The 69408-nt window shown below is 38.6% G+C and overlaps 5 protein-coding genes across 7 annotated transcripts in view; 4 read left to right on the top strand and 1 right to left on the bottom strand.

The window, feature by feature from the left end:
• TARS3 (threonyl-tRNA synthetase 3) overlaps positions 1-794 on the top strand; it is a 15173-nt gene extending 14379 nt beyond the window's left edge. Inside the window, exon 19 of the mRNA XM_068204143.1 lies at positions 1-794. This exon is cut by the window's left edge and continues 417 nt beyond it. The gene's annotated coding sequence lies outside the window, so the exon portion shown is untranslated.
• Positions 795-1211: 417 nt separating this feature from the next.
• On the top strand, positions 1212-5264 carry TM2D3 (TM2 domain containing 3). The gene is made up of 6 exons (XM_068204120.1): positions 1212-1316; positions 2230-2328; positions 3114-3271; positions 3810-3984; positions 4557-4632; positions 4911-5264. Exons 1-6 carry the CDS (start codon positions 1229-1231, stop codon positions 5074-5076), a joined length of 762 nt encoding a protein of 253 aa, XP_068060221.1. The 5' UTR covers positions 1212-1228; the 3' UTR covers positions 5077-5264.
• A 966-nt stretch (positions 5265-6230) lies between these two features.
• On the top strand, positions 6231-14377 carry MAPDA (N6-Methyl-AMP deaminase). 2 transcript variants are annotated; one of them, XM_068204116.1, is made up of 10 exons: positions 6231-6380; positions 7816-7946; positions 8463-8523; positions 8885-8972; positions 9555-9636; positions 10348-10474; positions 11142-11222; positions 11851-11989; positions 12460-12560; positions 13453-14377. In XM_068204116.1, exons 1-10 carry the CDS (start codon positions 6321-6323, stop codon positions 13642-13644), a joined length of 1062 nt encoding a protein of 353 aa, XP_068060217.1. In that variant the 5' UTR covers positions 6231-6320; the 3' UTR covers positions 13645-14377. The 2 variants fall into 2 exon arrangements, with proteins under 2 accessions (XP_068060217.1, XP_068060218.1); XM_068204117.1 differs by lacking the exon at positions 6231-6380 and adding an exon at positions 6418-7725 and having other exon boundaries at positions 7757-7946.
• An 850-nt stretch (positions 14378-15227) lies between these two features.
• Positions 15228-22671, bottom strand: LARP6 (La ribonucleoprotein 6, translational regulator). Its single transcript, XM_068204111.1, has 3 exons — positions 22389-22671; positions 18294-18486; positions 15228-17221 (listed from the first exon to the last, which is right to left on the bottom strand). The coding sequence occupies exons 1-3, from the start codon at positions 22586-22588 to the stop codon at positions 16154-16156; spliced, it is 1461 nt and encodes a 486-aa protein (XP_068060212.1). The 5' UTR covers positions 22589-22671; the 3' UTR covers positions 15228-16153.
• Positions 22672-25077: 2406 nt separating this feature from the next.
• Positions 25078-65926, top strand: LRRC49 (leucine rich repeat containing 49). 2 transcript variants are annotated; one of them, XM_068204092.1, is made up of 16 exons: positions 25078-25324; positions 25812-25874; positions 26236-26323; positions 28587-28686; positions 29249-29452; positions 30783-30849; positions 34719-34862; positions 38778-38839; positions 44578-44725; positions 51399-51482; positions 54183-54334; positions 56316-56553; positions 57788-57973; positions 61763-61872; positions 62549-62702; positions 64691-65926. In XM_068204092.1, exons 1-16 carry the CDS (start codon positions 25271-25273, stop codon positions 64895-64897), a joined length of 2061 nt encoding a protein of 686 aa, XP_068060193.1. In that variant the 5' UTR covers positions 25078-25270; the 3' UTR covers positions 64898-65926. The 2 variants fall into 2 exon arrangements, with proteins under 2 accessions (XP_068060193.1, XP_068060194.1); XM_068204093.1 differs by lacking the exon at positions 34719-34862.
• The last annotated feature ends 3482 nt before the right edge of the window (positions 65927-69408 follow it).

Raw genomic sequence — 69408 nt, 5'->3', positions numbered from 1 at the left:
AGTCAGGGCTGTACCATGGTGGGGATCGGGTGGCTGGGAAGGGCAGGGGATGCTGCTGGGAGCGCTCAGCTCCCTCAGTCACGGAGCAGGTACCTGACTGTGACCTGGCAGCCAGAGCTTGGCAGTGCATAGGTGCCTCAGGAGCAGTCTGGATTAGGTTTTTTTCTAGCTTCAGATGATAACAAAAATTTGGGGGGCTGGGAGGGGCATGTGAATATTTTGGTTGTTTGGGAATGTGTGTTCACAGAATATGAATGGAGTCTTTGTTGGAAGTCTCAGTGTAACGAGGCGCTCATGGAGTTGGTGTGATGACTGGTTGCTGTGATGCTGACAAGAATACTGTAACTGTGTGAAGTGTGGGTTTTTTCCTCTGTTTGCTGTTGTTTTGGCTTTTTACTAAAACTAAAAAAAAAAAACTTTGAAAAACCTTTCTGTGTGTAATTTATTACTTTATTTGCTGGAAGTAGTTGGAGTGCTGAACAGGAGCAGAGGACTGTTTTAATTTTAAAACAGTATGTTGGACTTGAAACTGGCCATATTTCTGTTTTGTTTCTGCTTATGAATGATTTTTAAAGTTCCCATTGCAGGCAATTGAACTGGATTTTTTGAAATTAATTTTTACCTTTTTTCACTTTAATATGCTGTTATTTAGTTAACAGGCTTAGATCATGTTAAGTGTATTTCTCGGTTATCTAAGCTATACAGTTCTAGTTGTGACTTAAATATCACAGCCGTCAAGCAGAAACTACAATTCAGTGCATAAATATTAACACAAGTACAAAGCTTGTTTTTTACTTTTGCCTCACACTCGTACAGACCTGTGTTTAATAGGTCTGTGTTTAGTTTTGTGTTCGTTCGGGTTTGTGGATCTGTTTTTGTCTCCTGGGGAGGTGAGACAAAACAAGGGCAAGAAAACCAAACATTGAAGGAGCAATGGGAAAACTTTCTGTTCCGCTTGACAGAATTAACACGGGCAGGGCCGGGCGGTTTTTACTTCTATATTTGATACACACGTCCGTTTCCATGGAGGATCGCTTCCGTGCTCAGTGTGATGTCCTGAGCGTGCAGCGCTGGGGTTCTGAGGGTGTTTTACCGCGCCTTTCGGCCTGGCCGCTGTGCGCTGCCGTGAGGGGCCGCCGCGGCGCTGCCGCTCCCCGCGGCCCTCAGCCGGCCCGGCCCCGGCCCCGCCCCCGCGCCGCCCCCTGGCGGCGGCGCCGGGCGCACCAAGATGGCGGCGCGGCGGTGGCGGCGCGCCCTGCGCGGGCTCTGCGGGGCCGCGCTGTTCCTGTCACAGCTCTCCGTCCTCTCGGGCCGCGGTGAGCGCGGCCGCGGGGCCGGGACGGGGCGGCGAGGGTGGGAGAAGGGGCAGGGGCTCCGGCTGGGCCCTGGGCTGGGAACGGCTCCCTCGAGCGGCAGCGGCCGCTCCCCGCGGCCAGGACTGAGCGCGGGTCCTGCCGCGGAGGCGGCGGTGACCGCGGTGGGGTGAGGACGCGCTGCCGCTGCCCTGCCTGGGGTGAAGCGGGTGTTGCGGGCATGGCCGCATTTCGTTGTGCCGGCTCTGCGGGGTTGGGGCTGAGGTGCTCGGTGTCAGGGCAGAAGTCGGGCCCGGCCCCGCTCCGCCGGCTCTATTACACAGCACCTTCTGTGCCTGCTCTGTGTCGCGAACGTGTGTGATGCACAGCGTCCTGGGGCTCCTCGGCACGGTCCGGGTGCGTGGTGTGGCAAAGCTGCCTCTCCTTCCTCCGCCCGTGCCCGGTGGCTGCCGTGAGGGCTCGGCGCATCGCGGCTCTCCCGAGCCCTCAGACGGCGGCTCCCGCAGAGACCAGCGCGCAGCTCGAGCGCGGCCGTGCCCCCCGAGCGCTTCCTCTGCTCCATCTTTCCGTCAAAGAGCTGCTTACAGTGCTTCGGTAAATGGTACTGTTCAGTAGAAAACCGTGTGTAAAATCTGCTTACTGAGCAGTGCTTTTCATTCTCATGAATCAAAAAATAAGATTGAGTGGAAATAAATGTAGTTCCTTGTCTTAAATGAACAATTCTATTCTAATGCTCTTTCTAATGATTATAACATAAATATCCCAGTACTAGTAGAACAGGAAAACAGATTTTTTCCTAATCTCATTACACTTTCCACTTGCATTTTTGTATCAGAGTGCTGAAATAAAACTGCCATCTTTCTGAAGATGGAATTTGTTTCAGAAATTTCATTTTCTCCATGTTTTTGTCTTGTAGCGGGATCTTTGGTGACAACAAAGCTTTCACAGCCACAGTCTACACTGGCAAAAAGCCTAACTTCAACAAGTACAAATGCTCCCTATTTTAAAGCATTAGGTAAGGTATTATGTTGTTTCTTTTCTTTGTTATCCATGGATCCTTCTCAGTCTTGTGTCCAAAAGTTCTTGAGCTGGGTGTTAGAAACCTGTACGTGATTTCACAGTGGTAAGAAGCATTGCAGTGTAACATGCTATGAATTACTTTTCAATGACCATAACAGTTACTTTGGGTTATCTAATTAGACATCTGGTTCATATAAGAACTATAAAATGTTAGGTTAAAGTACCATCGTGGTATATGAGGTTTATACCCCTCAGGATGGTGGAAGTTCTTGAAAGACTCCAGCATCCTGCAAGAACTTGCTCCCTGTCCACCATCAGTACAGTTTTGTAGCTCACTGAGGGTGCATCAAGACTGACAGGAATGCTGCTCTTGCTGGCAGTTTAGGAGGTGATTCTGTACACATGCAAACAGCAAATGGCTGAGGTAGCTGTAGCCCTAATTAGAGCTCAGCTCAAAGTAGGTTACCCGTGTCACCCAGCTGCTATTCCTGAACTGATTAGTTCTGCTGAGGAGCACTGGCTGAGGCAGCACTAATCCCCATAAGCTCTGTCCTGGTGCTGTGCTGAAATGTTGGCTGGTGTCCTGCACAGAGCCCTGTGGCTCCTCTGGCTCTCACCGCACAGGCTGGGAATGCTGCTCCATGTATAGTGAGGAAAGCCCTTTATACAGCGTCAGTGCATGTGTTTGTCTATGTACATGTATTAAAAAATGTATATGTGTACTTTAGGCTATTTATTTTTTTTTACTCAGGTTCTTAATTCACTTATTGTACCTTTCAGAAAGTACAGAAATTCCACCTTACCTGACTAATTGTCCCAGCAACGGGCTTTGCAGTAGACTGCCACCAGACTGCATGACGTGTAACACAAACTATTCCTGTATATATGGGAAGACGGCAACTTTTGATTGCAAAGTCAAGCCACATGTCCATTGTGTTGTAAGTAATCTGTTACTCTTAACCCCAGATTTAAGTAAAATTAAACTGTGGCATCTTGTCTTAAAATGCTGGAAAATAAAAAAACTGGAAATATTGATTTCCAGTTCTGATGTAGGCAGGTTTGCAGTTCTGTGATAAGTTTGATCACTCACTGCGGGCTGTTGAAGAGGCAGGCCTGCCCTTCCCTGGTTTGCCTTTCTTGCCTTGGATCTTTTTGTTACCTGGCCATGCCTTTGAGTTAAACCATTCCAAACATTTTGAGAGTGGGGAGGCTAAATAGCTGTCAGAGTTGCAAACTAACCTTACAGGTGAGACTAAATGAGTCCTCACTTTGGCAGCAGCCTTAGACTAGAGGAATCAGGAATGTTAAATGTGACTTTGATACTTCTTTGGTGGTTTTCTATTCTGCTCTATAAAAGGTAGCAAACAGAACAATTGTTCTTTTGCCCAAAATGACTACTCATGAAATCTAATTTGATACTGCACATTGATTTTTTGGTTTTAATACTATTGAAGTAATAGTGCTGTCCTTTTACAGGATGAGAATAACCATGAGCAGGAGAACTTTACAATTAACATGACCTGCCAGTTTTGCTGGCAGCTTGCCACAAGTGATTATGTGTGTACCAATTCCACAAACTGCATGACAGTTTCCTGCCCTCGACAGCGATACAATGCAACTTGCACAGTCCGGGATCACATTCATTGTCTAGGTAAGGTGGGCAAAGCTGGATTTCTCTAAAGAATTTTCCACATATTTTGTAATCTTTTGAATACAAAGATTGTTTATGTCCTTTTTTGCAATAACAGCCTGCTCCTTGATCAATCTACTGAATTTTTTATTGTTGCATTTCATTTTTTAGCATAATAGTGACATCTAACTGCAAACATTGGCTTATTATATTGTTGTATACTATCACACCAGAGAAAACAGTTCTTTTAAACTTACTTGAACCTACTAGTGGTCTGATTCTCAGACCACTAATAGAATCAATATCAAATATCTCCATAGGCCAATTAAAGAAAATTATGCTGATTCCATCCAGCTAGGCTTATTTTTCCCCTCTGTTTGTTTCACTGATTTTTCTGATATGGGACCAAGATTGATGGAACAGAAAACTGCAGGGTATAAATGAGCTTGTGTGTTGACAGTTGTTTCTCCGTTAGTGTTAACCCTTTTAGATTCCTTTTGGAAAAATATAGTATCTTCTTCCTTGTCATTTTCTTCCTTTTTACATGGTCTTTTGTTTATTGCATTAAGGTTTCAATATTTTCCAATATTTAGGTAACCGTGTCTTTCCTAAGATGCTCTATTGCAACTGGACTGGAGGTTATAAGTGGTCTACTGCTTTGGCACTAAGGTAAGCAGGAACTATTCGATAATGTCAAGCTAAAATAGATTAGTTTTCTTTAAAACTTAAGGTTCTGTGGTTTTCTGCTTGTTTTTTTTTTTAAGGTGTGCCAAATAACCTGTATTTCAGATAGTCTAGCTTGACATGGTGGTCATAGAATGCATGAAGGGTTCACATTCAACAGTGCTGGCTGTCTTCAGCAAACACAGCTGGAGGAAAAGCATTTGGGTACCCAAGCTCAGTTCCTCTAAAAATAATAATAATTAATCATATTTTTATTCTTATAGCATCACCCTTGGTGGATTTGGTGCCGATCGTTTCTATTTGGGTCAGTGGCGGGAAGGTCTGGGAAAACTCTTCAGCTTCGGTGGACTTGGAATATGGACACTAATTGACGTGCTGCTAATAGGTGTTGGCTATGTGGGACCTGCAGATGGATCTCTCTATATTTAAATGTGGGTGCAATGTGTTTCACAGAGGAGTCGTTGCCTGCAAAGGGCTCTAAATAAACAAGTGTGGAAGTTTGAGCCTTTAAGGTGGAATGAAGAACAACTGTTTGTTCTGTGTGCATACATTTTAATGTACAGTATCTGTACTTGGTTTGCCTTTAACTAAGGTCAAATAAAAGAGTAGATCACTGAGTAAGTTGAAAATAATTTCATTTCTTCTATGGACATGGTATTTTTCTATGAAAAAAAGTTGAGCAGCTAACCAAATTCTCCACTGTGCTTGAGCTTGGATGATCTGTCAGGCCCTCAAAGAGCAGCAAACTAACTTGAATATTGAATTGTTTACTTCATATTTCTGTGCTTTAATTTAACTCTAAAGCTAACTTCCCTAAATATGTTAGGTTTTTTGTTTTTGGTTTTTTTTTTTAATTTGTGGGAGGATAATTTATTTGCCTGAGTTATGTGGGTAGTATATAAATCACCATGTTTTATGATGTTAATTACATTATCTTGGTTTGGGACATAGCAAGAGCTAATATCTGCTTAGGGACTCGACTTTAAATTATGGGGGAATTTAGAATTAGACAGCAGTATCACTAAAGGCTAAATATTAAATATATGAAATAGATTTTTTTTATTGTTCTGGAATAACTTTGTTTTGTTTGGATTTGAATTTAAATTATGGGGGAATTTAGAATTAGACTGCAGTATCACTAAAGGCTAAATATTAAATAATTGAAATAGATTTTTTTTTATTGTTCTTGAATAACTTTGTTTTGTTTGGATTTGACCACCACATCTGTGAAAGTTACAGTTCCTATTCTTGTGCTAGCAAGCTTGCCAAATTACTTTAAGAAAGGGTTGGCAATATAATCGATGAGTGTATCCATTAGGACTTAGTGACGCGATAATGTAGCGGACTAGTGCCATTACAGGACAACTTTGTGTAGTCGGGTTGGATGCCCGCCGTGCGTGCCCGCCCCCCGCCCGGGGCCGGAGCGGCCGCTGCTGTAGCACCGCGGTGCCGTCGGGCTGGAAATGCTGTCGCTTCAATAAACTGTCCCTTGAAGCTTTCCTGGCGTTAATACCGGCAGTGTTTGTCGCGGTCTCGGCTCGGTCTCGCTGCCGCGGGGCGGGCGGAGCGGCGGCCGCGGCCCCGCGCTGTGCGGTGCCGGGGGCGGGCCCCGGGCCGGGGCGGTGCCGCCGCCGAGCCCCGGCTCGTCCCGCCCCGCCGGCACAGGAGCCACCATGGCTGCAGAGCGGGACCGCGAGCGGGAGCTGCGCTTCTACCGACGGCTGCCCAAAGCGGTGAGCGGCGGGGGGCGGCGGGCCCGGACCCTCCTCCGGCGGCACCGGGCTCGGGCTCGGGCTGCAGACGGAGAGACGGACAGAGCGACAGACGCTGCTGCTGTCTCGGCGTTCTTCCCGAACGCGCGGTTTCTAAGGGCCTTATCCCACCGCAAAATGCAGTCGGGTGTTTGCCTGACCGGTTTGTTTACAGACCTTACTAATCTAATTGCAATTAAATCAGTTGAGCGCGATCTTCATTTTCTCTTTTTGTCCTATTTCCCCTCAGTCTAGCCAAGAACTCTGGCTCAGATAAGGCTTTTTCTCCGTGTCCCGAGGGTGTGCCTTACTTCTTGCATATCAGTGCAAGCCTTCACAGGGGTGTGTGTGGATTTATCGGGGCTCGTGTGCCGCGCTCACCAAACCCCGAGAGCACGTAGTCCAGCACAGAGCCCTGTGCAGGCAGTGCACGGGGGCACCAGCAAACCCACTTCAGGCCGCACCATCCTTGCATTCCAGCGCTCCTTTTCTCTAAGTTGCTTTTCAGGGTGTATGTTTCATGTCTGTCAGAATTCTGTGAGGTAATTGTAATCTTGTGAAAAATATAACACAGTTGTAGCACTGTGTATCTGACTCAGTCACCAGAATCTGTAAGCAGCCACAGCTTCTGGTGAGTTACAATTTCGACATCTTTTCCAATGTAAAGCTTGAAGAGAAGTATTTACTGATTTTTTTTTCCTGTTGAGAATGGATGTGTACAGGCAGACGAGAGGTAGGTAACAAAGTAGATGCTTTGTAGATACATTTTGAATGAGTTGGGAGGGTGCTGGAGACCTATTCCTTAAGTCGGGAGCCAGGAGATAAGAAGGAGCAAAGGTGAAGTGAGAAGTGGAGCTGAGGATCATAGGTTTGGAGCCCAAAGTCAGGATGTCAATAGAAAATCAGGCAAAAAGAGGCCTCAGGCAAAGGAGTGCAGTTACTGCAGTTGCCGTTCATGGCAGAATCTTGCTGCATTTCTGACGTGAGTTTAAGCTTCAGAGTATGAGCAAAAGCAAGGGGAGTGGGTAGACACCTGTTGCTATATTTGAATGATGGACATGTACATTTAACTTGCAGTGGATGGGGAGAGTTCTTGAATCCTTAGTGTACTTTTTTGTAATACTGAGGCAGCTATTGGCTTCCTCCTCACCTTGGATCACACCACCCCAAGAACTGTCTGGAGAGCTCTTTGCTGAGCCAGCTGTGCTCCCATGCCAACAGCAGCCACAAAAGAAATAGGGCAGTTCTCAGCTGAACCAGTGCTTGCAAAAACCTGAGGAAGGAATTGTTAGCCAAAATTTAGATAACTGTTATTTTCAAACTCGGAGTGAAGCACTGATGTAGGATATGAGAAGTAGTACAAACAAGGTGCAGAAGCCACCCTTTTCGTAAGTCCACAGGATTTTTATTTCTGTAGGAACTCCATGCTCATTTGAATGGCTGTATCAGTACTGCTACTATGAAGAAACTCATGGCCCAGAAGCCAAACCTTCAGATCCAGAATGGAATGACTGTGATTGACAAAGGGAAGAAAAGAACCTTAGATGAGTGAGTATATGCATGTGTGTGATGAACATTTACCAAAGATTTTTCAATAAAGTTGAAAACAGAAATGTATGGCCTTACTCACTAACTGCAGAAAATATGGTTTTAAGTTTTACAGCATAATCTCATAGATTTTTTTATATTTGTAGCTACAGATAATAATAATTTCTTCAATGCTTGCAAACTAAAAAGAAAACTCATATTGATTAATTCCTTCTTTAAAAGATTGAAATTTTTTACTTAGATCATCTGCTTTTCAGAGAAAATTGACTCACATAGTTTCCTTTTTTGGAAACTTTGTGTTTTCCTTTTCCTTTAAAAAGCTTTGTGGTAGTAACAACTTTCGTTGAGAATGCTTTGTTAGTATCTAAAATCTAAAATTGTTGAGATGTTTCTTTGTATTTCAAGCTACAGTCTGGTTAGTTGACTCCAGTGGGTAGGTGTTTTTAAAATGTAGATTTTTTTTTCCTAAATACTCATTCAGTGTCTTTCCAATTAATTTTTTACATTTTGTTTTAGATGTTTTCAGATGTTTCAGATGATCTATCAGGTTACCACGAGGACTGAAGATATTTTACTGGTAAATTAATTAAAAGTTCACTTAAAACAAGCAAGCAGTACACACAGTCACAACCAGATGGATTAAGAGCATTGGATTCCATGTAACAATATCAACAATGGTCCTTTTCAGTTGAAGGTCAGAATAATTACTGTAAAGCACTTGAACTGTCTTCACTTTCCCTGAAAAAATCAAATATGCCTTCTGTGTGGTAGAATTTCCACAGACATGGGGACTACTAAAAACATACTGGGCCTGAAAACACTGCAAGTGTTTCACAACAAAAAAAAAAAAAACAAACTGGGTCTTTTAGTTGTAAAGGAAAATATAACTAGTTATAAGTATCACTTTTATGATGTTGAATACACTTTTACTTAACCAGATAACTAAAGATGTCATTAAAGAATTTGCTGATGATGGTGTTAAGTATCTGGAATTGAGAAGCACTCCAAGAGAAGAAAAATCCACAGGTACAGTCTGTTCTGGTAGTTAATTTGTGATCTTCTTGCACTATAAAACTTAGTTGAAGACTATGTTAATAATAAGTAAAGTCAAATTTAGTTGACTCAATAAAAATATACTTCAAATATGAAAGCTAAAATTTAACCGGGTAGAAGCATGTCACTTTCCTATTAGATTTTTGAGGAACAAAATGGGTTGGTCATAACGACCATGAGATTGGGTTATTCACTTGAGTATGGCATCTGAGTCTGCTAATGTTTTTAATAGCTGATATATTTTACTTTTGTTATTATGTTTTTTTCTTCTAGGTATGGTTTAGTAGAAACACATAATAGAAGTCCTATTGCAATTCTCTGGTTCACACAAAGTCATTTTAATTTTTCCACATGCTTAGGAGGAGGTTTAGTTCAAATATGTGCTTCACAGTAAAGCTGTATTTACAGATAGAATTAGAATTACATGGGTTAGAAGACTCTATTGTCTAAAATCAAAGGTGCAACATGAAACTTAGGAGACTAGACAGCAGGGTCTGCAATATAATAAAAATAGTTTAAAATATATTTGTTCCAAACGTGTGCATATGTTTGCAGGTATGACCAAAAGGATGTATGTTGAAACCGTACTTGAGGGTATAAAGCAGTGTCAAGAAGAAGGTTTGGATATAGATGTAAGGTAAGTAATGCATGTGGAACACCTCTGTTTCAAGGTTTTGTGCAGTCTGATGCTTGGTCATGCTTGCAGAGAGATTTACAAGCCAGCAGTATAGGAAAGAAAATTGTTTTTAAACCAGATTGCATGGAGTGGAAACAGGTAATTCATATGGAAACCTGACTTTTTATCTTCTTTTTTACTGCTAAAGAAGAAAACTGAGTAAAACCTCTCATCTTTAAGACTGTCCATTCTTTGCAACATTTTCAGGAAAAGAGGTGTTTTTCATGGAGTTGGCTCCTTTTTCACAGCTTAGCTTTGTTGCAAAGATTTTGTTTGATTAGCTGTACAAGCAGCCTACTGTGAAGAAGAACTAGTCCTGACCAGCAGAAGTTTCAGAAGGTGTCAGTGGCTGTTTGGAGACAGTTTGCTCTCCTGTCTTTTATAGCCTCTGTAGCAACCCTTACTAGATTTATATGTGAAAGCTGAAGAATTTTAATCCTTCATGGGTGTTATTGCATGTCATGGGCCAACTTATTTATCTGTTTGGGACCCTCTGCACTTTGGTACCTTCATTCCTAGAACAGTTTCCTATACAAATACTCTTTATACTCAGCCATGAAGGATATGAATTGCCATTTTTTGTTTGTATCAGATCTGTTGAGCTCCTGATATTACAGCTTGTAATAATTTAATAATAATTTAATTTAATAATTTAATACCTTTCTGTCCCAGGCTGTTAATAGCAATAAACAGAAGAGATGGCCCAGCAGTTGCTAAACAAACTGTTAAACTTGCTGAAGAGTTCCTGCTTTCCAGTGATGGGGTTGTAGTAGGACTTGACCTCAGTGGTGATCCTACTGTAAGTTTTTGGTTTATTTTAGTCTATTCTTGAAGATAAATATATAATGTTGTGTAACTGCAGGTGGTTCTAACCATAGGTTTTTCTCACAAGTTTTTGTCCAATTTTTGTGCCTATCTGGAATGGATTGATGCTGGGTTAATCCCTGTTGCTGTAAGGGGCAGGTACTCTAACAAAGAACCCTTAGATTAGTATGTGACTGAGAAAAGCACCATTGAAATACAGTGTTAAATGGGAAGTGTGTGTACCTGAGTTGTCCCACTCAGATTAACTGGGTGGAGGCAAGTTGTCAATAATTTACATTTTGTTTAGCTGCACCAAATGCTCATTTTGTATTAAGAAAGCAAAAATGTTTGAGGACAGCTGTCAAGCTGAAGTGAAATAGCTCTAGGTGGTAGCTGTGTAAAAGGTATCAAAATCAAGACAATTGGCTTATGAATCTTAGGCATCATCTGACCTTCTGGTGTTTGATCCATTGGTCTAAACTGTATGGCAGAGGCTTATTTGACTTGCTGCATTCCAAACTGAAGTAATGGGAAAAGTGGAATAATTTAAATGTAAATGTACTTGAATGTAGTGTTTGGATACTGCTAGACTTCTTAATTATGGTAATGACAGGGATTTTGTCAAATAAGCTGTAGAAAAATTATGTGTTCCTGTTTTCCAGGCAGGACATGGTCAAGATTTTATGGAACCACTCTCTGAAGCAAAAAAAGCAGGTCTAAAGCTGGCACTGCACCTTTGTGAGGTAATTTTTTTTTATTTATTTTGTTGCTTCTCTGTAATTGTCATTTTGTGAAATCTTGATGAAATTAAAATTACCTTCTGTGCATTTTGGACTTCTCAGGCCAAAGTATTAATGGTTTGGGGCATTTGAGAAGAGAGAAGAAAACAAGGAGAAATAGTCAACCTTTTGTTCGAAATCTGAACAGCCAGGTTATTGCTTCCTGTACCGTATCTATTGTGGGTTTAGGTGTGAAATTGAAATTAGGAGCTTTCTAAGAGACCCACTGCTTTCTTACTGGTATTATATCAGAAATCATGTGTAGTGAAATCCACACAGTTTCATGAGCAGTGAGCTCTGTTAATTCCACTGGGATCAGTAGAAAGAGTTGCTTGTCTGTTCAAATGGTGGCTGGAATTGGCTCTGAGAATATAGTTACTGAATATAGTTATAATAAATATTGAAGACAGTTATTTTTTCAGGAAATTAAGCAGGACATATGATGTCATCAGCATATTTATACTTGTTTCTATTTCACTAAAACTTTCTTTTGGATAAGAGATGCCATTAAAGTAGAAGTGAAAGTCCATTGTAGTTATATAACATGCTGTTTTATGCTGCCTTGACAGAATGTGAAATATATCCTCTCTAGATTCCAAATCAAGAAGAGGAGACCAAGATTCTCCTGGGCCTGCCTCCTGACAGAATTGGACATGGAACATTTCTCAACTCCACAGCAGCAGGTTCTGAAGAGATAGTGTCATTGGTTCAGCAGCATCATATACCTATTGGTAAGGAAAAAAATATTTGCCATGACTTGATCTCTGGCTATCAGAACAGGATATGTACTGCTGATCTAGTGACACCAGTTTGTCTCTGACCAGAGGTGACTTGGAAAAATACGGCAATGAGACTTGCCCACGAAGGTACACTCATGATGCTTGTGGGGCTTTTGGCACCTTTATAGCAGCAGACAACAGCTGATGTTTCAGATGGAAGCAAAACCAAATCCCAAATCATGATTTGTCATTACTGTACAAGACCGTGTGGTGGTTCTGTACCTGGTTTGCAAGTTCCCTAAATTTTATACCCCAAAAAAATCAATTAGCAAACTTTTCTCAAAAGAAATTACAAAAGAAGCATAGAAAATCAAGTAAATAACAGTAGCTGCTTTTAATTTTTATTCAGGACCTTTCTAAGTCAATTAATGTGTCTCTTATTTTAATATATGTCCTCATTTCTTTTTCTGTTTTTCCCTTAGAATTTTGCATGACGTCAAACATAAAATCTCAGACAGTGCCTTCCTGTGACAAACACCATTTTGGATACTGGTACAGCATGGGTCATCCTGCAGTGCTTTGTGTAAGTTTTTTGATTTTTAAGCATATATTTAAGCAAAGGGCTAAACTTGTGAAGTTGGAGAAGTCTTTCTCCGTTTATGGATCAGAACTGACTTACAATTTCTGACCTTGTAGCGAATCATTTGCTCTTAGGAAATCATAATGTTCTGTTTGAGAAATGCTTTTAATTCAAATGGGAATTGCTAGTATTTATCTTGGTTCTGTTGTAAAGCCAGGACTTCTTTCTGTGGGATAAAATGATCAGCTATACAAGCAGTGAACTTCATAGCTCTTTGCACAATGACAGATTTAAAACCCATGGCTCCAGTGCTTGCATATGTACCTCTGCTTACCTGGTGTTCATTGTGCTGGGTGAGAGCTCCTGCTCTTGATAGTTCTCTTGATAACTCATTAAGGTCTTTAAGCACTGCAGGTGCCAAGTACTTGTGCTGCCACTGGCAGGGTTTTAGTATTATCCTGTTAGTTTAACCCCCATAACCCATAGCATTGTCCAAGTGTGTATATATATATATATATATATATATATATATATATAATAGCACTGCTTATCTGGGGAAAGGGAAAAGAGGAATAAGGAGACCTGCACATACTGACATACCTTGAATATATGCAGCATTTGATAGCCATCTTTTGAGCAATTTTAGTAGGAAATCCTATTTTCTTGATAAATCATGCCATCATTTTAAGTGTTCTTATATGTTTGAATAATTTATTCATTTTTAGTGAAAATAGGGCAAATAAAGAATTAAATAACCATGCACAGATGAAAGAACATTGGAATAAAATGTGAGACTGCAAGATAAAACTGGTTTGTATGTTTAGAAAAAAAACCTTTTTGATAGAGAGGAACTAATTTAAACTTTTTCATTTCTTTCCTTTCAATTTAACTCTAGACTGATGATAAAGGCGTCTTTGCAACTGATCTATCACAAGAATATGAGCTGGTTGCAAAAACATTTAATCTGACTCGATCACAGATGTGGGATCTTTCCTATGAATCAATCAACTATATTTTTGCTTCAAATGCAGTAAAATCCAAGCTAAGGGAACAATGGTGTAAGCTGAAGCCAGCTCTGTTTGATTAATCAAACTGTTGTCCTAAATAGCTCGGGTGAATTAGCTGAGTTAATAAGCTTTTTTAACTGAAGTCCCCAGCTTTTTTCAGACCTCAGGGTTTTAAACCCAGCCATAAACTGCCTGTGTGAAATGAAGGCAACTGGAATGCATCCCTTTTAACGAGACAGAAGTAAATGTTCTTTTGGTAGGTGAGAATGGGTCTCAGCCAGTGACTAGAATGCCAGATGTGTTGTCACCTTGTTTCTCTTGAGTTGATATGACATTTTAAAAAATACTTAGTTGAAATATGTTATAATATAAACATTTTAGAGGTGGAAAAAAATAAAGCAGAGCTATTGGTGTTTAAAACATCTCTGTTGGCAGCATTTGGCCAAGCAGTTTGAATGTGCGGTGTGTATTTTTGGGGTTTGCATTGTTTTTAGGTTTAAAGTTCTTGATTGAATGTAAAGACAGAAACAAACTCAGGGAGAACTAAATATTTATACCAAGGATTTAATATTGTATCTGGTTTTATTGCTGTATGTGTATGACTAAAGCTGCTGTGGATTGAGTAGCATGTGGGGGTCTCAGCTGGTGCCCTGGGCACTGGTGGTGTGTAGGCACTTAAGAAACTTGAATGCCTTCAATAACTGAGCTACTTGGCAGAGTGGTCTCATTCTTAAAATGCTTTTTAGAATTGCTGTTTGTTGTGTTAAAAAAACAATAAAAACACCCTCAAGCTCCATGTTTTTGAAACCACCACTTCAAGGCGTGCATGTGTGTGTTTGAGCTCTCCAGAAGAGAAGCAGGATTCTCTGGGGTGAGTCCCTGGAGCACCGTGCTGCCTGCCAGCCTCTCCCCTGCTGCTCTGGCAGGCCCTGGCTCTCCCTGTCCTGGGCAGCCCCAGGGTTCTCTCTGCCCTCTCCAAGCACCTGCCTGTGTGCTCTGGTGCTGAAAGCTCACAGAGTCTGTGAATGTGCACACGCTGCAGTTTGTGTAACGGGAGTCGGGAGGTCACCTGGAGGATTCCATTCGTGTGCAGTGAAAGAACCAGGAATGTACGTGGGTGGCTAAAGAGCAACACACAGAGCTGGGATTTCTGTATATAGGAGTCTAACTGTGAGTTACACAGCAGAAATGTTACACTGAGGAAGTTGGACAGGATGTGGACTTCTGGAATGAAGAATCACCATCTGATGAGACCTTTGTCGTGCACAGTTCCCAAGATCACCATTGCAACTTGAAACCCTCTTACTGGGCTAGTTTTCCAGAGTTTACTTTTGTAAGTAGAACTGCAGTTTCCTTCTTTGACTTCATGTAACATTATAGTTAATTTTAATTTAAGCACTTCTTACTGAGCCTGCTTGTCAAATTCTGAGTTAGCAGTGACATAACTACTGTTTAGTTAATAATACTGTATAAAAATGACTGTGACACACAGAGTAAAGCATCATCACAGAATTAACCACCAGTAATGGGGCAGAGAAGATTTTTTCCCTGAATGCAATAGAAATTTTGAGTAACTGCTACTAGAATTTCATGTGGTATATGATGAGGTTTAAGTTATCTATTCATGTGCAGCTCAACTTATTTTTCAAGTGAACAAAATAGATCTAGCGTTAATATTTTTATTTCCATCTGATTATACAAGAGAACACTTACAGAGCAGTCTCCAGTGCTCAGAGTCTTTACTCATGAAAAAGCACACTGGTTGAAGACAAGCAGTTTTGAACAGTACTGCTTTGGTGATGTATGTGAGAACAACTGTTCACTGTGGCATTGGTTTCTCAGTTCCTTCTGAGGCAAACACAGGCAATCTTCAAAACCTCAGCTCCCTATGATGAGACTGGTAACATTCCATAGCTTTTCATAATGCAACCACTAAAGCGTAAGTACACACTGCTCCTCAGGATCCTAGCTTGGCAAATAATGTACTTTCAGCAATGATTTATATGGCTGCTTGAATATTTAGGTGTTTCAAAATAATACATTAAAAAGAATGGATGCAGATAGAGGCCCTGCATTAGCTAAGTGATTCAGCTGATTAAAAGGCTAGCATGTCCCTCCTGTGAGGCCTAGAGAGTGGGCACTGATTAGATTGGAGTGGAGAGGGCTCTGGGGGAGGATCTCATCAAGGTTTTTAAATATCTGATGAGAAGAAGTAAAGAAGATGGAGCCAGGCACTTCTCAGCAATACCCAGTAACAGGAGAAGGGGCACAGACTGGCTCTGTGTGGGTGGTTGTACACGGGAGCGCTCACCCAGACAGCCTGGGGAGACTGTCCTTGCAGGTACTCAAACCTATCAGTGACTTGTAGCTTCAGCAAAGGAGGTGGACTGGGCAATCTCCAGAGATGCCTTCCAGCCTCATCTGTTCCATGAAGAAAATATACAAATATACAAATGATAAAGTCTCTATATAAATACAAAAGCTTTTAAAATTAAATACTGACTTAACTGAGTCACTCAAGTGACAATTTTTCACCAGGCTTGGTCACCAGCAGTTGGCTGATTTGTGAAACTGTTTTTAAAGAATAGTCTATTCACCCTTCATAGCCCTCCTTCTTTCACAGCCATTGTGGAATCCTTTGGTGCCATCAGGACCTTTAGGCAGCCGCAGCACCCCTACAGGGAGACCGTCTGCATTTTGTATTTTCCGCACCAACATGGGGCTGCTGACAGGACTCTTCTCTTGTGTCAGAGTTTGGGCTTTTCTTCTCTGCACCCAGGGGCTCCCAGAAGGAGTGATGCTGCTATCTGAGGAATAATCAGTGTATTTCCTTGGAATTTCAGGGCTAGTGCTTGGGTTAAGCTTGCTGTCTTCAGCCAGCGGAGACTTTTTGGTTACTTTTCTTAATGAAGATGGACTGTTCCAAGGACTTGATCTGGGTGACATATTAGGACTCAGGTGGTTGTTTGGGTGGATGACAGGGCTCAGATTACTTGTATTTGTTGTGGTACGTTTGCGTCCTGACAGCGGTGACGTAGGATTGCTCTCTGGGTCAGAAGAGCTGTTTGCTGAAGATTCATCACCAGCAAACTGAAGTTCCTCAACTCTCTTGTTAAGGGATCGAGTCTTCTTAAGGCTCTTGTTGGTATCTTCGTCATGGTTCTTGTCTTTGGGAACCTTTTTCTTTGGTGGTTTCATGCCTATTTGAACAACTTTCATGCCAGTGTCTTTGTTTTCAGCACACATAAAATCATGAGCACGTATGGCTGCTTCTACTTCTTCAAATTCTATAATTGCACATTCCTGGGTTCCCAGCTGGGTGTACCGATTGCTGACCCTCCTGATATCAGGGGGGAGATCCCTGCCAGGCTTGAGAATACGAACTGATGAAATTACACCAAAAGTTACAAAGGCTTTGAGGAGATGCTCCATTTTCCTTTCTTGCATGCATCCATTTTCTTCTTTGTTAAGGGCGTGCAGCTCAGAAGTCATGTGGATATCATACACCAGTAGCATCCTGGAAGGGATATTTTCACTTGGAAACAATGGAACTGGAGTATTTCTTCGAACCTTTTTGTTATCATCATTGAGCTCCAGAGTGTTGGAGTACTTCAGTGCATAGGCTGTGGTTCTCCAGTCACGGGTAAGGTGTTTCACCTTTGGGACAGACACAGGTTAAGCACTACAACTGAGCAAACCCAATCAAACTAGTCCCTGAATTTTAAGGCAGATGCAGGCTTCAGTCTACAAGCAGAACCCTGGATTTGTTTCATGTAGCAGACTTGGTGAGAAGATAAGCAGTTTTCATGCTATAATGGGCATCAGTGAGGTCCTGTAAAGCTCATGACCTGTTGAATCAAATTAAAACAGGAACTGGCACTAAAGCTCAAACTGGAAATCGTCATCTGAAAGCCTGCTCAAGTAGTGCTTGGTTATTCCATGTCTAGGCCTGAACCATGATCAAAATGCATGTTCTGTGGATGTTACATTTGCCAAATAAGAAATTTTGTTAAGTTTAGGTCTTCATTGTATTGAACTGATCTTTCCTCCCTCAAAAATCTCAGTCTAAAAAAACACCACAAAGTTTTCCATTTTCATTACATGTTTATAAAGAGTTTATCTGTTACCAATATAATCTGTTTTAAGTGGTCTGACAAAATTGAGAGTGTCTTAACTTCTAGACTGAATAACTCTGCAAAATAATGAGATTTAAAAGCTTGACAAAGTGTTTCTAGTATAATTCTAGAAATCAGTTATGTACAGATTTATATAGTTCTTTCTAATGAAAGGAGAAAAAAAAAGAAAAAATAATAAAACTCACTTCAAGTCTAAGGGACATCGATTACCAGATATTTTATCCTACTCTTCATTTTTGGTTCTCTGTCCAAAAATCAGATTCACTGTCCCTTCTCAGAGACAGGAACGTAACTGTACCAGGACTACCCAGCTGTTCATGAGTAGTTGCTGTGGAAATTAATGTCCTCCTGTCTCCAAGAATGATAATTTAAAAGCATACAGGCTTTTAAGCCAATTATTTTCCTAGCCAATCATCAACGAGTCCAGCAGTGAAAGTTCTGGATGAGTACAAACCTAACCATCATAGCAAAACCAGGCAATAAAGAGAAAGACTATAAAGTTGCCTATATAGAATGTTACTTTAATCTCTTCTACTGTTTTTAGATTCATCAGGCTTGCAAGAGATCCTTCAAGTCTTAAAAAGTTAGCTTACCTTCTTAAATGAAGTGAGAAGTTTAACACTGACATAGCCCATCTTATTTCTTCTCACATGCTTCAGAAGGAAGGCATCTTTCTCAAGGTTCTCATCTGAGAAGTAATATTCAATCTGTGCTATTATCTTCTGAATCAGGTCATTTTCTGGTGGTTTCCAGTTCTGGTCAGAGTCATCATCATTTTCCCCACCACTGGAAAACACATAAATCATTTCATCAACAGATCTTCATCTTCTCTTAGTGGATTCAAATAGCCTTTCAAAATGAAAGGACATAACCATTACGCTGGTTCCAACTGACTTTAGATGTGGGCACTGGACAGGTATCACCCACCCAGCTGAGCCAGCAGGCTAGCTCAGAGGATGAAGCTTTTCAGTCAGCATAAGGAGTCAAGTTCCTGAGCTCATTCCAAAAGCTGATCTTAGTGCAGAACAATGGGGAATCTACACTAATGGCTTGAAAGCACTGACAACTCAAATCCTGCACCGAAACATGAAATGAAGGTGCCCTGGCACTTGGTACTATACAAAGTTCCTCCAGTTACAGTGTTACACTTTTCATTATGAAGCTGTTAAACATAGGCCTGACCTTTATGTGCTTCACGAGTAGTGTCACATGCCAGAGAATGAATATTCCAACTAGATGCAGTCATGATTTCTTGAGCCTCTTCACTGCATGGATGCAGGAGCTGATATCCAGGGAGTAGGAAGGACTGACAGGACTGTTGCACATTTTATAGGTCACTTCCAGAGTGACCAGCAGTTTAGCACAGAGGCTAAACCTGCCAGCTCATGTAACTCAGGAACAGGTTTATATGCACACATGCAGGTTCCTCATGAGGAATAACCTCATGAGGTCATTCTCATTTCTTCTCTTTACCTCCCATCATATTGTATGGGTACCTGAGCACTGTTGGGCATTCTATTCCTCAAAAAATACTGCAGCCATGGATTCAAGATAAATGTCTTGCCATGTGCAGTTACAGCAACATGTTTGTTGCTGAAATAGAAATTTCCATTTACAGGTGACTATAATGGACAAGTCTATCTTAAGTCGGAGTCATTTTTTAAGCTGTTAGTGGTCTATTTTTGTTGTGGGATCATCATGAAAGTTTCTGTTAAAAAAATAAAATCATTCACTAAGTACCCCATAAATAATGTATTTGTTTGGTCTCCCAGGTACATTAGTAATGAAAAGAAGGAGCCATGCATTTCCCCAAAATTGTCTTAAGTGGTTTTTGCAGGCTTTGAAATCCGTAGGAAAAGGAGCAGGCATCACAATGGAGTGCTGTGAGGCCAATCTGGCAGGGGGGATGCAGCCTGCTGGATCCCCTGCTCTGGGCAGTTCCGTCCAGGGGTGACAGAGGCAGTGACCACAGTGCTGCTGTCTGAAGAGAGTGGGTAGGTCCGTGGGCTCTGCACAGGAACTCTGCCTGCTGCTGGGACAAGTTACAGCAGTTCTCTGGCACCTGGCTTTTTAAAGCTTACTGTACATGTAGTTGTTATGGTTCTTCTGATGATAGGGCAACACATCAGATATATATGGATACTCACTTGCACAATCCTAGAAGTCTCCCTGTTAAAAATCTCCCTAGCCTTTAATAGGGTAAAGTTCAAAGGAATGACAAGAATGAGAGACCAAGACAAAGAATTTATGTTATTTGGTAAAGCCAGAAGTAGAGGATAATAGATGAAGTTACGATTAGGATGGTAAGAAATATCTAAGGCCCAGCTGTGGGTGCTGGTTTCAGAAGGAAGCAAAAACCAATGGTGTTTATTTTTCATTCATGATAATCCCTTCCCACTACTCCATTTACTAGTAATTCAGAATTAGTCTGGGTACAAGAAGCTTGGAACATTTCCGCCTTTTTGCAAATCCACACTCTGCTAGGAAAAGCTTGCCTTTAGTTCAGGATCTGGCTTACATTTGTTTTAGGGATTTATTACCATAGATATTTGCAGGTGTTTGTTTAGAGACAAAAAGGGGTATTGTGCTTTGGAAAACAACAAAAATGAATTGCATGTTTGCAGAGACCTACAGCGTTGACACACTGAAACAGGGTGAAACATTTCACCTCTCAAATATTGGTCACAGTTTGACCTATACACTATTTCTATGTTTGGCAGACATGTCAGTTTTTACAAAATCTTATGGGCTCTTACAATAGCCCTCACTAAATGCTGTATGGAAATTGCACCTACAATCAATGCAGAAATTTGTAACTAGCTCCATGTTAATTTGTGATAATGATCAACTGGTAGCACCTCTAGGGTATCAACTGTTTTACAAAAGCGGTTGATAAATAATTTCAGTCAACACTGACAAAGAACCAAACCCTAGTAGTTATTCACAACTTTATTTCTTTATTCAGAGCTTTGTGATGATATGCTTGTGAAATAGAATGAAAAACAATCTTTTAACATGGTGACTCATCTGGTCATTAGTCACACAAGAAACTAAACATATCTACAGAGAGAGCAGATTTGGAATTTTAAATATCTCACAAATAATATAATGAATTGTTTGGATAGCAGCTAACCTTCTGAAAATTTTTAGCTGAGTCTCCAAGTGAGTGAAGTATTATATTAATAAGCACTATGTGGCAATCTAATTTATAAGTTCCAAGAGTACAGTCACTCAAGGGCAGTCCACGTTTGTGAACAAAAACACACATACAGTACTGTGTGCCTACTGATGGCAAGCTGTCTGCAAGCTTCAGCTGGAGAGTGAGATGGCTCATTCCCAGCAGTTTTAGATCATCCCTAATAATCTTCCAAATGTTTGTAAACAATTTCCTATCAGATGCTGCATTCCCAAAAAGGAAGTCCTTAGGTAAGGTTCTATGCAAATGGCAGAAACCTGTGTAAACTCCAGTCACCTACTTTTGATGCGGAGTCTTTAGGGTTCTCTCCATAGCAATACCTCTGGCCTTTCCTAGATCAGGAAGAGCCCATTTACAAAAAGACGACCTCCACGAGAACTGAATATACATCAACACTGTCAGCAAACATTTCTGAAGATTAGAGCTACTGCAGAAAATTAAATAAGTGACATTTAAGAGTATTTAAGAGCTATTGTCTTTCAAAGCTTGAAAAAATTACCTTTTTTTTTTTTTTTTTTCTAGTCTAGGCCAGGGCTAGAAGCTCTTCACAAGTAATACTATCATAGATAAAAAATGTAAATAATATCCTGATTTCAAGAAATCAGTAAATGGAATGCAATACTGTAGGCTGCTGTACATATTTATAAAAATACAACTGTCACATGATTGTGGAATAACTAAGCTGACTCAGTTTAAAACCTTAACTGCACTGTGCCTAGCTCTGTTCAACTTTTGTTTCTGTAGTCCATAGTTGACAATTTTGGCAGCTACAGAAAATTTCTCACTCCCCTACAGCCCCTCTGTAATTTAAAATAATACATTGCAGTTCACTCTGAGTCAATGCTAGGTATGAAGTTAGAAAATCAATTAGAAACAATAAATGTTCAAACAGAATACTGGATTTTTTGCTACTATACCTTAATCTTTATCTGACAATTTATTACTTCATCTGCAGCTTTAGTACAGACCACAGGATGAACTACAACTAGTAGAGCTTTGTGTCTTTGCAGTTTGCTGGCACAAAAATCCTGGATGTTCGTTTTACAAGTAAGAGATTATAGTAAGCATCAAAACCATTTCAGGCCACCAGGCCAAAACGGGCAAAAAGAGGAAAAAACCCAAAACATCACACCCCAAAACAAAACTCCAAAACACAGCTACAGCTACCCCCCAAAATCTGTCTGTAAAACGCAGTGAATTGGAAATGTCGGGGGCGTCACAGCCCGGCGCTTCTCGCTGTGAGGGAGCCCCGGCCCCGGGCCCGGCAGTCCCGTCGGGGGCGGGTGGGACGCAGCCCGGGCGGAGCCATCGGCGCGGCGGGCAGCTCCTTCCCGGCCGCCGGGTGTCCGTGCTGGAGGGTGTCCAGCGTCTCCCACCCGCCCCTCGGCGTTGCATCAGCCGGGCCCGCTCCGTTCCGGGGGTGTCCGCGGCAGCCCCGCTGCTCGCCCCGCACAGCCCCGCCCGCCGCCGGAGCCCCTGCCGGGGGGCTCACCTGGAACGCCCGCACCGCCCCGAGTCCTCCTCGCTGCAGCTGGGGCACTGCGCTCCGCCGCACCCCTCCTCCTCCTCGTCCTCCTCGTCCTCCTCGGCGGCCGCCTGGACGGCCACTCGGATCTGCACGGGGCCGCTCCCCGCCGGCAGCTCCGGCCCGGCGGGCGCGGCCCCGGGCTCGTCCGGCGGCGGCTGAGCCATGGAGCTCCTCGGCCGGGCTCAGCCCGCCGCGGCACCCGCGATGCCCCGGGTTGCGACAGCCGCCAGGCCGCCTCCCCTCCTGGCCCCCCCAGTCCCCTCCCGCTGGGGCGGCGCTCCCAGCTCCACTCCCCCGGCGCGCCCGCACGGCAGCGGGAGGGTCCGACCCTCCTCCAGCCATGCCGCCCCCGGGCCCGCCGGGCAGCTGAGGAGTCCTTCTCCTTGACGGCTGAACACGGACTGCTTTTGTTTCATCAGAAAACAGCAGGCTCCTCAGCGGAAAGCAGCGCCTCAGCTTCTCTTCTCCTGGCGCAGCCTTGGGCTGCGTCGCCGCTCCCTGACCAGAGCGTTGCGTTTTGTGAAAGTGAGAAACTGGGGTAAGTGTGGTTTAAATGCCGAGGGTGAGATTTGGAAATAAGACACACCAGTGAACAAGGACATGACTGGATACGTGATGGTTTTGCAGAGGAGTCTCCTCTATAGTTCTGCATGGCACTTACACAGAATAAAAACATTCCCCCTTAAGAACTAATTAAAATAGAGGCCCTTTTCCTGAAACACTTAGGCAGTAATTTTTTTGAAGTTAAGACTATTGCACTATAATTCAGACTATTGCACTATGTTTCAGCTACTAAAGTGAAATTAACATTCATGTGCTAAATATTAGAATCAAAAGCTTTTCAATTTACCATGTAAATACTTATTCTTCACTGAAGGAAGATTTTTTTTCAATACTGTCTGTACCCAAACTGCTAAATTATCTTTAAGTCACAGCTTCATTTGTGGCATTTTTGTTTACGTCTGCATTGCTTCAATATTTTCTTCTTAAAAATTTGGATGGACAAAGAGTGAGACTGCACTCAGGGCCAGTTCTTCTCATTACTGTGGCAAACAGTCCTCATGAGTCAGGTTTGCTGGCATGAACACATTCTGAGACTGCCCTGCCTCAGGCGTTGGCTGATTTTTAAATGTGCCTTAAGCAATGAAGTATTTTGTTTATGAAATATGCTTACAAGCATCACTAACCAAATCTCTAGTTCTCTGCTGATGGAACATTCTGTATTATGTCTTGGGTAATGCATCACTTTGCTGTTTTTTTCAGTGGACGCAGAAATACAAACACGAATTACACATTCTAGGCAAGAATATGGACAGGGGCTGTTGGTCAGATTTTGTATGAGTTCATGGAAGTTGTTTGCCTCCCTGAGCACAAACAAGGTCAGGAGTAAGAACAAAGAACTATTTTATGCTACCCAAATAGCTAACCCAAATGATGTTTGAGAGAGACCGGTCAGTTTATCTGATATATCTTTCTGTCAAGGTTAAGGGAACTTGATTTTATAGCAAAGGACACTAGATGTGTTTATTTGTTCTACCAGTGGTTGCAGCACAGAACTGGCTTTTGGCCAGATGAAGACTGATGTAATTTCAAACACTGTGTTGATTAGATTTCCATTGAAATTACCAGACTGATGTTTTTTGGGTTTGTTTTGTTTTCCTTTTAATATAACAGTGCTCTATAATGCTTAACTTCCAGTAGAGATAAAGCAGTATTTGTAAACATAACAGAACTTAAAATGAAATGTATTAATGTAAAGAAGTCCCTTAGAGGGAAACCCATGGCTCACTGGTATCCAGTAAACATCATAAACCCATGAACCCCAACTGCACATCCAAAATCTGCACAGATTTCTTATGGTGCATTTTCCAGCAGATGGAAACTAAAATGACAATACAAGAAGCTAAACCTGGAATATTTGTTTGTGAGGCCAGGCATTTGAATAGGTTGCCCAGGGAGGTGTTTAAGTGTCCGGGTCTGCACTGGATCATGTGGCGTGTGGTTTAGGGGTTACAGGTGCAGTGCTGGGTTGACATTTGGACTTGATGATTTTACAGGTCTCTTCCAGCCTTGATGATTCCATTATTCTGACTGGGAAAGACACCATGATGCAATTCACAGCCCTTCCATGCACTGACAGCCACACCGTTGCTTCTCTTACCACTGATTTCTTGAGGAGTGTATTTAAAAGTATCCACTACGCATCAGCGGAGCCCCTGGGCTCCAGGAACTGCTGCGGGATCAGCACCTGGAGCTCGCACAGGTTGATTGTCATATTTTGTGACAATTGTGACCAGTCTGTGCCCACAGAAGACAACTTCCTGAGGCACGGCAGGAATCATCCAGCTTCTCGCCCTGTCACGGCTTTCACACACAGCCACTTGCTTGTAGAATTCAGAAAAACACAATCATAATAGCGGCTTTTTACTGTGGGGCAGCGGGGTGGGGGTGACACCGGGCATAGCAGGACGACCGCAGAGCGCCACATCATCCCTCGAGCGGTCGTCGGTCCGTCCCCGGCCCCTCACGGTTTCCGACCCCTCACGGTTTCCCGCCCCTCACGGTTTCCCGCCCCTCACGGTTTCCGACCCCTCACGGTTTCCCGCCCCTCACGGTTTCCCGCCCCTCGGCGCCGCCCCAGACGGCGGGCGGGGCGGAAGCCGCGGTGTCCGCGGTAACGGCGGAGCCATTTCCGACAGGGCGGCGGCGGCGGGGGGCCGTGCGGGGCTGCGGGCTTGTTTGGCACCGCGGAGCTCTGACAGGCTGCTGGAGGCTGCGGGGCTCCGAGGGGCCGCCTGGGGCCGAGGGCCTGCGCGGCGCCGTGCGGGCCCGAGGGGCAGCGGCCCATGGTGCCCAGCAAGGGCCGGCCCGGCCGGGGCCCGCGGGCCGCGCCCGCAGCGGTAGGTGCTGCCGGGGCGCCGGGCGGGCGGGCGGCAGCTCCCCGGCATCATTTGTGCTGCGCTGGGAGGTGCATGGACGAGCCCTTCGGTTCGGAGCTCCTGTGAGACGTTTCGGTTTTGTCGCATAAATCTAGCCGAAAGACCAGCATGTTTTGCCTTTTGGTAATAGAAGGCATATTTAAATGCCAACACTTGTTTTCTTTGTGCTGAGAGTTGTATCCCCATGGAAGTCACGCTTTCAGTGTATTCTCAAAATTAAAATCAGTGTGATTTTTGTAAACTAAAAATTTAGTGTTGCTTAGAGCTGTGATGTATTCTTCATAGTATTTTGCAAAATAGTTCCTTTCTTGGCAGATTTTGCTGTTGAAAATAGCTTTATTGTTTAAAAAGCAGTTCTATTGATATGCGATATAAATATTGCAATCAGCATTTGTATTGATATTTCTGAGAAATGTAGCGTTTAATTTCATTTTCCTCTAATTTGCAGGTTAATAATTGTGGTCTCCAGCTGGTCATCCAGACCTCGTCAATACCAGAAAAACCCAAACCAGTAATTATTACCTTTTCTTGGATAGTTATTTTAACAAATGTATTGTATTATACAGACAAATTTGTATGCTTTCAAATAGGAATTACCTTTTCAGTACTCATCTGTTGACTTACAATATTGTATGTATCTAATAGTATTTTGTTAATTTATTTCACTCTATTAAAAATATATAAAATAAAAACACGGGGTTGTACTATAGCCTGCCATAAGCTTTATATTTATATATATATGATTCCTTGATCTTCTGTCTGTACCTCTCTCCTGTAATCCCTGAGAGCTGTTAGTACTGAGGTTGTGTTTGTGTAAAGAAATTGTTTGCATTTGAAAACTCTTAACATTTGTCTATAATATTGTGTTACAGTTTGAATTCAGAATAAATAAAGAGCAGCCATCTTTCCACAATAGGCTTCTGCAGCATGATCTGGAAAAAAACTACTCAGGAAGACAAGGTAATATTTGCTAGAGTTTGGTTTGTTTGCCTTTTTTATCTGTTTTATTCTTTAAAAAGTAAAGAAATATTGTATCATGATTAGAAAACATAAGAGTGACAGTGTTTCCTACTTGGCTACAGTAATTCAATGTAATTACTGTTGCATCATGTCCTGAACCCAATGTGCTACTGCCTGGCTTTTTTTCATCCTTTTTTCCCCCCACTTATGGAAGAGCATATTTTCTTCTACCTACAAAGCCACAACCTATCAAGTGTCCTACTCTGTGTTCCCTCAATAGCCACACAGTTGTCTAAAGTAACATTTTTACTGGATGTTTAACACTTTAATGTATTTAGACAAAATTAGTTTCTAATTTAGAACAATGATATTGAGAGATAGTTTTTCTGTTGTGCTTGCATACGCTTGGCTTTGCAAAGCAAGATATTGGTGATATCACTGCTAATTGTGGTGAGGACTGGAAGAGACTTGAAACACTTCTTGCCACTTCTAGACACTTCAGCCCATTCTGAATGCTGTTTGCCTATGATTGGTGTGAGTAGAAGATCAATTTAGTTATCATGGCAACTCTTCCTTCATTCTGGTAAAAAATGAAGGCCAGCAGCCATTCAGAATGGGTTGACTTTTAGGGATACTCTGTGACTTACGGAGTAGAAGTCTGCAGTTTGGTTTTGTTCCCTGTGCAGACCAAAGAGTATTAAATCCTTTGGTATGTAATAAGCAGTTCTGTCTCCCAGCACCATCCAGTCTGACAGAATTTTCTGGTTTGGTGTTGAAGCAGAGTACAGGGTCTTTATCAGGACTTGGGGAGACTTCTATTCACACCCCTACAAAACCCAGAGCATGACAAAACAGCCACATTTTTAGTTCACATGCTTCAGGTAACAGTGGAATCTTCTCATTAGTCTCTGTGTCTTTTACTGGGAGCCTTACAAAGGAGTTTCCTAGTGCTCCCTTTGGGTGTTAAGAGAGGTCAGTAGACCATTGTCAGGAAACCACTAGAAATCTTTTTCAAAAATACAATACAGGCATTTAAATGAATGCTTTTTATATATCTTTCTTTAACAAAAGAGCAGCAATAGGGATTTTTTACATGCCTTTAGGAGTATGACAGTAGAAAAAAAGTCACTTTACTGCCATCCTGTCACGTTTCAGACTGATAATGGTCTTATGTTTATTGGCTTAAAAACCTGTGACACAACTAAGTAAGATTTTTGCAACAATGTTAATTGATTTTAATATTTTTGGCGTTTTTTTAAACAGTTTGATTTTGAAGGATGAGTAGAGAATGTTGTTAGAGTAGCTAATGATAAAATTCAAGAGTAGCACTGAAAAGATTCTAAATTGACTGACAAATTATTTTACTCAAACAGATACCTAACAGTATATTTCAGGCAACAATGGACTCATTGCTATAGTAGTAAAACAGTTGTCTTGTTTATTACAGAATTGATGCTTTTCCTGGTAACATAATTGATTTATTTGAAGGAAGAGGGGAAAAAAAGGGCAAGCACACAGAAGTCAAGCCTATATTTTGCAGTAGTGTGCATGAATAATGATCTATTTTTGACCAATATTTTTCAGTGGATCATTTTCCAATAAGCCAAAGCTCACAGAACACATTTGTTGATTAATTTTGCAGGTATTTTCAGATGTCCTCCCTTTTTTCCTCTTATATTAATGAAATGCATAAGGATGAATTTATAAATATGCTTTCAAGGGCTGCCTGTTTCTTGATAATGGAGTGAAATACCAATGATCACTAAGTATTGTGTGCACTTATCTTTGAAAGACTTTGCATTTATTTGTGGGTCAGTGGGAGTGTTTCAATATTTTAGTGCTTTATTTTCTAGTTCTATCAGCATCTATTTGATCTGTGCCGCCTTTTAAAATTTATCTTAAGTTGGGTAATACCTTCTTTAAGTTCAGACACTGAAACTGTTAAACAATTTTACAATCCTATGTTAAAATATCATTGGGTAATTCTAATCAAAATAAAGGCATTTACAAAATATCTGCTTACAACAAATAGTTGAAAAAATCTCAAAGTAAAGAAATAGATGTACTTTGGAAAGAGGATATAGAGGGATATAGTCATAATATCAGGAAAGAAAACTGATAAATCCTAGTACTGAATGGAGGCAAAAAGCACTTTCATGCTTTACTTTCTATAAGAAAGAAACTTTCGCTTTTATCACCTGTAGTTCAAGACATGCATCTACAGAGAAGTAGTTCATGTATTCTCTGTATGATTTTCCAATAGATAACACGAATTTTGGGAGCAGTTCATCAATAACATTTCCTGTATTGCAACGTACTGCTGAAGAAAAAATCCTGAACTCAGATAGGCTTACCCTGGAAAGGTGAGAGGGTGACAGAGTGCACGCACCAGAGCTTCAGCCCCTGGTCCAAAGTGACCAGAGCCCCACTAATGGCTGCAGTCACTGGTGGGTTTGGGTTGTTGGGTTTTGTGTGTGTGTGTTTCTTGAGAGAAGAACTTTGTCCCACGGAGGAATTCTCTGTGATTGTCCTTGTGATGAATATATCCATAGAGCAGTCATCTAAGGCAGGCAGATTTCTGATCTGAGCAGGCTGTTCATGTAGCTGAAGAAAAACTTGAGTGTGAGGAATCTGTTGGAATTTTCGTGTGGTCACAACACAAAACTTCCATGTAGTTTCCATGTAACAAGCAAATCTCTGGGAGGAGAGGGGTTCAGACAATTTTAGAAGTATTTCTGCTGTGTTTTCAGGCTAATTTTTTAATAGGCTGGAGTTTCTGCTTTATCTACAGAATTTAATTAGCAAACTTAATGCTGTCTTAACCAAGATAATATACTTTTCTCTGTTCAGTCAGAGTGGGTGAGCAGAAGGTGGATTACTGATTTGTTACTTACTTGTGTGTTCTGTTTTTCTTTTTTCTTCCAGGCAAAAATTGACAGTGTGCCCAATTATTGATGGGGAAGATCACCTTCGTCTTTTGAATTTCCAGCATAACTTTATAACTCGTATCCAAAATATTTCTAATCTTCACCATCTTGTTTTCTTAGATTTATATGATAATCAGATTGAAGAGATAAGTGGGGTTTCAACTTTGAGATCCCTGAGAGTCCTTCTGTTGGGAAAGAACAGGTAAAAATAATAAAACCTAACTAAGGCACTCTGCCTCTTACGGTGTAACAACTATGAATTCCCATTGCTTCTGTTACAGTTTCCAGTTTGTGATGTTGCTGTTACACCAGTGAGACCTGCCCTAAGATTACCTAAGTGTCAGGGATCCCACTGAGGAAGCACACAGATTTTGTGTGCCATGTTCTTCAAAACTTCCTTTCTTAGTAAATTTAAGCAACATTTCCAAAGTACTTCACATGTTCCCATATAATCTTCTATTCTGATTGATTATTAAATGTGTTCTTAGATTTGTATGGCATGTTGTGGAATGTCTTTTCAGATCAAATGTAGTATTCATTGATTATTTATAACTTATAAAAATATTTCTGCCTGATGTATTTATCTGGGAAACACACCAGACAGATGAGTCATGGATTTTAATGCTTATTTATTGCTTTTAGTCCTGTAGCCTTTAATTTTAATAATTTAATACATGTATCTGTGGAATTGCTCACACATCTAAAGGTTGTGCTCTGACTTTTTAAAATTTCCTCATTTTCTTATATTCAGTGAAGTGGGAACTGGTGACCAGATTTCAGTTATGTGCAGATTATAAAGAATGTACCTCCTAATTCAGCCTGTGTTCAAAACTGACAAGTTTCAATAGTGCCATATGTTACTAGAGCTAAGAGCTTTTGTATTAAAAATCTTATCTGTAGAAATCAATTTTGTTCATAGTAAAATGTTGGGGTTGTGGGTACTAAAATTTAAAGTGCCTTGAGGAATTATTTTCCTTATCATAACCACCCTGCATGTAGTTTACCTTAGAAGTGTGGTGTTGAGGTAGTTAGGACTTGGCCTACTAGTGAGTGAGTGGTACACAGCAGAGTTGTTAGTAACTTGTTTCAGCTTGAGCTGTGTGTGATCTCTGATTACTCTCAAAGCAAATGCTCCGTACATGTGTTTAATGTCATCAGCCAGTAGATGATGCTGTTGGGTGTGTAATAGCCTAGGTTTGCAGTCTGACAAAGTATCACAGGACAGAGAATTTTTAAGACAATGAAGCTGCTGACTTTGGTTTCCTAGTGGAGCAAGAATTCCATCCTTTTCTTCTTTCTAGAAGAGCCACATAAATTCTGCTGCTATTGAGTTATTGACAGTCAGAAAGGAAGATGATCGTCTTAAAGTTATGCTAATTTACATGTCAATTTTTTTTCATGGTTCAAAATTTTGGTTTTTTTGTTACTCTTGCTAGTCAGAAAAAAATAAGGCTTTATTTTGTATTGACTGGAAAATGAAATATACTTTTAATCTAATATTAAAAATAATTGTCATACTTGAAATCTTGCAGAATAAAGAAGATCTCAAATCTGGAGAACCTAAAAAACCTTGATGTTTTAGATCTTCATGGAAATCAGGTACAGTACAATAACTTGATTGCTTATGTTTGTGTAGACATCATGTATTTGCTGTGTCTTCTACCATAGTATTGTTTCTTCAAAAGGAACTGGTGGCAAGTTTTGCAGCTCTTGAGGTCACAGAAGTCAATAAGTTAATAAAAGGTGTCATAATTTTTATTCTGCATCTTTGTACCAGTCTCTTGTACTTTCAGTGTTGTACTTCAGGAAGGTTACAGTGATTAAAACGCTGAGTTAGCTGAGTATGATGGCACTCCTGCCTGCACACACAGTAACCTACCACAAGCAGATGATGTGGTGTAGTTAAAGTAACACAGTCCTAGAACTGCTATAACATTTTTACGTACAATTGATTGCTGTTTCTACTGTTGGTGGTCTGACAAAACCAGATTGCCTACACACATGTAAAAGAGAAGAAAAAGACAGGTTAGGACTGTAGGGACTTATAAGTGGTGCAAGAAGTTTGTGGCTGCTTTAAATCCCATTGGTTGAACAAAGAGCATGTTGTACAGTGGCAGAGGCAGTCTAGGCCCATGTGATGGCGTTACCCTTGGAGTCTTGGCCATCTCCAAACATATTCATTCACAAATGCTGGTTTGAACAACACAATCCTTTTTGTATTGCTGTTGGAAATTTGATGGGGAGTTATGTTTTTATTAAAAATACTTGCAGACTAACACTGCAGCTGTGGCAGTCAGCAAGCTTTCCCAGCACAAATGAAGGAATCACTAATGAAATTGAAACTCATCTTGCACAATTCTTACATGTGATTGTGATGTAGAGTGGGCTTTTTTTTTTCTTCAAGTACCTATAGAATTCTTTACATTAACTGCAACTTTACTAGGAGTTTTGGACTGGTTGTTGCTGGATCACATTCATAATGATAGGCTTACTTTGATACAGAGAATGTAACAAATTACCCTATGTCAGGAACTGACATTAAATCTTGGAATTTTGGAAATTATTTTGGTTTCCAAAATGGTTTCATCATAAAAGTAGATGTGAAGGGCACAAATGTTTGGAAATGGAGTTAGCTATTTCCTTTTTTGGTAGATTTAGTGTATTTTTTATGTAAAGACCAAATAAAGACTATGAACTTATCTTCCATAAATAAATTATCTTTCTCCTTTCTAGTTCAAAGCTAAGCACGTTTTCCTGTTTAAGTTATTTTTTTCCCTGCCTTTGAGGAATTCAAAATTCATAACGCCAATCTGCCATCCCATAGTATTAGTTATTTTTGAATGCTTAATGAAGAAATTAAGTGAAAAATGTGTTTGGGATACATCTTAGTGGACTAGTGCCTTGTTTTGAAGGCTGGATGTTGTTGGTGGTGGTTTATATAACACTGAATAAGGAAGCTCCTTTAACTATTTAAATTAGTGGGATTTTTATTTTTGGAAGCCTTCTTGTCTGTCTTAAAAGGTATTTCTTCTACATTGCAAATTTCTGAAGAACAGACTTCAGCAACATAATTGGCTTTGAGAACTTCAGAATATGGTTTCTCATGTTTAAGAATGTAGCAATTTAAACAACAGATCAGAGAATTGGAGCCAGACATCTCAGTGGTGTTCAGCAAAAGGAAAATAATCATTGAGCACTGGGATGTACAGTATTTCTTGTATGTTGCCAGTGATCCCAGGCTGAACGCTGAACAATTAAATCCTGTGCACAGGTTATAGACAAGGTATTGGAAATACACTAGATTAATTATTATTAACACAGTTATATAGACACATAGAATTGCATCATTCAGGGACTCTACACATGAATTTTATTCTAGACTGCTTTAAATATGAAATGTCATTGGAGTAATTTCCTGTGTTTTGTTTAACTCTGTGAATAATCTTTCTTTCCAGAAGTTCAAGATGTAAGTGAAATTATGCAACCTGACTTTTCATGCATGAACTTATTTTCATTAATCTCAGATTTTTTTTTAAAGATGCAACTTTCATTTGTGCTATTTAATTATTGATGGGTGATTATTTAGTGCATAAAAACCTTTTTCTGAATTCTATTTCATAGTGAGGTATTCAAAGATACATGCAAATGAGAAAATAGTGGTTTTGTTCAATATTTACAAGTAGACTGACTTGTGTACTAATTTCTTTTTGATACTATATAAGTATTATTTGAAACATGCAAAAGGAAGTGATAATAGCTTGTATTATTTCTTTTCTAATAGTCCATACGAAAAGATGGTGTACCTTCATGTGTGCATGCATAATTGAAATAGGCAATTCAACAGAGTTAATCTTAAAGCTTAACAAAGTGGTAAAGAGTATTTCTATATGTTGCTGATGAAATCATTATCTTTGCAATAGCAGTGAAATACCAGGATTAATATTCTAGACTGTGGCATTCTAGCCTGTAATTCTAGCTGGGCAGACATCAGCAGAGGTCTGTGCTCTTCATGTCAACTGTCTGCTCTTGGGGTTGCTTTTAAAAAAGTCTCTCTGTATAAATATGATCTTTTAAATAGTGGTATTTTCTGTTCCTCTTGCTGTAATATTTTTGTATGAAATACACGTAAATGGATAGTTTAATTAGCAATTGAATCAAAAGTTTAAGCACCTTGGATCAAAGGTTTAGGATGTTATTTAATTTTGGCCTTGTATCTACTTTTGCATGCTTTTTAATTGAGAAATTGTTGAAATATTTCTTATAGCAGCGTTTTCCAGTCACAGACTTACATATACACATATATGTGTATGGATATATGGAAATTACCAACAAAATGGGATGTTCTCAAACTGTTAAATAATGGCTACCTTACCTCTTCTGTTCCAGGAGCTGCTAGACACTTTCTGCAAAATGGCATGGCCACACTTGCACTGGTGTAAAGCAGCAGGGAGTTCCATGTCAGTGACACCAGGCACTCTTCACTGCTCTGCACCTTGGCACTGTTGGCCTCTTGGAGGAGGAATGGTGTGCCTGGGCACTGGGTGTTAAAGGGGGCTTACAGGGCTCCAGAGATGCTAATTCTAACTGGCAGGGAATGATCCATGTTGGTAGCTCTTTACACTGCCAAAGCCTTGTGGCTGCTAAAGTATTTTCCACAGGAAAACCTGCTGGCTTCTTTCTGCCACCCAGCATGGGTTTCACTGAGAGTACCCTACTGTCCCTTGTGCAGTGGCTTCTGCATAGGTGCTGGAGGACAGATCCCACCCTGCCATGAGAAATAACTGTCTGGATAGGGAGCCTCGTGTGGATCAATGGGAAATATTGACAGCAGGAAACAAACCCATACTGAATCATCAGAGCAATCATCAATGCCTCTGTAAAATACAATGGTATTTCTAGAATTAAAAACTAAAATTAAGGATCATTAGTGGTTATTGCTTTTTAATGCCTTTTTTTTTGCTTTGTCATTATCACCTGAATCTTTAAAACAGGTTATTAAGTATAAAAACAAGCATCTGCCAGCTGCCTGTTTACTGTAATTCAGTCTTTGTTAGGTCCCTCCCTTTTCTAATCCCAGGAAGATAAGTGAGTGTCTTTGCAGACAAATTAAGGCTCAGCCATGCACAAAATTCCCCCATTTTGGCATACCACAATACCATCGGTGTTGTCTTGGTTTTGTGTCTTTGAGGTTGCTGCTACAGAGCAGCATAGCTGAAATAACCTGATTCCTGATGGGATAGAAGGAAATGTTTACTAAATTTCACTGCAGGATGGCAAGAAAAGTGTGGGTGAATACTTGTTCTGGTTCTCTGAGTACCATGGTTTAGAGAAACACAGGCACACTATTGTATGAAGCTGATAGTTCATGTATACTTTTAGAAAACGTGTCACGTGTATGTAAATATATATTCACATATATTTTCTATCCATATAAAACACAGTGTGCATGTTTATTGTATCTCTGACAGATTGCTAAAATAGAAAACATCAGTCATTTAAGTGAGCTGAGGGTGTTAAACCTTGCCAGAAACCTCCTAACTGTTGTAGAAAACCTGAATGGACTGGATTCACTCACTGAGCTCAACCTCCGTCATAATCAAGTCTCTGCTATAGTAAGGAGCAAAACTCTTGTCCTTCTCTTTTTTCTTTTTCATTTCCTGTTCCTTGTTTTTGACAAAATGAATGTTAACTGTAACTTCTTTAGACCATATCAGAGTTTCAGATTTTTGACATCTCGTGTTTCCTCATATTGTGTTGCTTATATTGTTCTGCTGCAATACTTAATTATACAACATAAAGGTGAAACAAACACATTCATTTTGGTGTTATTTTCTTTAAATGTGATCAGGGAGACAGGACTCAGATGACCTTTAAAGGTCCTTTCCAACCCAAACCATGCTGTGATTCTATGATGACTTGTAGTGTTTCAAATCTTGAAAGCTCATGATGTTCCTTGGGGAGAGGGGAAGAGATTGTGTGGTTCTGACATGCAAATTTAGATACTCTTCTTCCATACAAATTCATGTTCTAGAAACAAATCATCTCTATTTCTGTAGGGTAGCTAAGCCATAAGACCATCTTGAAATTTCAACTTAAGAATGTTGCTGGAGCAAATGCAGAGAAAACAGGTATTGCTTGTAAGAGCAGAGTTTTCTAATGGAAGCTCTAACTCAGCATTTTAAATCTTCATATTCTAAAAATTAAGATTTTCACTTTGCAATTTGAGTTGTAGTTCAGATATGGCAAGTGGATTATTCAAACAAGAGCTACATTTTTCTGGCCTGCATAATTCTTTTAGTTCCTAGTCCCCTGTTGCTGCTGAGCCTTTCTTTTCTTCAGTTTCTGCTATTTGCCAAGTAGGAATTGTTTTCACATTTAAAAAATGAGAAGTTTCTGCTCATTGCTGATTCTGTCACTGTACCTTCCCCTGTGTCAGTGATGTTACCTCTTTGCTTGTAGCTTCTGCCTTTTCAGTCCTCTCAGGTGCAACTTGTACTTTCTGCTGTCATATCGGAGAGACAGCATGAAATTTAAATTAGTGACTTACAGACTTGGACTCTGTGCTGTATCTCAATGTTTTAGTGTTTCCTGGCAGAGATAGTGTTTCAGAAGATGATGTTCTCTTCAGGGAAATATTTCATTTACTTGTTGGCCTGTGGGGCTTTTTTTAACTGTTGTTGTCAGTATCCTTTTGGGTTTTTACTCTGATTAAATTCAAATGAAATACAGTTTTGTGAGTGTGGATTGTTTTGTTTTTCATTGAATGGTAATTTTAGCAAGTATGGCACTAATTCTGTGTTTAAGTTTTGGGCACATTATACTGTCTAAAACTCTAAGTAAATATGGCTCCTAAAATAAAATATTTTTTCATATATAAATGATAGATGTTGTCTTTTTCTGTGTGTACAATAATGTGCATGTGTTTCTTTACTTATGTTTGTTTGTTTTTTTTTTTTTTTTTTAATGAAAGCTGCATTCCTTTTGTATGGAAATTCAGATTCTGTTGCAATAGGAAATTACTAAAAATGCAGAAATATGGAAAGAAATATATCATTCTATGGAAAGTGTACCCAAGATGGTTTATTTCTGGAGCACTTGAGTAGCTGAGGGAGAGTGGTTATATTTTTTTTAAGATGAAGTTTAAGTTCATGTGGTTGACTGTGCAGGTGGAGAAGATATTTTAATCATGATGTTGTTATGATGTAGCACTTAGGTGCAAAATATTCACTCCTAAGCTCATGAAAAGAATTTGGTTACTGTACTTTAGTTACTCAGTTACTGTGACAATGCTCATTATGACTTAAGCTTTTTAAACTTGATTATTCCTTCAAATGAAAGAATCTAAACACAATTTTAAAAATAAATTGCTGTCCTAAAATAATTTTTTTAATTAATCTGATTTAAATAACTTTCCAATTTTTGGTGGACCTTCCTTATTTTTCACATACCTCCCTTTGGCCTGCCCTAAGTGCATTATTCTTGTGTAGGAAAAAAGATGATCTCGTTTGTCAAACAAAAATAAGGTTCCATACTGAACTCTCCATTGCAGTTTACTGTATTGAATAACGTAAGTTATCCAACTGGGTTGTAGCTAGTTTAAGGAATTAAATCTGCAATGATCCTTTACAATCCACTGGCCTTGGACTACCAGTTTAGGGACTGTTTTTCGTCTTTGAGCTTTTTACTATAGACTGAAAATCTTTGAATCATAAGTAGTTATTTTTGTAATAATGAACTATAGTTCATTCAAAGCTATAGGATTTGCAGAGGCAATCCTGGGGCTTGGATTATAGCAGAAGCATCTTACAGGATTGAAGTATATTCAGAGAGTCTGACTCGTCAGAAGAATAGCAAACAGAATAAATGATGACAAAGTGTCTTATATGGCTTCAAAAGTACAGATCTATACATACCATGAGTTATGAAAATATCTATTTATTTTCCATCCAATTGTGAGTTAGGGCCTCGGTTAGGAAGATTATCTATATTTTTCTTTGGAAGACTGACCTGCTTGTTTGCTTTGAGGTATTAAAAATTTAGCATTTTGGGTTTTGCCATCTGCAGCTTGATCTTAAGACTTGCAGGACTGGTCAAGGTGTTCACCATTTTTTCAAGAAAGAACTCCTGCCCTCTGCCCACCTCACTATAAGACTTTGTATCAGAAGTGAAGTAGCTGGAGGATTTTGGTTTTTTTTTTTTTAACAATCCTGGCTAGTGTTTCCTGCCACATCTATGAGACTTGCAACATGTTTTACAAGACAGCAAAACATCATGCTAGGAAATTTGTCTTGAAGGGTAATTACTTTGTGTTCCCCAGTGATTAGTTGAAATCATTGCTGCTTAAGCATTACAGTGCACAACCCTATAATGCCTGTCCTCATGTGTGTATCCACCTGTTTCATGTGTGCCCACCCTTTGAGGCATCAACACCAAGTAACCTTGGGGACAGAGGGGATGCCCAAATGCACCTCTGTTGTGAACTCAACCTTTGCATGGTCTGGTCTGGGAGGACTCAGGACAGCTCTGAATCAGGAGCTTTGCACCTGCAGACTTGATCCCATAAGCCATGCTCATCATATCCAGTGGTGACTCTCTGCAGCTTTATTAGCTTAAATTCAGTGTTTCATTAATAGGAGCTACAGGGTTTGTTAGAGCTGCCTTTGTTTACCTGTTTGGAATGAACCGTTCTGGACTGCTATGTAGACATGTCAGAAATCTGATGAAGGGAGGAAGAGTTGTAGGCTAAAATCAAGACACTGAGCTCTGATGCTCCTTTCCCTTTCCCAGGTTTATGTCCTCTGGTTTCAGGTTGGAGTGTGGCCATTAACAATGGGTAAGGAGATGCAGACTTAGAACTGAGGGGTTAAGTGAATGGCTTGTGAGTCCCTGCAGACTGTGCTGTCTGTCTGATACGGATGTATACTTCATAAATGAAGTTTGATCTTACTTAATATGTTTCATCTTACTAATATTTGAGCTATTTGCTATTTAGAGGTTTTCTGCGAAGGTATTTAGTGGCAATATTAAATTTAGAGTTTCTTATTCTGTAAACTCATACCTTCTAAATGTTAATTGTGAAGGTTGTAGAGGTGACAGAGTCCTTCAGTTCATTCTCTGACTGGAGAGTCACTGCTGTTTGACAGTGCTAAATGCACTGCTGTATTGCACTTAAAAAACCTTATTTCAGCAAGCATTTTTTTTAAGCATGTTTATCCTGCAGCTTAAATGCTGAGAGAGCACCTTGGCTTGTTTCCCAAAAGCCTGTTCAGAAAGCAGCAGCAGCCGTATCCTCCTTTTCTTTAACATGATTTGCTTTGCAAGTGATGCAGCGTGTTCTGCAGAGTGGGATCTGCACTGAAACACTCCCTTGCAGTCTGCATTAGGGAGAGATGGAGCTGCATGTTCAACAGAAATCAATGTTGCAGCAAGGTTACAGCATTTAGAAATGAAAGCATTTCATCAGGCCAAGTAAAGAGGCTCAAAAGCCATTTTCATCTGCTGAATTTATGCCTATCTTTTCTTTCTAGAAAGATGTGGATACTTTGCCCTGTCTCCAGCGTCTCTTCCTCAGCTTCAACAATATATCTAGGTAAGGGGAATAGTAGTTTGCTTCCTATCAGTAATTTGAATTATCCTACTGGAGCTGTACTTCATGAAAATTTGAACTCAAACACTGTGAGTACAGATCCTTTTTTCCTTCCCTAACATATCAGATAAAAGCAATCAAGCCATTGTGTATTTTCTACTTTAAGTATAAAAATTCTTGAAACCCTTTGCATTTAAATGTAGTTGTACTATGAGTATTCTACCAAAAAACATATTTTTAATTGATTATCATATTGTTTATAGTGGTCAAAATTAAAAGTGTATTTGTAAATACGTTGTTTTGCTGTTAACCTAGTTGTCTGTTAAAGCAGCATGATGCAAGGTACAAATTATATTTAACATTCCATCACTGTATTTCTGGAGTTATGCAAATTGCTGAGTCAGATTCTGCTTGCTATGGGTAAATTATTTCATGCTTGTATTTTACTTGTCCATGTATTAATAAAGTCTGAAAGGTATATTCATGATTCCCTTTCAGACCAGATGGCAGAAGCAAAATAGCTCAGCTCACAAAGCTGGGCTTCTACAGTTTCAAGTAACAAGAGCATTTTGTTATAAATAGAAATGTTTGTCTTCTGTGCCTTTTCATATTAATGCATTTTTGAAGTCTGCCTTTATACTCATGCCAGTATTTGAAAAAAAACCCCAAGTGCCTGCATTATCTTCAGTTTGGTATGTCCTTTTTTTAATCCCTTGATCACCAGCAGCTTTCTTTGTTTAGAATCAAATAATTAGACGTGGGGTAGGGGAAGATGCTTCATGTTCTAATTACTGGAAATGCCATGCTATCCTTGTGGTATCTGCTTTCTCTCTAAAATGTACTTAGTAGGAGCTTTTATTGTAGTAGCTACTCAAACATTTCATATTGACCTCCATTATGTGTTTTGCCGACAGCTCCATCCTACTGTTCTGTGTTCTTTAGGTTCTTAAAGTACCTTAAGATGCAGTACATCTTAAATACTCATGGCTGTTATACACTTAAAAACAATTCAGAGATGAACTGCGAGAGTCTTTCTTACGCTCTTCCCTTAGTTAATTTGCTAGTCTTCTTATTTTAAGAAGTGAAGAGAGGGGGGTTAGCATTTTGCTGCTTTTGAATCATTTCCAGAATTGAGACTTGCCTTTGTTTCTGGCTTTCTAAAATAAGTCTCAGGTTGGCACGAGCAAGGAGGAGACTGCAGCAGCTTGGCTCCCTCGCTGTCAGGGAGCATCACTGCAGTTAGGGAAATTGCCCTGTTTTTCTGGACTTGGTGTAGCTTTTTGTGTAGCTTTTTGTGTAGCTTTCTGACTGCTTTCTCATATTGTTTTAGCAAATTCATGTTATTTTTACAGTGTTCAAAGAAGGAAAAATGTTTGGAATTTTCTGTGAGGTTTTGATAGATTTCTCAAAGTTTGTGGTCAGTAGCCTGCTTCTTGGTACTATATCTATATAAAAATTTTTGTCATTTATCCATGGGGGCTTTAGTTGGTCTATTGTTAGATCTAGTCTTAGGATTTTTGTAAGCTACAAATACTTATCTAGAACATATATGGAAATAGATAATTTAGTTTGAGTTTGCTGTTGGAATAGGTATTAAAAAGTCTTAATGTTAAACAAAAGATATTGCTCTTCTATAAATTTTGTATGTGCATGTGGGTAGATAAGTGGATGGATAAATAACTCTCTATCAGTCATTATTTTAAAACACACAAATGAAAAATTTCTTTTAATCACATTCAGCTTGGAGTTTTTTAAATAATACATTTTACTACATATAGCAGTTCTGATCACTACTCTCTAAATAATTCCTTACTTAGAGTTATGCAGTTGATATGTTTTCTGCCAGGGAAGTTATTAAATGTTACAAGTATATTCTTGACCATCTGTGATCTGATGCTTGGCTTGATACTCTTTCAACTGACTGAGGAAGTTCTTTGCAACCATAACACCAGTGAACTGCTGTGCTGTATCTGACCATTCCTACACCCTTTTAAATGGTTTTCTATGCTTTTGAGTCACTTACCCCATTTGTTCTGGGCCACAGGGTAGTTTGAAAAATGATTTTTCCTAAAAACTACTCTGGCTATACAACTGAATTTTGTTTGACAAGCGAATTGGTGCACAAATACTCTTAATTTATCTGTAGGTGCATAAAAAAGACCCCTGTAAATGAAAACAAACAACAAAATTGCCAGAACTTGAATATATTTGTTACCATTTCATTGCAATATTTTATTAATGTTCATTTTTTAAAGTAGGATTTTAAGGCAATGCTTCCATGGAAAGATTTTCTTGTTTCTATTTTTTATCAGTGAAAATACTTGAGTCTTAAATTGACATGTGCTGACATTGAATTAATATTTCAGTAGAAGACTCAGGAATGCCATTAAAAATGGTCACTATTTTAGGCATGAGAATATACAACGGTTCTTTTTACCTTATACTTCAGAGAAGGGCTCAGAATGCTGCTGCTTCTCTACAGATCTTTTAGTAAAAAAGGATATACTGGCAAGATAATGCAAGCTAAAACTGAACTTAATGCTGACAGGAAACAAAGGAAGTCCTGTTTTTTGGTTTCAGCCCAAATAATCGTAGCAGTTACACAGTGAAGGTGTTTATACCTGATGGCTGAAGGCAATACCTAGATGTAGAACTGGTTATAAAGAAATGGGAGAAATCCCATTTTTAATTTGTCATGTGGCACAGGGAAGAGATTGCAGTAACATTTGCAGGACAGATTTGCCACAGAGAATCAGAAAGTGAGTTATTGCTCATGTTTGAACATGTGAAACCAAGGAAGACCATTTTTTAATCTTGGAAACAAAATACATATTTTCAGTGTTACACTGCTGTCCAGGTCAGCATTTGTTGACTTTTTCATTTAGTCTAGGCATATGGAATGAGTTGGAAACAAGCTCATGTAATTTTTGTTCTTCATTTGGTTGCTAAATTGGAAACCTGAGAGAAGCAATGTTCTTAGCCTAATAAAAACAAGAAAGTACCTTTTTACTCAGCAAGATGAAAATTTATAAATGCATTGTTGAATGCTTGAACAAAAGAAGGTAAAGGGGAATGAAAGGTTGATAGTAGTTACATCTGTTTTCATAGGTAGTTTAGTAGTTAGAAACATGGAAAACCACAGGTTTTCTTCTTGGAGTATTTTTGAACATACAGTTCCCTTTCAGGTGTTCTTTCAGACTATAGTAAATGTGTTGCCTTCCTTCTCTATTCCAGAGCTTTTCCCCTTTGTGCAACATGTTTTTAAAATTTGATGCAAATGTGTAGAGAAGGAACAACTGTCTCCCTAAACAAGCAGGTTAAAACAGAAGATAAATATTCCTGTGTCCTGTGAATGTGTATCACTGGTGCAGGTGGAGCTCCAGAGTGCTCTGCTGTTAAGTAATTGCTGCATTCTGATATAAGAAGGAGAAGTGGCTTTGTGTCCCTTTGGCGGAGGGGAAAGCTGGATGCAGGAGTTGGAGCATACACACAAGATGGAAAACTGATCTATTTGCAAGAGATTTCCAGAAAACACTTTCTTATAATTTAGCCCAAATTTGTGACTTATTTCTGTCTTGCTGAAATGACAATTTTAGCAAAGACGATTTACATAAGAAGAAGAACAGGAATGAGAGGTGGTTGTCTCCTGCAGGAGAAGGTCTTTTGGAAAGAGAATCAGACATTCCACTCGAGAAGATTGACTGAGGCAGTCAAAGACACCACAAAGGAGCCTTTAACCTGCTTTGTATTTCCTGAGCAGGTTAAAGACTCCTTTGTGGTGAACAGAGGCTGGAGAGAGAGCCTTGAGATGTGGCCTCTGATTCCTGTCGGGTGGTCACCACGGGGCTCTGTCCCAGCAGTCTGCATGCTGGGAAGCCAACAGAGGCTTGGCTGTAACCTGTGCAATCTGTTTGGGAATGTAGCACATTAAAGTTTTCATTAGTTTAGGATTAGGACACCAGTGTGACAAGTTCAGTATATGAACTTTTCTATATGGAATTTCTAAAGCTTAAGTTTTTTGTATGTGTATACAAAGATGTGAAAACAGATTTTTGCACTGTTTCTTTCTAAAACTGATCTGCTAATAGGGCAGCTAAAAGCAGTATAAAGTAAGCACATCTGTTTTTAGGTCCAGAGTGAATGTTCTGGCATGCTGAAGCAGTGAGAATTTCAAAGCACAGCAGTATGTGTAAGTGGAAGGTCTTGAAAACACACTAGTAATCTTTCAACTTTTCTGTCATTTCCTGAAGAAATTGTTTTTATTAAAAATGTGTAAATCATATGTAATGAAAGGAGTACTCTTTGGTTAAATGTTTAGTGGTAAGTACTTGGAATAAATATATTTAATGCTTTTAAATATACTTAAGAATAATTTTGAAGACCAAAGATTTTAATATTTTCAAAATATGTTCTAGCTCAATGGAAATTGAGACTGTGGGATTTTTTGTTCTAACATGTTTGAGTTTGCCTTACTAACTTCTGTGTCATTTGGTAAGATTATTTTTATCTTTAGGACTTATTGAGTATATATTTTATGTAATATGTCAGACTGATCTTCCAAAAATGCACTTCCATAAGCTGTTTTCTGGAAAGGAAACAGGATCATAAAAAGAAACAGAAAATAATAATCGAGCTTTAAATACATGTACAAAACAGACAATTCTTCAGATATCCTAAGAACTTTCACTGTCTTTGCCACAATCTACCCACAGTTCATTTTCCATTGGTTTTTAGATTGTTTTCATGCACCAAGTTCAAAGGCAGTAATATCTTCCTCTTTACTGTCAGTTTTCTGGTGTGCCCTTTGAGTGTACAGTGCAGGAGCTCCTTGCATGCTGCACCGATTGCACCAGAATAGCTACTGCAACTTTATTCAGTGGCAGTCTTTGAAATGAACATCTGCATGTGTTTTCTGATCACTAAGTTCAGGGCATACTTAAGGTTTGACTTGACTTAAGGCACACTTGATTTTGGAATGCCAAAGGACATAAGGATGGTTGCAGTGTCGTAGATACATTGTAAACATGTTAGGCAGTTTTATTTATTACCACAACTGTTCAGCTTTTTTTATTAAAAAATGCAGTCAAACAGTTCTCTGTTGTTTAAAAATACTAAATATCTGAGTTGCTTTCTTTTCACATTTCATTTTCAATGAAAGGAGCACTACAGAGGTTATACATCTCTACATGTGTTTTACACAGGTCAGTTATTTTTTGGCAGGTAACCAAATCTGATGGTTCTAAGAAGCCAGCTGGTTAGAGATTGTAGACTGGACTCAAACTAATGGACTAATCTGTTTTGAAGATTATGCTGCTTTTGTAACTGTTTTACTTCCAATATTAATGATTATTCAAACACTTAGGATCATTCTGTGATATTTGTGGTTGGCTTTCTCTCCTTGTACTTTCCAGGTTTTTCATGCTGCCTTTGATGGCAAATACACCTATCATATTTCTGAATATGAATTTATATGTATCATATTTTAGCAGGGAGTTTGATTTAAATACTCCTATAGTTCTCTTTGTTCTGCATCTCTTTTTACCTGTATATGAAGGGAATAAAAGATTTTCCAGCAGCAGCTGCTGGTATTTCAGAATACTTGTATTTATCATATGCAGTATTGATAGGTGGAAATGTTTCAGTACAGTTAAATATTTGTTCTCTCCTTAAGAAATAAAGTCTTCCATCTCAAAATTATTCCTGCTTCATGACATTTAAACTTTAAACTCTTTTGGTTACAGTTTTGAGGATATTCTGTGCCTTGCTGATTCCTCATCCTTGTCAGATATCACCCTTGATGGCAATCCAATAGCTCAGGAGACATGGTACAAACACACTGTTCTCCATCATATGATGCAGCTCCGACAGCTAGATATGAAGAGAATCACAGTAAGAAATTTCTGTTTTCATCAAATTTAATAGATACTTCAAATCAGAAGTCAAATGCAGGGGTTTCTGTGTGTATGTGTATATTAAAAATACAAACTTTTTTTCTGAATGTAGTATGGAATTGAATGGTGAATAGACATGACAATATTTAAAACTTTAGCCCTTTTCTTTAGTTCATTATAAAGTAAGGGTTTGCATTTTTACTTCATTTAACATGTTTATTTTGAAGTGGTTAAACTCCAGCAGTAAATGCTGTGTGTTCAGCTGCCATATGACATGAGAGAGCCTGCAAAACTTTTGGTTAGAATTTTCCTAACAGTCTTTGCTGATTTGTTGTATAGCTGAGAAGGAACAGCACATATTTTCCAAAGGAGTGGTCTGTTTGCCCTAAAACTGCTGTAATTGGTATCTTTTATTTAAGAATTTAATTGGTTTCTTTAATCAGCCTCCCTAGGGAGATCTGGTGATCACACAGTTTGTGTGTCTGTCTGTATTTCTCTCTTCCTAACCTATTCTCCCTGATAATTTGTTTCTGCTGCTCAAGTTCAAGTAACCTTGATAAGGGAAGAGAGGACTCAGTCTCTACAGGCTTCTTGAAAATCCACTCTAGGGAATGAAGGACAATCACCAGGGTCTTACCATAATGTGACTTATTTTGCCTTTTAATATAGGAATAGTCCTGCTAATTCTTCTGTGCCTACTCGAAAGTGATGTGTAAGCATGATTTCTTACCAGAAAAGCTGATGCATTTTCATAGAGCCAGTTAGGCTGAAAAATAGAACATGTGTGTGGATTAATTTTAAAAAGAAACTGCTTTGGGACATGAAAGTTTTGCTTCCGTCATTGAAAATACCAAATACTTGTTTGTTCACAGATATTCTAAGCTTCAGGGGGTTTTATATTTTATACTGACCTAATAATGACTTAATAGTTACTTTTATTATGACTTGATACTGACTTAATAATTGCTAATTACTTTGCTTTTAAAAACTTGTTTTATCAGTATTATTTCAGAAACTTGAGTTGCATAAAGAAAATGTCTCTCCATCTCCCCACTTTAACCCTTGTCAAGAGGGAATGGATCCTGGTGGAAATATCAGTGATGGGGAAAACTGTAGAAAGAGCTCAAGCTCCTTTTTAGACTCTATGAGATCTGTATGGGGGGAAAGTTGTCAGAAATACACAGCCATGGAAAGAACTTAATCTGGGTTTGCACCTTGTTAAACATCAGAGAATCAACCACAAAGACAAAAAGCCATAGAAAACCAGGCTTCACCAGTTGTGCTGCTCATAAACCTACTTGTAAAAATAATGTGTTTTACCCTCTTTATTTGCTTTCTGCTTTTTGAGCCTTTTAACATTTTTCTCCACGTAGAGGGTGCTATATATTTTCTCCAATAAAAACTGTTACCCAGATAATCGTATGACTTAAGAAACTGAGATTTAAAGAAAAATAACAAGTATCCTGGGATCTGTGGTAAAATTAAAGAGCTGGCAATCCCAAATCCAGCTATTCTGCCTAGCACTGCAATATGCTGTTGCTGTCAGCTGTAAGGGTAGATCTAACTTGGTGGGGAATGGACTTGCAGTGTTGAGTATGTGACTTGCACTCTTGATTAGTGTAAAAAACTAAACTTTAATTACACTTATAGGATCTTCATCAACCTGAAGAACATTTAGGCCATTTTGAACTTTAGCATTGCTTTGTCTTGTAAAAACTGAGAGTTGGATGATTGTTGGGCTTTTTTCTGACTAGGAATTCTTTACAAACTTGTTCAGAAACTTTTCTGCTCAAGAACTGTGTTTTACACAGTTGTTAGTTCTGATTTTAACTTTTGCTGGAGGATATTGTCAAAAGTTTGTATGAGACTTACAAGCTTCATTCATGTTTGGTTTCAAGAAGATACACACTTTGGTGCCAGGCTTTTTCCACAGAATTCCCTGGAGAAAGGACCCCTGGTGCAACAATTTAATGACAGCTGTCCCTGCCTTAGGGCACTATTCAAGAACATAGAGGTGCCATGAAAACCAAAGACACTGTACTTGGAATAGAACATTTGTGCACTGTAATTATTTGAATACTGTTGAAGTTGGGGTAGATTTGCCTTTAGGCAAGGGATTGTACTGAATTATGACAACTCTTAAAACCTGACATTGTGTGAAAGCTGATGTTTTCTTAGGCCACCTCATTCCTAAGCCATTTTTGAATGTAAGATTCAAACTCTTGAACCCTGAAGCATAGACCCAGTTGTGATGAAATCAGTGGAGGTTAGTACCTGTAATGCTCTTCACTTGTTCATTGTCCACACAAGATAATTTTCAGCTGGAAACCCAACCATTTGGTGTTGTGTATCTAAAGCATCAGCTCAATGGGAATCTTTTGCTTTCTTGACCTTTGGGAGTTCAGTCTAAAGGCTTAAACACTGGGCAGGAGGCTGAATTATCGTGGCTGGATGGACTCCTGTGTTCACTTGTGTTCCTGTCAGTAACTCACTGTTCCACCTTTACCTCACCTTAGTGCAAGGTGATGGGACTGGATGATTGGATCCATGGAACAGGCTTTGCAGAGCCTTACAGTCAGAGCAGGCTCGGGTTGCATTTGAGATTATTTACCTTGGTTCACTTGGCATAATGGTTTTTTGTTTTTCTGGGCACTGAAGCTTTTTCACCCTGCTTTGTAGTTTGAACTTTTTCAAAAGTGGGCCTGCCCAGTGGTGTTTACAGTTTGATTGGGACCTATTTCTTTTCTTCCACTCTTTTGTAATAGTAAGCAGAGATTGTCTGCAGATATGTAATAAAGTATTTAAATATGATTGAAATGTGTACGTATTCCTTACTAAGGAGTTACATAACAAGGAACATTTGCTATCCATCACTTCCAACAGACTTCCTCAAGAGAATTTGCTATGTGTGTATGTATTCCTATGTGTGGGTGTAAACATGATATATATAATGCAAATTTTTTAAAATGTTGCCAGATTGAAACACAAGCTGTGTCTTTTTAGAAGTAAAGCTTTGGATTTTTCATTGAGGTTTTGTATGTTTTAGAAGCTTAAAGTAAGAGAGCTGTGTTTGGTTTTGATTATTTACTTAGACATTTCATTGCTGATCAGGGAGTAGCTTCTACTGCTTTATCCACAATAGAGTTCATTACTGTATTCCATCACTACCACAGAGTGTTCTGAGGGGTTTTTTTAGGGAGGGATCCCTGATGGGTTTTTTTTCTTTCCACGGGGAAATAAGATACTTCAGTGTGACTTGAATCGTGTCATCTGTTGAAAGAGCTTGTTTGCAGACTAGCCGGGCCGCAGAGAGGCGGAGCCCGTGCGTTTGTTTTGTCCGGACGCCCTCCGGCCCCGCGGCGTTGTCGGAAGGCCGGCAGGGCCGGCGCGGCTGCGGCAGCGCGCGGCTGGCGGCAGGGGGCGCCATGGGCGCGGGAAAGCCCTCACGGGCAAGCGCCCGCGCCTTGGCCGGGGCGACGGACAGAGGCACGGACAGAGGCACGGACAGAGGCACGGACAGAGGCACGGACAGGCCAGCCGGACAGCCAGCGGAAACAAGCGATGCAGGGCAGCGGCTCCAGCGCTTCCGAAATCCTCCCTTAAAGAGAAGGGATGGTCGTAAAAATGAGCTGTGGCAAGGTTATGTAGCGGTTTGTTTCATAACCTTTTCGGTACTCCGGGGGGTGTTTTGTGGCTTCCCGGGGAAAGTGTTTTTGAAGATTGCTTGCATGTGTTGTGTAAGATTAATCAAGAAGTGCATATGTAAATGTGAACCTTGATCTTTATTCAGAGATTTTCTCTATCACTCTGCCTTTATGAATACTGAGTAAAGCTAAGGATGTATTTTAAATTTTGGCTAAGCTAACTTCTTTTAGAAAAGGATAAGTGGTTTTTAAATGTCTGTAATTAGGATTAACTCTTGATCAAGGAAAAAAGTCTTGTTCAGTTAATACTCGTGTTAGAATGTAATTTGCATTCGTTGATTTTGATCTTTGTATGGAGACTGTTGGCAGGGAAGGTACAGCACTGACTCCAGTGGGGGCAGTAGACCCTCCTGCATGGAAGACAGCGTGGTCAGGTACACATCTGGTACATCCTGGATTAAGGGCAAGCTTTGAGAAGGAAGATCGAGTAACAAGAGATTTGTAGAAGCTGAGAGAAAACCGATTTAGGGAACTACAGCAAGTTGTTTTGAAATGAATAAATTTAATGAAGGCTAATTGTCTATTAATGCAGTTTTGTTATCTAGCTCTCACCTCCACCAGTGTGAAACACAACACCAGCTCAGTTAGTTTGAAACTGAGTTTCTGATGAATGGCCAGATGTTTTCTGCCAAATAGAATGGATAGTTTCTGCTTCCTCTTCCTTGGTGGTAAAGCTAGCTTACATTTCTCTTCTTTCTACATACCAATTTAATATAATCAAACTTCTAGGGAACAAGAAAAGTCCCTTAATTTAAGACTTCTAAATGTACTTTGTTATTTGATATGATCAATGTGTTGAAAAGTCATTAGAGAAATGAAGACAAAAAAAAAATTGTCAAAAGGTTCTTTAGGAAGCTTCCTTTTTGTTTCTTTAGGAAGCCTAGTTTAAAAGCATAGATACACAGTCAAATGAAGTGATTTAATTAAAAAATAAAAATTCCCTGAAACATCTAACCTGCTCTCTAAAGAAAGATATCACTAATGTAGTTTGCTAGTGTTTATCTTTTATTTTAAGACTTGTGTTTTTTGCACAAAACACTAACAGAATAATGTAATACCTAATTAGGATAAGGTTTGCAGTTCTGAAAATTCTGAATCATATCTTGAGGAACAGTACATTTTTATTTTGCATTATTAATGATGCATTCATATTTGTGACCTATGGCCTGCATGGGGTTTTAGTTCATGATTTCTGCAGCTTGCCCCTGAACCCTCCCATTCATGTGTTGGATTTCATTATGTGGTACTTTGTTGCAGAGGCATCTAGAAAGCCTTCTGTATCCATGTGTGCTTTTATATTGCTATTCAGTTACTGGTGATCTCTTTTAACATGCACTAGTGACCTAGGAAATCCTTCTAACCTGGATTATGCTGTAACTCCATTCCTCTAGCCCCTTGGAAATATCCTGTTTAGGAATAGCTTAAAAGCCCAGTAGCAGAGGAGGCTGCCAACAGTAAGAACTTCACCAGTAAAAGACAACTTGCTCTGCAAATAAATAAATAATAATAAAAAAGTTAGGGGCTTTCCAGTTGGTGTTCCAAGGAAATTCATGTATACAGTTGTGTTAGAGAAGCTTACTCTGCCCAAAGCCTCATGCCTTAGTGTGCATTGAGGTACTTCTCTTGTTTCATGTATGATATTAGGATAAAGTCATGGAGGAACAGTTTGAAAATCTGTTCTTTAACCCCTTTTCAGACTGATGCCAAAATCCACGGTGTGTCAGTGGGTTTCAGGGGGACTGTACACAGATCAGAGTAAGTCTGCTACATGCACTGAACTTCTTATGCTTTGGAAATTGTTTTCTTAAAAATGTAATGGCCATGCTAAGTGTGGAGTTCCTGTTTTATTTTATCTTCCAGTAAGCACTCACCCATGTGCTTAGGGGTTCTTACAATGCTCTAAACATAGTATGTTGTATTTATGTAGAAATTTTGACATGTCAATATATCTTACTGGTTGATGGTGCTTTCTGTTCATTTTTGTTTGTTAATTTTATTAACGTATAACTTCTCCAGAAAATGAAAAGATTTGGACAGGAGCTTTCTATTTTGAGGAAATGAAAACACTTTTCATATGTTCTGGGAAGAAGCTTCAATAGAAACACCCAAATGGCATGTGGAGTAAATCAAAATAAGTTAAAGTATGCTTCCCAAATATTTGTGTTGGAAGGACTCTGCACTTTTTACTTCATAGTGAACATTTCTTTTGTTACTTGGAAAATATATGTTCTAAAAATACTGTGCTGTGAGAACGTTTAAAATTCTGTAAACAAGGGGCATCCAACCTAATATGGGTGTATTGCAGTATCAAATTGCTGTACTAGGAAAATGAAGCAGCTTCACTTTCATTGTTTAGAAATCAATGGCTCTCTTCTTAGACTTCATGATTAGGCAATAATATTGATGGGACATAATGGTCATGGAATAGCTAACTTTGAAAATGTTCTGTTCTTCTCAAGTTCTGTTGTTGATTGAGAAAAGCCAGGCCCTGGAAACAGTTTATAATGATGAAAATTAATCCTGGATTATGATTCAAGCATAAATAGAACTCCGCTTTTTTACTCTCTATGTTTTTTTTACAAAAAAAAAAAAAATCCTGCTAATTGCAAAAACTACTACAAAGATATGAAGATATATTGCACTGTCATATCTAAAAATATTTTTCCTGGTCACCATATGCTTTATACTTTTTTAAAGACTCTCACATATATTACTTTTAACTTGCTTTATCTTCAGCGTTTTTATCTGTGTAGTTATTTATTCTGTTTTTCTTGACTTATTTATAATTAACAATTTGATTGGTTTTAATAGTATTTAGAAACATTAAGATGATAAAAATTCTAAAATTGTGTTACAATGAAAATTTCCTTTTCAAATACCAACCCAAGGATATAATTTATCAGTAATACTTGTCAGAACTGGCTTAGTTCCTCCCTTTAGGAATTTGTTTTTCATTTTTTCATCCAGGAAGAAGAAAGACGTATGGCATCTATTGCAGCAAGGAAAGAGGAAGAAAGGAAGCGTGAAAGCCATAGACAGACCTTGCTTAAGGTATTGTCTGTGGCTCTTCTAAGGTTACTGTAAACCAGTTTACAGCAATAATTTATATCCCAATTTTATTGCTGCAGATATTAGATTATATAGCCCAAAATGCCTCTATTTTCACAGCTTCAACAGTGCACTCCATGACTGAAACTCTGTTCAGTCAAATATGCAAGGTACACTTTAGCAGAAAGCCCACGTTGAACACGTGGTACACGTCAGTGGATGGCAAACTTCATTTTCATAAATCCAGGCTCAAGTAAAGGACTTCTCCAGTGATTTCACATTCCTTGGTCTCCCCTTTCCAGGTGAACACTCTGGCTGCAGCCATGCAGGGTGTTCTGAAGTAGTTTTTCCTTGTTTCCTGTTGAATTTGTTCCTTTCTGTGGATAGAGTGAGGGGGCCCTGAGGCCACAGGCAGACTCCAGCTGTTGTCTCTGTCAGCAGAACTCTGATCTATCTTATCTCCCAGCCCAGCTGGCCTGGTTGGTGCTGACACACATGAGATAGAAGTGCCCCAGCAGGGGAGACCCTGGTGCCCCCCAGAACGCTCTTCATGGGGCTGCTGACTACATGAGCTGTGCTCCTAATAGGAGACCAAAGATCAAGAATCTAAGAGTATCTATGTTCCATTTGCTGTGCAAATATCACCATTTGGCTCCAAATCCCATTTTTTGGAGAAAAAAAGTGCCTACATTTTTTGTCAGCCAGTAATGCCTATACAAACAATCTCTTTCAATTTGGAAGTCAAATAAACAAGAAATGTTCATGTCCATATTAAGTTTCCTAGGTAAAATCATATTTCATGAAGGGGATTAGACTAGATTAGTTGCAGGAGGCCATAAGAAGTGTAGCAAACATATATAACTGAAAAATAAAAAGACACAGAATGTTAACAGTATGTTAAAAGAGGTTTTAAGTATATCAAACCCCCCCAAGAACCTGAACATATGAATATGGGGGGAAAAATTTTGTCCAGTGAATGTGTTTTGATTTCCTGTATATTTGTATCCTTGTCTATTTCTATTTGATTAAAAATATTGATATAATAAAAAAAGACTTAGATACGGTTTGAGGAGTGGCTTTCATTTTTTAAGCAGTGTTGTTGTTTGGTTTTGCAAGATAATGATGTATTTAAAGTCTCTTCAGATTTAAAGTGTTGATGACAGATCTTAGTAGCATCAAGAAATGGAAAATTAGTAAAGAATTTTCACACAATGGCATTGTCTCATGCCATTGAAAATGTCTGACGAGGAAAAAAAAGTAGGTATTTGTAGTTCATGTTCTTAACCATTGATGTAATGTTTCCTTGTAGCAGAGAGATTGTTTGTCTTGGTGGCCAAGATTTTGAGGTGCTTTTTGCTAGTGGAAAATTTCCTTAGTAGAAAAAATATTTTTAATACCTAGTGCTAATCATTACTCAATTTCAATATTACATTTTAGACTGTGATTTTATCATAGAGTATTTCCTATCTTCAAATAGTTAAGTGGCATAACAGTCAAATACTAATATTTTTCATATGATTTAATGATTTTGTAGATCTTTCCTTTGTGAATGGGTTGTTATTATTCAGGCTTTTTTTCTGTTCCACACATTTGAATTGAAGGAACAAATATACTTATAGATACAACGTCCAGCAAAAAAAGTTGTCAATTATAGGTTTCTTCATAGTTAAATCTGAAAAAATATTTAGAGAACTATCTTCTGCAATTTTCTTTTACCATCACGTTTCTCCAATATTTCTTATGCTATATGAAGTGTAAATGAAATTACAGGCACTCGTTCAGTAGCAAACAATTGCTGTTTTCATGTATGCACTGCTTTGAAAATGTTTATTTCACCAATGTCATCTCTTCTTTTTCCCTTGCTGATACTTGTCTGCCCAAACAGCAGACTTTCTTCATCTCTTTTTCCAGATTTCTTTTTTATTGCTTCCAACCCACTCTTCTGGGAAAGCTTGAGCTGTACTTTGAAACGTATAGAGAATGTCATTCCTTTCCAACAGTGGTTGAACTTAATATTTACTGGATTACTGGAACAAGAGAAAGTTACTGCTAGCAGAATCTTCACACTTGTAAAATTTGCATTATGTAAAAGGAATTCATGGAAGTTTTTGAAGTCCTGTAGGAATCCAGCAGCCCACATCTGAGGGCTAACAAAGCAGTGGAGCTGTACAGTAATTGAGGTTGAGACCCTCAGCCCTGAGAACAAACAGAATTTTCTAAAGATTGCTGTGATAAAAATCCCTGATGATTCCAATTTCCCTCCCTTTCTGTGACATGGAGCTCAGTCATTGCGGAGGTCTGTAAGTGTTGAGCAACCAGTGCTCTCTAACCAGAGGGCATCAAAACTCCCTGGGCAAATGGAACGTGAACTAGGGTTTTGAGCTCTTTAAAATGGAAAAAACTTGCAGAAGTAACAATTTCTATGTCTGAAGTAGCTTAACTTCATGCTTTCATAAATTTTGGATTTATTATGTTACTTTTCTTGTTTCTTTATTGCAAATTTTGTGAAATTATTTGCTGGCACTTATGCAAAATAGCACTAGAACAATGCATTGATTTTAATGCGTAAACACCAACCACTAATACAGTTTCTTCAATTTGAAACAATTTAAAACATTTTGCTTAAGCAGCATATTTCAGAACAAACAGATGTGTTGATCCTGCCCTGTCATGCCTTATGGTGACCTGTGCATCTTGTTTCAGGAAAAGAAGCGGTTAACCATCGGTAACATTGCTCGACAGTGGGAGATCCAGCAGAACCAAATTGCTCTTGAGGCTTCTTTAAACAAAGATAAAGAAAATGAGCCCTGCCAGATCAATGGCAGTGCTGCATATGTATTTCCTGAAGAAAGCAGGTATTTTATTAGGTGATGCTTTTACCTGTTCATGTCTTTAGTTCCAGGTTACTGCTTCTCACCACTGAGATCTCGCTGTATTTCATTATCAAAAGCACTGTATATGCACGTCAACCCTGAAAAGATGGTTTACTTTGCTTTTGACCATTAGTAATGAGGAATATGTTTAAAAAGAAATAGAACAGTAACTCATTGCCTAAAGAAGTGCAAGCTAAATTATTATGTGATTTTGCTAAATAAAGGACAACTTCATCTTTACAAGAAATGTTAAATGTGAATTCCTGAGCCTTTTTGAGGTTGTTATTTCCTTAACAGCTTAGATTGTTGCCTTCAGTTTAAATGAACAAAATGAAGATCTATGAGCATTATGAAGATTTGTAATCTCTTTGTATATCAAGAAGTTTCATAGTTGTATTCAGGCCCTTAGTTTCAACTGCAGCATCTTTTATTGGACTGCTTTCACACCCATGCTATTTTAACAGTAGCAGTTACCAGACTTAGTTTTATTTTGAAGATAATTTTAGTATTCTTGGTGTAAAATATAATATTTTTGCTTATTTGCATCTAAAAAGGTGGCCATGTGGCCAGAACCCACTGCACAACTTAATGAGCTGTGTATGCCTTGGATTGGCTGAAACCAAAAGTAACACTTCAACCTTGGTTAGCTCAGGCAAATGCCTGAAAAAATAGTCTGCACAAATTCAATAGCAAGTACAGCTTCCTGCTGTCCCGGGTCAATGCTGCAAATGTCAGGGATGCTCAGGAAGTCTTTGTCTCTCACAAGTAGAACCCATCTGATTTACAGTCTTTTATGGCTAGAACTGGTTCTTATCTCCAGTCAAGTGCTGCATCTTTTGAAAATTTTTCATTAGCATTTTTAAACTGCCATCATCTTTTCTATTCTTGCACTTCCAAAGCTTTCCCCTAAATGCTTTTACCCACTGCTTTCTTGCCTGATTGGTTTCTTTGCTATTTAATTCAGTGTTGGTAATCCCTCCCCCATGACCAAGTCAGTGTAATTGTGGTAGTTTGACTGTTTCTCTGTTAATGAACAAATTCTTGAGAATTTGTCCATTGTTGAGAAATGATACTGTTTTGATGTATGTGTTTTATCATAGTGAAGAATTTCAAGATGAGTTATGAAGCAATAAAATTGCAGGTGACATTCAGAATAAATATGTAATTAGAGCTTCACATATGAAGTGCTGGGCTCTCAACATTTTCAGTTGAGTGAAATTTTAGAGTTCTGATTGTTATTGTTGAGAGAACATCAGTCAAATGATTGCTACTAGTCAAAATGCATTAAAAAGACTAAGAATATTGTAAAGCATAAAATAATAACAATCATTACATAACTTTCTAAACCTGTAATTTGTGCTTATCCTGAGGTCTTTGTACACTTTATGTCCAGCCACCTGGACTTTTGAAGTAGGACAAGAATGAGATAGGATTCAGGAATACCTGGGGTTATTGTTTAATTTTAAAATTGCTCTTGTGATTTGGAAAGGTCGCATTATTTGAAAGAAATGCTCGAGTTGTTGCTTATGTCCACTTTTACATGTCATATAGCAAACAGAATGTGAAGGGGACATTGCTTAAATAAATACATTGTTTGAAGTTTTGCTTAGATATCTAAAGCAACACGAAACATGCTAGATTAGCATTCTGAGCTAAAATTTTAAAGCCAATTATTAAATATGAATGGACTCTTTATTTAATTCGACCCCACCACCAACTCAAATACACCCAGACCCTTTCTGCTGAAGAAGTAGAATAAATACAGTGTTACTTGATGGAAGAAGGGTTTTCCAGCCTTTAGTGTATTTGAACCAGATGGGGTACTGACAATGAATGAATGCTGAGAAATGCCATTGCATTTGACAGTTGAGTTTCGGTAAAATAAGGACTGTTATTCCGTAGAGTGATGATATTATTTCAAAATCATCTCATTTATATCACTGTATTTTTATTTCCTCTACAGATCTCTTGATACAATCCTGAGCAGTGCAGTACAAGGCTTGTCTGTTCTGGAGTCTCATTTAGTGGAGGTGGAAGGAGACACTCTTGGCTTGTATGGTGCTGGGGCACTGGAGTGCCTGGATCGAAACTGGAGTGTTCAAACAGCTGGCATTATTGCCACAGTCTCCTTTATGTTCATAGAATTTGATGAAATTGTTCAAGTGTTAGCAAAACTGAAGACAAAATTTCCTAATTGTGTGGTGAGCATGCCTCATGTTTCAGCTCTGAACAGCTATGGAATATGGATTGTCCAATAGAACCTTACTTTGGCATAGCCCCCCACTAAGTGCTTTCATGTGAATAGATACAGCTAAGAATTGCATATTTCCTCCTGTTATAATGGTAACCTCAATACTTAAAAATGAATCATTTACATTTAGATTTATTTTCAGACTGATGTTTAGATCTTTTAATTCCTTTGACCTACCTAATTATTTTTAAGTTGCACAACTTGTGTGTAAATACAGTATTGTTGTTCTGTACTATTGTTATGGATCCATGGTATCAAGAAGACTTCATTTGTGTCATGAGTTCAAAGATGCTGCTAGGATGAAAAAATGAAGATTAGAAGGAATAGCTAACTAAATCAGCACAGTTCATGAAATTCCTCAGTTCTCGGTGAAGAAAAACGACATGAATGAGAATGACATGTCTTCAGTATGTCTCTCTTTTCTTCTTAGTCATCCAAATTAGTCATTTTGATGCAAATAGTAAAATAGAGATAACAAACATAAGCAACTTGTAGCTCAGATTGATTGGCTCTGGAGCTCCCTGATGCTTCTCAAGATTTTGAGTATAACAAAATTTAATGGTTTAATTGAGACTGATAGATTTGTGAGGAGCTTAAGACAAATTTATCTGTCTTAATGAAACAATTGTTTCACTGTGGGTGGGGGACAATTTGTGGACGACAGCAGAATCACAACTAAATTTTTATCTTCACCATCAATTTTTCCTCCTTGCTCTTCCCACAGTAAAGCTACTGGTTATCATACACCATGCTCATAGGAACATTAGTGTAAGGCAGGGTATGAATTAGGCCAGCACCCTGTGCCCAGAAAGGGCAGAATATTTTAAAAGCTTGTATTGCACTTACTTTTATGTGTAGATATTGCAGGTACTTTACTTGCAGAATTTAAGTAGACATTGTTTAAGTAGTATCATTGCTTTATGTAACATTGAAAATACTCCTGCTTTAAGTTAAGAATTTACAAATTGCTTGGGGCTTGTAATGTTGACGTCTCTTAGTATAAGCAATACAGCACTTAGCTGATACATTGATGTGTTTTGCTACAGAGACCTCAAATGAAATGAGCTCAGTCACTTCATCAGACACGAGTGTTACAGTTTGAAAATGGAGTGGCACAAAATAGAATCACTGAGTTCGCTCTTTATTGTTCCCTTATTTAATTTATTTGGGTTTGACTATTTTAGCACCTGAAGTTTAAGGAGACAAATCTTGTGGCGCTGCAGCAGTTCAATGCACTGGCTGAGATGCATCGCGTGGAACAGTTGACAGTTGATCCTCAGGGAAATCCAGTTGTCAACTTCACTTTGTGGAAATACTATGTTCTGTTCAGACTGAACCATTTTAATCTGCAGAAGATAAATGGAGTGAAGGTAGGATGGTGCTGCTTCTTATAATTGCTCATACAGGATAAATTAGTGTTGTTTTCAAAAGAGCAGATGAATTCCTAAAGAAATGAGCACAACCCTGTCAGTGTCTTCTCAGTATTAAGGGGTAAAAGAATTAAGTAAACTTCACCATATAATTTCTTGTGCAATTAATATTAAAATTATTATTATTTAATAAAATTTAGTGAAATTATTATTAAAGAACTGTGCAATTTCACTTGATTTTAAGAAGCACTTTTTTATTGTTTTTGAGAAAATCACAGCACTGACATTGAATCCTTAGGCAAAACTGTGTTTGACAGACTCCTTAGTAGTTTACTGTATATGATTATTTACAATTGCCAGTGTTACAAAATACCAGAGAATCATATTTTTTGCTTTAAGCCTGTTACAGAAAAGTCTGTCAAATAGATTTTTAAAAAATTTTTTCTGCTTCCTATGTAAAAGGTCTTTAGGTGTTTTTTTTGTTGTTGGGTGTGCATTTTATGTTTAAATAAATAGAAAATTAGGACACTAATATTGCTGTTAAAGTACTGTTCTTTGTACTTTGTATTGCCCTTTACATCAATTGAAATTAAATTTATTCAAGCATATAAAACAGCTATTTTATACATGGGCTTTGATCATAAAGGGGGTGAAAATAGTTACAATGCAACACAATGTTTGAATGCACATTCAATTTTAAATGCTAAGTAAGTTTAAGAGATGTTATGGAAGTTAATTAGAGCAAAAATAATACACAGCTTTAGCATTTAGATCTGGTATTTTAATTTGGTCATCTTCATATGTTTTGGATTAGATATACTTGTTATCTGATCCAGCCAAAGCTGGATGTTGTGGTTTACTTGGTTTTAGTTGTATAAAACATATATTAGTTGCTCAGAAGAGTAGGAGTGGCTAAAGAGCTTAAATGAATTAACTAGTAAGGAAAGGATGGAAATAGGACTCACTCCAACAGCACAGTGTCTTGAAAAGGAAGAAAATATAGCAATGGTAATCCCATGAAAAATATAGAATAACTTCAAATTTAGTACTTTGCTGAAAAAATGCTCTTCACATTTGATTTTAAAAATATAAAGTTTATTTTTTTTACTACATCATATTTTCAAAATCTGCTAGTGATTCAGATGAAAAGCAAATAGATAAATCTTGTGTTTGGTCTTCATGGAGAAACAGTAACACAACTATTTAAGTAGATTTTTTGTTACAATCTCAAGGTCAACAAATTCAGTCTCTGAGGGAAAACTTTGTATTTAATAGTTCTTGGGGATTAATTTAGAAAATGGAGCACATGTAGTCCAGCATGATTTTATGTAGGACATATATCAGATCTTAAATATGTATGACAAGAACATTGTTGTCCTCAACAAACTTTTTTAGCCAGACCACACTACATGAAGATGTGCATACAGAAGTTTTTTCTAGTGTCATTAATCATTTGAAAAGTGTCTTAGCTAAGCAGAAGAAAGAGATGAGCTCTGATTGCTGTTTTTCATTACCCTACAGCAGAAGTCATGATATCCAGCTTTGCAGATGTGCATTACCTATTGGATTAATATGAGTAATAGAAAATTCTATTTCAATGTAAAGAACACAACCCCTGAAGTGATTCTCAGACCTTAGATCAGCCCTAAATAACAGTTCCAGATGACAGAAAGGGAAATGTGCATATTCTGCTATTCTGATTACCATTTGTGTGCAATGTTTGTGGAGCCAATATTGTGTTGTCCACTCTGAGGTGTGCAGAGTTGCAAAGTAAAAGCAATATAAAACTGAATTAACTAAATAAATTGCATCACTCTAGCACTAGTAAACTGTAAAAAACTTATTCAAAAAACCTTTTATTTTCTCCCCAGCCTTCCCCCACCATTCCAGTTAATATTCCAGGCTAGAAGCTGAGTGTTGGTCTCCCCCTAACAATTGATTCTGTGCCATTGTCCAATTGTTACATTTACTAACTGTGAAGAAGCAAACTGACTTTGAGATACTCCTTGAAATTCTTCCAAGTGATAGTAATCTGAGATTAATTCTGAGTTGTCAAGGTTTGAAGTTGCCAAGCCCTCCAGACTGCTGTCCAGCCAGTGGTATGGAATAGAGTGTGACAGATGCATCCCTTTCCCTGAGCAGGGCCTGCTGGCACAGTCAGTGCCTGCTCTGTGCACTTGGCAAGGAGCAGGCATAAAGCCTTACATTTATGTGATACTACCGTTATAATCTTTTTGTGATTAATGGAGCAAACAATGCACTGCACTAAGACAGAGAACATGAGTTTCTGTGAGCTGGAGAGTGTATTCAGCATGGCTGTCTCTGTTGACCTGGTCCTTATGCTTCTCTTAACATAAATAAATACATTAAAATCACTTATTTCTCCAGCAGACATTTCTGCCTGTACTGGGCTTTGTTTCCCTAGCTGCCTTCTGTGCTCTTTGTTTTAGACCTTGCTTCTGTTACAGACTGTTCAGCAAGGTCATCTACTCCTAGGCTACTAAGTAAGACTTAATTTTTAAGTGAAAATTAACAACTCTGCTGTGAAAGTGGAATTGACTTTACATTTCTAATTTCCTGATCTGTTTTGACTAAATTTACCCCTGCATTATGCTATTGCAGTATACTTTAGGCAAGTATAGATTGTATAGTCTCTAAACATTACACAAGAATACAATAAAAATCTGTTAATGTGGATCAAAATTCCATCCTGTGCGCACATTTCAGTTACACAATACAAAGTTTGTCTGGAAGTGCTTAGTAAATATTGTGAGTATTGAAGTGTATTTAATAATGGGTTGCTTTCCCAAAGTGTGATATAGGATGAATGGGAGTGAAATTTTGTCCAGAAGTTAAGAAGTCAGTGAGTAAATTTCATTGTCCAGTGTTATCCAGGTCAGATTTCGTGATCATAAAGATTGCTTCTGCACTCAGTACAAAGCCAGGAGTCCAGAAACTCTGCCAGCAAACTTTTGGCAGTTGAAGTCAGTTCATAGTCTGGCCATCAGGGAGAAACACAGGCCGTGGTCTCCAGAGATTACAAGCCAAGACAAACAAAAAACAGTAACCACCACCACCAAAGAATGAATCTCTTTCACTTTCTTTACACTTTTCATTTTTGTATAAAATGAATCCTGAAAATTTTTCAACCATTGAATGTTAGTTTAAAGAGCAGCTGGAACTTAATATTGAAACAACAGTATGGTCGACATTTAGAGAAATATAATGAGTGAACACTTATTTTCAGGAGCTGAAAAATACAGAGAAAAAATTTTCCCTCTAAAGTCTCTCTTTTATAAAACCTTTTCCATGATGCTGCCAAAATAAGAGAGTCTGTAAGTTATCTTTTCACATGTGCATGCCCAGAATCTTTCTGTTTCTCCAGCATAACTTAATCAGAAATTTTCCAGTAGACCTTTTGTAAGTGCATGCAGTATGGAGCAGAATTAATATGTCTGGTCTTCAGAAAATGAATGTAAGAAACCTTTTTAAAATTCCTCACTTCACAGAGACTATCATAAAGCACAGGGCAGCAGGTATATACATTAAAATATCCAGAATGACAGGAAATAAAACAAGCACTAGTACCTCATTTGGTTTCTTCTAAAATACATGTAAAATGCCAGTAGAAGCTCTGTGTTTTGAAGATGTGCCTGCAACAGATCTGTGTGCAGTCTTCTATGTAAAAAATTTCAGTTAATTCTCAATGCACATATGTAATGAAATATGAATGTGCTAATTTTGAAATGTAATTTTTTTTTTTTTTCTTCCCTTCCCACTCTCTCACAGGTTACTGAAAATGACATTGTAAAGGCAGAAAGGCTTTTTGGCATTCTGGCATATGTGGCATCTTCGGAGCTGCCGCATTATCGCATGCTTTCATTATTTGGAGAATCCAGGTAAAATACAAGGAACAGCACTGGAGTTTGTCCAGTACATGTTGTTTAACACTTTTTCACACTGCTATAATAAATTCTTTTTAGATAAAAAGATGAAAATTTCACAAATACCATCTTCTAGAAGATAGGCCCTCTGCATAATGCACAGGTGTTACCATCTCCTGGTCTATGTAGCTAGAGGTTTTCCCAGAACTTGTATGAAGTCTGCTGAGGAAATGAAAAGGAATGTGCACACAAATGAACTACATGTTCAATTCTGCATTTGTACTGGGGTTGCTGAAGACTCGTGGACCTTCATGATAAGAATTGGTTAATTTTACTGGATATTTTACAGTGGGTAATTAATAGTTAACAGATTTAAGAGTTGTACTGTAAAAAAGGATGCCAAACCCCCCTATTTTTAGACTTCTGTAGACAAATACTTAGTAAAAGTTGAAGCTGAAAGACTTCCTATATAGGAGATGCTATGTGATAGATATCAAAGTCAATTGTTTAGAGACAAATTAATGAAGAGACATCTAGAGTCATACGTATTTTGAGTAACTTGAGGATGCAAAGTACTTCAAAGCTCAAAAATGTATATTCAAAAGGAGAACCCCCCCCTCCCCTCACAATAGCTAGAATCATCTGCACTTAGAAGTTTTCGATAATTAGGATTGTAAATCTTATTTCACAGGAGGAAGCAATTCCATTATCTGCTGGAGGGAAAGGGAAAGAAATCTGGTGTTGGGAGTGAGGAAAGTAATGATAACAGAAGAAGTGGAGGGGAAAGCACAGCTCGAGCAACATTGAATTACATGACAAAAGATTTTCATATGGAAAAGCTTGAGGTAAAATATATCATTACAAAAGATTTACATTTTCTGTTAGGTAACCTTAGGCTACTACTCTTTGGATTTATCTGTATGTCAAGTTTCAGTTGTCATTTTGAGAATGGTGGTTTAAAAGATCACTGCTTAATGTATTTACATATCTGATCAAACATTGTATCTAACTGATCTTTTTCTCGGAATACTGGAAAATGTTTAATTTCTGTCTTTGGTGAAGTGATTCCTGAACACTGCCACAGTCTCAGAAATACCTTCTTACCTACAAGCCATATGGAGTGACCACAATGTTTTTAGGAAGAAAAATGTATATTGCAATGTTAGATTTTCCCTGAATGAATTGGTGAAGAACACCTTCAGACAACATGTGAGATAGTGCAGGCTGTAGTAATAAAAAGCTGCTTCATAGCTTTTAAGTGAACTACAGGAAAAGAAACATATAGACAAAGTACTAGGTTTAATTATTAATAAAATTGCAAGCTGGCTTGCTTCAGACAAGGGCATCAGTCACGCTTGTTTTAGTTTGTGTTTTTGATCTGTTAACTCTTTTGCCTGGGCAGAGGGGAATTGTTCCCAGGGAGAGTATGATTTTTTTAGCCACAACCTCCCTTCTGAGCAATCATCTTGAGTTCTAACTGTAGGCACTCTGCTTCCCACATTTGTCCCATTGTTTGCTTTTTGATTTTGTGGAAATATGTAACTCCTGTAGTGCAAGAAATTAAATCAAATTCACTAACCACTGAATCTGTTATTCCACTGTGGTTTTATTATCTCGGATCCACAGCATAAAAAGGAGACGGTGACAGCATGTGTGGAGAGATTAAATTAAGAAAACATTTTAGTCTCAAAAACTGTGATAGCTCTTAAATCTTTGAATGGCATGGAGTAAGACAGTGAAGTATTCCTGTTGTCCTTTACCATGGAACCAGCCCTATAATAAAATAAAATAAGCTTAGTATTTGTACAGTTTAGTAAATAAATGTGCTGTTTCCTCTTCCCAGTGCAGCAATTCCCACCTTGTCCTTTGCTGTAGCATTGTGCATGTGGCAGCAGGTACTGCAGGGTGTCACAAGAGTACATCCTGGCAAAAAGGACTGCTTCCAGCACCAGCACCAGTCAACTAACATCACAAATGTGGCTGAAGAAGTGTATTGCTCAAGATGACAGTCTTGGTTCTTTGATTAATAATTTGGGGTCTTAGCTGAAACTGCTGGAAAGCATTTTCTCACCTCTATTAGTCATTAAAAAAACTTTTGTTTTGGTGGCCTGAAGCATGATCAAAAATTTTTAATAATGCTGCCATTCAAACCAGCTAGATATTTAGCTCAAATATAGCTTAGTGTTCACAGCTTAAGGTATTTTATAGAAACTTTGCAGAAGCAGGGATTAATACAGATTGATTTACTAAAATGCAGAGCTAGTGGTTGCACAAAGCATAGTATCTTTTTATTATTTTTAAAGGTTCAGCTTTTTTCAGTATCTAATGTAATACACATTAGGAACCAGCACTTGCCAGAGTGACTGTGGAAAAAGATGAGTACTGGCATGTTTTTATGTGACAATGTACTTGTTAGGGCAGGTAGAGAAATATCTACTTTTCAACTGTTGTACTATAAGGATGAAACTCTGGGAAGGGAGAGATGGAAAAGCAGTTTAGTGTTTAATAATTTCTGTAAATTTTCACTGCTATGCCAAAAAGCAACACAAATTGTAATGCTGTAAACAGATATTTATATAATTAATTTCAGATAAATTAATGACTTAATATTGTATGAATACATTAAGGCTCTGTGGCCACACTCATAAAAGCCTGGACATAGATCCTGGGCCTTGCAACATAAAACCAAGGGGAGAAAGTACACAATAGCATCTGCCAGCTAATTGCTATGTTCTTTAATTCATTCAATTTTTGAGAGGGTTTTTGTGGATTTGCTATTGTTTAACCTTTTTTTTCTTTTTCTTATACATTGTGTAATTTTTCTCTCATGCAGGAAATCAAAGAAAGAAAAACATTTTGCCAGACATACGTTGAGAACTTAGTGAAAGAAGCAGCTGACATCAATATGAAAAATGAATCGTTGCAGAAGCTCTGGCCTCAGATGTTCATTGAACTTGTCAGAGATGCAGTGATAGAAATACGCAATAAAAACTCCTACATGAAACTCTGCCTCCAGCGGATCACTGAGCAGAAGCAGTAGAGCTGAGGCGTGTTGTCTTGCAGGTTTTTGGTTCACTGTTCTCTCATGTTTTACAAACATAAACCAATAGAATATAAAATTATCATCACTAGGGCATAGTTCACTTCCTCCCCCAAAGGGATGCCTTTAAATCTTAATTAACTCTTAATAGTTTTGAAAGAAAAGTTTACTTTCATACTGCTTTACCAATGCTTCCTTGGCTAACTAAAGTGATATGACTTGGTGATTGTTTTACTAAGTTCTTGTTTATTTTTTTTGCTACCCTTGATTCTGTAGTGCTTACAGCATTGATTTTTAAAGAACAAATTTACAAAGCTTGCCTTATTTTTATTGAACACTTTTCAATTGTCATTTTTTTGACTGCTGTTTAAAAAACCCAAGAATAGTAGCTAAATTTTTTATGGCCAGAACCTAATAAATTATTTTACACCCTGAATTCGACGAAGACTTATTATTGTTGTTTAATTTGTCAGATTATAGAACACCTTTTCATGTGAGAGTGCTCAGAATATTGACATTTAATCAGCCTAATTCTCAACAGAACAAATTGCCCAAACCCAAACTTAATTTCAAATGTTTTTTGTTAATGTTACTAAGGTTGTGTGAATTGTTATAGGTAAAATATGATTCCAGGGTATACTCACTTGAGCTTTATTTTTATTTTGTTAAAATATTTTAATATAATTTATTTTGTTTCTCGATTACTAACTTATTAACTTCTGAGGTTTGCCAAGATCAAATGAGCTAAAATGCATGCATTACATTTGGTAGGGAGACTGATAACTACTATTCAGTTGTAATTAATTTCTGTGACTCTGTGAAAATTTCATATTATCAATAAAAATAAATTCTTCACTTTTACCTTTCACAGATACTATAAAGAAGTACTGTGTGCAAAGAAAAGACTTAATACTGCATGAAGAGATGAGACACAACTTGCCCCAAAATCAACTGCAGGGGTAGAAAAAACCCCCATTCCATAGCACAGTAACCAGCACAATAAACAGCTTGCCAGCTTCTGTCCAGAAATTGAATTTAGGAAGCAATAGCAAGTGCAGCTGATTGCCATGAATAGCATTCAGATGCAGGTAGAAAGTTGTCCCATTTAAATTTAATTTTTTAGTTCCATTGTATCTTAACTAAAACAATCCTAAACCTTTGTACATTTTTTACTTAATTAAAACTCTTTGTATTTTACTTGGGCTCATTTATAAAAAAGAAACTAAAGAAAACTTCCTGCAAAGATTTCTATGACTCAAAAGTAAATTGATTTTTAAACTGTGTCTAGAAGGTATTTTCTGTCAAAGCAGAGATGCAGATACAGTTTAATGAGTTTTTATGCCCAGAAAAATCATTGAATCATGGAAGGTTTGGATTGGAATGGACTTTAAAGGCCATCTAGTTCCAATGCTCTGCCAGAGGCAGGGACATTTTCCACTAGACCAGATTGCCCAAAGCCATGTCCAGCCTGGGCTTGAACACTTCCAGGGATGGGGCAGGCACAGCTTCTCAACACCCTCACTGGAAGAATTTCTTCCATATATCCAATCTAAATCTTCTTCTTTCATTTAAAGCCATTCCCCCTTGTCCTGTCACCACATGCCCTTGTTCAAACGCCCTCTCCAGCGCTCTTGGAGCCCTCCTGGGCACTGGAAGGTGCTTTAAGATCTCCTGTGACTCTTGTCCAGGCTGAACAGCCCAACTCTCTGAGCCTTGAATGAGTAGCAGGACGTGAGTGGTCACAGGTGTTTTGGAGAGTACAGTGTGCTTGCACTCAGGTCAAGCTGGTGCATCTGTGTTGTCTGAGAGAATCCTGTTTCAGAGCATGTGACAGGTTAACAGTGATGTGGGTACTGTTAAATGCAATTTTCCATTTGGTTCATGTTATATTTGCAGGTAGTTGCTTTTCAGCCTGCAGAATGTAGTGGAGGTTAAGTCACTTAAATTCTAAGGAAGTGTTAGAATTCCTGGAGAAACTGCTCCAGGAGTTGATAGAATTTAATAGAAACAATCACCTATCTGGGTTTTTTGAACTGCTTCATGGAATTTATAATAAGATTAGTTTATTTGGTGGGATTTTTGTTTCCTTTCCATTGGAAAATTGCACTCTCAAGTTTTATGGTGCATTTTATTAAAGGAATAAATTAGGGCCCTGCAAAATGTGAGAAAATGAGAGTTTACATTAGAGAAACAGCCAGTATAGAAATAATCATGCAATAGGTTTTTGGATCTATAATTTACTTTACATAATTTCTGTGCCAAGGGGGTACGTGAAGCAATTCCAGCTTCTGCATGGGGACAGAAAGCTCAGCAGCTGTGTGAAAGTGCAGAGCTCTCCTGATGATGTAGCTGGAACACATGGGCCCCTTTTGAATCAGATTCAGCAGCAGTAAAAGAGTGGAAAAAAATGCTTTAAGAAGGTTGTATTGGTCTAGAGGAACAGGAAGTCCTCCATGGGAAAATCAAGAGAAAAACCAGACTTTTTGATATTGAGTCTTTAGAAGCATAATCCTGGTTTGAGGCTTTAAGGTAGGGTCTTGAAAAAATGAATCAGAGGGTATTGATGGGGAGTTGTAGAAACATCTTAAAATGCTCTGTATTCCCAGTGGTCTGTGAATGCTGCCAGTTTGGACTTTTTTCACTAATAGCAGCTGTTTCATAACAGGATTGCTAAATGGCTGAAGTGAGCGTAGTTAGGCAGCCATTGTGAGTGAAGAAAAGATTAATGATGGGTTCATATGTTCTTTTCACATAAAACCAGTAGGAAAAAAAGGAACTTACATTTTCACTAATTCTTTTTAGGAAACAAGTGATAGATTCAAGTGATGTTAGACCTAAGAATACATAGATGAAGGATCTTAAAATGGTTAGCGTGCTATATGTTGTTTTTGTGGTTACCCAAATAATTTCTTAATTCATACAGACTCATGAGATACATTCATATAGTTGCTTATTAGGGAGTTTCCAAGTACCTAAAAATTTGAAGGTCATATAAACCTGAAAATTAATGTTCTGAAAATTAAGTGCCACATATAGGAACTTTCTGTGGCTACAGATGTAAATTGATGAATTAAATTAGCAATTGATATTGAAGCTAGGAAACCTTTTAATAAAACCTCCCAGTCTGAAAGCAGTTATTTCTTTCTTCTTCAAAAGCCTTTAAATGCTGCATAAAACCAAGTTTTGATGTTGTTAATATTTCACTGATATCCCATCCAAAGTAGACTATGATCCTCTCCTGTAGCCTGACTTCTGCACAAGATAGGAACTATTACTGTAAAATATTTGTATGTTAACTAGAAATCGCCTTTAGGGTTAAAAAGATATTGTTTGAAGTCTTTTGAAAACTTTATGGATTGATTTTTGGATTATTTATGCAATTTACTTCTTTCCTGACACAAATTTCTTCTATGTCCAGACAAAAGCAGATAATTATGTAGGATATTTTTTCAGTTTCAGTTTAGCTGTTTCTCACACGAAGGCCCCATTATGTCATGCAGAGTCACTGTTTGTTACACAACTGAAATTTGATCTTCAGTAAGGAGACTGATGTGGAGCTGTATTTCATACATTCCTTTTAATACAGAATCTGAAAAAGTAATAGAGCTGCATATTTGTTGCCACGGTGGAGAGGGGAGAACAAATTCACTTGGTGCAAACTAAAAGCTGATGCTGTCGGTTATGAGGAAGAAAAAGGTACTGGGAAAAGGTTTTAACTGAGCATAGAAGTAACACTGCCACACTGCCTGGGACCAAGGGATACATCTGAATCCAGAAACAGCTGGAAACTGTTTTCCATTATAGAAAAGTGAATTATCTTCTTCCACTGCTACAAATGTATTTTTACCAAGTAAACTACGTAAAATAATTATAATAATAAAAAGGTTAGCCTATTAAAACAGATCTGCACATGAAGTTAGGCTATTGCGGAAACAGTAGTTACTCCACAATCTATGTATACATTCCATAATTTCAGGACAAGTGGATGCTTTTTTGACCAGAACTATGGGCTGTAAAAGAGAAAATGATGCTTCCAGTTTCTACTTTTTATCACAGCAACACATCAGGATGATTTGGGTTTTGTTAGCTGCTTTATTTAAAGAAACTAAGGCAAATATTTGCTATTTCTTCTTATTAAGTGATAGTGATAAATATGTGATTTAGATTGGGAGGTCAAAATCACAATAGCAGCTATTTGGTTTGATTGAGAAAACAGACTGCTTGGATGTTTTTCTGTTTCCATATCACACAAACTCTGCTACATCTTGAAGCCCAGTTCCAGTGAAATTATTTTTCTTTTTAAGTTGGTGGTATCCGATTTTCAGAGATTTGTTAAGTCTTAGTGTTTTGCTACATATGCATAGAACAAGGAGTGGGAAGGAGGAGAGTGGCTATTACTTCGTTCTACCGTCTGATAAGGTGGCTTTTACTCCAAAGTGAATATAAATTGATTCATTTTTTGCACACAAAAAAGGAGTTAGCAAGAAAGGGCTACGCCAACTTGAGACAAT

Source organism: Anomalospiza imberbis, chromosome 13 (assembly GCF_031753505.1).
Source record: "Anomalospiza imberbis isolate Cuckoo-Finch-1a 21T00152 chromosome 13, ASM3175350v1, whole genome shotgun sequence".
NCBI classification, from domain to species: Eukaryota; Metazoa; Chordata; class Aves; order Passeriformes; family Viduidae; genus Anomalospiza; species Anomalospiza imberbis.
The sequence above is the reverse complement of the archived record's forward strand: the minus strand, read 5'-3'. Positions and strand labels throughout refer to the sequence as shown.

What these genes read in the sequence shown, in the direction of transcription:
- TM2D3 (XM_068204120.1), top strand. Translation starts at nt 1,229, where the DNA reads ATGGCGGCGCGGCGGTGGCGGCGCGCCCTGCGCGGGCTCTGCGGGGCC. An exon ending in CTCCGTCCTCTCGGGCCGCG is followed by an intron (nt 1,317 to 2,229) that starts GTGAGCGCGGCC and finishes TTTGTCTTGTAG; the next exon opens with CGGGATCTTTGGTGACAACA. An exon ending in GGATCACATTCATTGTCTAG is followed by an intron (nt 3,985 to 4,556) that starts GTAAGGTGGGCA and finishes TCCAATATTTAG; the next exon opens with GTAACCGTGTCTTTCCTAAG.
- MAPDA (XM_068204116.1), top strand. Translation starts at nt 6,321, where the DNA reads ATGGCTGCAGAGCGGGACCGCGAGCGGGAGCTGCGCTTCTACCGACGG. An exon ending in AAGAAAAGAACCTTAGATGA is followed by an intron (nt 7,947 to 8,462) that starts GTGAGTATATGC and finishes ATTTTGTTTTAG; the next exon opens with ATGTTTTCAGATGTTTCAGA. An exon ending in AAGAGAAGAAAAATCCACAG is followed by an intron (nt 8,973 to 9,554) that starts GTACAGTCTGTT and finishes ATATGTTTGCAG; the next exon opens with GTATGACCAAAAGGATGTAT.
- LARP6 (XM_068204111.1), bottom strand. Translation starts at nt 22,588, where the DNA reads ATGGCTCAGCCGCCGCCGGACGAGCCCGGGGCCGCGCCCGCCGGGCCG. An exon ending in GGGCGGTGCGGGCGTTCCAG is followed by an intron (nt 18,487 to 22,388) that starts GTGAGCCCCCCG and finishes TGTGTTTTCCAG; the next exon opens with TGGTGGGGAAAATGATGATG. An exon ending in TTCTCACTTCATTTAAGAAG is followed by an intron (nt 17,222 to 18,293) that starts GTAAGCTAACTT and finishes TCTGTCCCAAAG; the next exon opens with GTGAAACACCTTACCCGTGA.
- LRRC49 (XM_068204092.1), top strand. Translation starts at nt 25,271, where the DNA reads ATGGTGCCCAGCAAGGGCCGGCCCGGCCGGGGCCCGCGGGCCGCGCCC. An exon ending in ATAGACAGACCTTGCTTAAG is followed by an intron (nt 51,483 to 54,182) that starts GTATTGTCTGTG and finishes ATCTTGTTTCAG; the next exon opens with GAAAAGAAGCGGTTAACCAT. An exon ending in AGAAGATAAATGGAGTGAAG is followed by an intron (nt 57,974 to 61,762) that starts GTAGGATGGTGC and finishes ACTCTCTCACAG; the next exon opens with GTTACTGAAAATGACATTGT.